We start from the raw sequence: 72,089 nt of genomic DNA, 5'->3' as shown, positions 1-72,089 counted from the left end.
CAGGCTTACTAATTTTTTTTTCTTTCTTCTTGACCACATGATACAGCTTCCAGGGTCTTAGTTTGCTGAGTAGGGATTGAACCTGAAACCGTGCAGTGGAAGTGAGGGATCTTAACCCCTGGACCATGAGGGAATTCTCCAACTTTACTGATCTTGATTCAGTATTTTCCTAATGGAATGAAATAATAAATTTTGCATTTTGTTAATAAGCACATAGCTAAAACTAAGGATAAAAATCACATTGTTAATTTTAAAATATATTTATTTCCTGTACTCTGACTTCATTGCTTCAGTGTCTTTTCCCTAGTTCTGGCGAGTGGTGGCCACTCTCTGGATGCAGTGTGCACACTTCTCACTGTGGTGGCTTCTGTTGTCTTGCAGCCCAGGCTCTAGAGCACACCGGCTTCAGTAGTTTCACCTCCTGCGCTCTACAGCTCTGGCTCAGGAATTGAGACTCACAGGCTTAGTTGCCCCTCAGCAAGTGGGATCTCAGACCAGGCAACAACCCACATCTCTTACATTGCCCAGTGGATTCTTAACCATTTACCCATAGGGAGGGCCACGTATAGTTAAATACAGGTATTTTATAAAGATTGGAAGAAATCTCCTGTATGTTATTTTCTGCTTGTATTATTATTATTAGTTTTTGAACTAGAAGAAGATAATGTTGAGGAATTCCCTGGTAGTACAGTAGCTAAGAATGTTCCTGCCAATGTAGGGTGCACGGGTTCCATCCCAGGTCCAGGAAGATGCCTCAGAGCAACTAAGCCCATGGGCCACAACTACTGAGCCTGTGCTCTATAGCCCGGGAGCCATTATTACAGAAGCCCGCACTCTCTAGAGCCTGTGCTCCAAAACAAGAGAAGCCACTGCAAGGAGAAGCCCGGGCACTGCAGCTGGAACTAGAGAAAGCCCACTCACAGTAACAAAGACCCAACATAAGCAAAATAAATAAGCTTTGAAAAAGAAATAGAATGTTGACAAAGTTACTGAAGGAAGAAGTACAATGAAAGAAGAGAACGGGAACCCACTCCAGTATTCTTGCCTGGAGAATTCCATGGATAGAGGAGCTGGTGAGCTGCCCTCAGCAGGGTTGCAAAGAGTCTGGCATCAGTAAGCAGGTAAACAACAACTTACACACAGAGTAGATTGAGCTCTGAAAAACAAATCTAAGCATCTAACTTTCCTCCTGGACATTCTTCAGTGACTTCCATTAGCTTTTGGAATAAAGTCCAAAATCCATAGATCTTGCATAAATTACCTCTACCTGGCATCACCCCATCTGCATTCCCTGTGTCCCAGTCACACTGGCTGACTTTCTGTTCAGTAAATATCTTCCTGCCTCAGAGCAGACACGCAGGCTGTTCTCTCTGCTTGCAATACTCTTCCATTTCCCACCTTGCCAATCCTAAGTGTTTCTTCCTCACAGAGACCTTGTCTGATTTCTCAGTGTAGGTGAAGACTTTCTGTTTAATCTTGTCCTAGCACCAGGCCTGTGTCAGAGCACTGATTTCAGTAGTAACATTAAAATTGTGGATAAAATTTGCTGGCTGGCTGCTAGATTGTAAGCTCCATCATGTTCACTGCTGTATTTCAAGTTTGAGCCACAAAGCTGATGCTGAATGCATTTTGATAGAATGAAAGAAAAAAAAAATAAAGACAACTCTTCTTGTTTCAATCAATTGTGTGTTTACACATGCATGCATGAATGAATGGATATGGATGGTTTTATTACAAAAACATCCTCTTATAAATAATGGTGTATGCTTTGTAGCAGTTTCAGTTGTCTCTTTAGTGTATTTCATGGCGTTGATTTTTCTACATCATCACATGAATGATGTAAATTGTAGTAAGATTATTGACATTGTGTGGGTTGCAATGGGAGAGGGTGTGACCCTGTATCGTGACCATTTATGCTGTTCTATTGTATTTCAGCTTCCTTGAACTTGTTTCAGGTATTCTCAGGGAACTCTCTGTGGATGCTCTTTCCTTCTCTGCTAGTTAACTGGTTGATTCTTTAGGTTCAGGTGTCTCTCCCAACCACCTGAGCTCAGGTGCTGTTGCCTCATTTCTTAACTGTTTGATCTGAGCGATTTCTTAGAGTGACAGAGTTTTCTCCCCAGTCAGGTGGACACAGATCTTTCTCTAACGTGCTGTGTTGTTGATGACAAGTTCATCCGTATGAAGTCTTTAGAGTAATGCTTAGTGTGTAGGATGTGGTGAAACACCTGTCGTCAGTGTGATGATGTCGTCATCATCACAGTGTGTGTTCTTTAAAGTCACTGTGGACTTTGTCGTCTCTGAAGACACCAGTCTTGCTGTAACTCATCTAGATAGTGACACTGTGTCACTCACTGTGTTGAATGGAACACTTCTGCATAGACAACCCAGTCTTGGTTTTAATTTGTGTATTTTTCATGTGTTGTCCACATACATGACAAATTCATGTTGATTGCAGGATATCATAATCTTAGGGAAAAAGAGGAAATTATAAATTAGATTACAGACCAACAGTTTGCTTCAAGCAGCTTTTAATGGATCTATCAGAAAGTATATTACTTCAAGTGAATTGAGCTTTACCCCTCTCACCTCTTCTCATTTTGTGTGAAACTAAGAATCCTCCTCAGGGCCCGTTGGTGCAATGTGTTTTCATTTCAGGCACAATTGACCTTCAAGGATGTGTTCATAGATTTCACTCCTGAGGAGTGGGAATGCCTGGACCCTGCCCAGAGGACCTTGTACAAGGACATGATGGTGGAGATTCTCAGGATCCTGCTGTCTGTGGGTGAGTGTCACTTCCCCCTGAAGTGGGGATCTGCCCTGGGGTACCTCTGCATGTTCCTTCTGTACCTTTTGAGATCCCCTGTTTTTCTTGACTAAGCTCAAAACCTTGTTGACTCACATGTAAAGCTTCCTGATTGGCATCAGGCATTTAAACTTGACTTTCCTTCAGGTGACCTGCCCACTGTGTGATGCACACGGAGTTTCTCCACAGCTCACATGTTTATAAAGCTGATTTCAAATGTTGAAATCTCCAGTTGCCTGTTTTCTTGCCCTGTGTTCTTGGTTCAGTAGTTCTTAGGCAGGAACTGGATCCCTGCTGCGTGTTGTACTGAATATTATACTGTTCCCTGTGCATTCAGAAGGAGGCAGAGAGTAAATTTAATGAGAAGTATTTTTCTGTCGGTTTATAACGTCTGCATTCCTTGGCTGACAAAAGAGCTGGATTCTACACCTGCCAATGCAGGAGACACAGGTTCGATCCTTGGTCTGAGAAGATCTCACACGTCACAGAGCAGCTACGCCTGTGTGCCTCAACTACGAGCCAGCACTCTAGAGCCTGGAAGCTGCAACTGCTGAGCCCACATAGGAGAACTACTCAAGCCCGTGCACCTAGGAGAAGCCGCAGCAAGTGAGGAACATGTGTGTAGGAACATGCAACTGGAGTGTAGCCCCTACTTGCTGAACTTGGAGAAAAGACCAAGCAGCAACGAACACTCACCTGATCCAGAAGAAATGAGTACCCTAATGTATTAAAAATAACAGAAGCATTGATTTAAAAAAGAAAGGTTGGATTCTGGAAGAAGCCACAGTATATGGCATTACTTCTGAGTAGGAAGTTCTGTTTCTGATCTGAATGTTATCTCCATTCTTGTGGCACAAGGAAGAAGACCCCTGGATTGTGGAGAATGAGATGCTAATAGCAAACATCCAGATGAGTGGGAAAGTATCCACAGTGTGATCACAGGTCACAAGGACAGAGAGGAAGCCACACCATTAATAGTGTTTGGGAAACTCTCCAGGTGGGAGAGTTCTGTGAGAAAACAGATGTTTAATGTTTGTGAACTGTCACAGGAGAGTTTTCTTCTCCCTAACTTACGGCTGTGTTCTTTGACATGTGAAATGTACAGCACCCGCCAGTGGTGCTGTAGCACCCACAGAGATGAAGGCAAAGTCTTTTTTTTTCCTTTGGCTTGTACTGGGTCTTTTTTGCTGTGTGGACTTTTGTCTGTTTGAGACAACAGAGGGCTACTCGCTAGTTGCGGGAAGCACGGTTTCTCATTGTGGTGATTTCTTTTTTTGTGAAGCACAGGCCCTAGACACACGGGCTTGAGTAGTTTTACAATGCAAGCTCAGTATCTGTGGCTCATCAACTTATATATATACTTTACGGAATTCTTTATTTTCTCAATGCAGTATTTGTGGAACAATTACTAATTGCCATTTATTTTTCACATTATTCATTGGAATGCTTCTTTTGCCTTGTTTACCATTCCCATGTATTGCCTGATTGACGCTTGTTTGCTCAGTTGCTCATTCCTGTCTGATTCTGTGATCTCATGAACTGTAGCCCACCAAGCTTTCCCGTCAATGGAATTTTTTTCAGACAAGAATAGTGCACTGGGTTTTGATTTCCTGCTCCAGGGGATCTTTCCTATCCAGGGATTATATCCCCCCGTGCCATGTCTTCTCCATTGGCAGGCAGTTTCTTTACCACTGAGTCACCTCTCTAGGCCTGTATGTTCTTTACCATTTAAATAAGTATAAGTGTGCATAAAGTGTGTACAATATACCATTAGTTTCTCCTCAATTATGAGACAGCACTGTGTTTAGTACAAAGTAGGGTGAGCTTTGAGGTCATGGTGGGAAAATACATTTTCTTTGTGAACTGACATGAGTTTGCGTAAAACGAATGTTTTCTGATGTGTTTGAAACTATACTACCCTAAAATTAATTTGAATTACCTATGATCACTCTTTTTAAAGAGTTATATTCCTGTAGTGTTGTATCGTTTTAAGATCATCATTGCGAAGATTCATAATTCTCTTCAGGATGGATATGACCTTTGGTATAATATCATGTGTTCAACAGGAAATAATTTATTTATGAATTGTAACTAATAGAATATCTGTGGTTCTTTATGTCTTGTAGATATGTCTCATATACATATGATCAAAAAATTACAGGCCAAAGCAAACAGTGGTAAAGGGGAAATTTTTCAAAGAGTGATATTTGGAAGAGCTGAAATCCTTGAAAGCAAAGATTTTCGCCTCAGGAAGATTCAGGAAAATGTACATGACTTTGATTGTCTGTGGACATATGATGAAAGAAATGACAAGGAAATGTCTACATCCCATAACAAAAATCTCACTGATGGAAGAGATCATCATAGTGGAAGTGATGCAGAAAATGGACCTTTTGAAAGGCACGGATCAAGCTTTCAGGATGAATTGCAGATGGTACAGTCTGAAGGGATAATTTTTGAATGTAGTCAAGTTGTGACAAACGTCAGCGCCTCAGGTTTACCACCTCACAGAACTTGTAATGTCTGCGAAGGCTTTTGTCATAAAGATGAGAATGCTGTTATGCATCCTTCAGAACTGTTACAAGACCATGAAACACAAAAGAAAAGACCTGACAAATGTAATGAAGGTGACATAACCTTTCTTCAGGACTCAGAACTCACTGGACATCAAAGAATCCATACAGGAGGAAATCCATATAAATGTGACGTGTGTAGCAAGGCTTTTGATCAAACTACCAAACTTGCCATTCACTGGAGCATTCATACTGGAGAGAAACCACATAAATGTGATGTAGGTGACAAGGCTTTTATTCAAATTGGAAACCTTGCAGTTCATCAGAATATTCACACCGGAGAGAAACGATATAAATGTGATGCGTGTGGTCACTGCTTTAAACAAAGTACACACCTTGAAAATCATCAGAGTATTCATACTGGAGTGAAACCATCTAAATGTGATGTTTCTGGAAAAGCTTTTAGTCAAAATGCAAGCCATGCAGTTCATCAGAGACTTCATACTGGAAAGAAACCATATAAATGTGATGTATGTGGCCTATGCGTTACTCAGAACTCAGAACTTGAAGTTCATCAGAGAACTCATAAGGGAGAGAAACCATATAAATGTGATGAATGTTGCAAAGGCTTTAGTGAAATTTCAAGCCTTGCGGTTCATTGGAGAGTTCATACTGGAGAGAAACCGTATAAATGTGATGTGTGCGGCAAGTCATTTAATCGTACTGGCAAACTTGCTGTTCATCGGAGAGTTCATACTGGAGAGAAACCATATAAGTGTGATGTATGTGGCAAGGCCTTTATTCAAACAACAGGCCTTGCTGTTCATCAGAGAATTCACACTGGAGAGAAACCATATAAATGTGATGTGTGTGGCAAGGCATTTAGTTATACTGGACACCTTGGAGTTCATCGGAGAGTTCATACTGGAGAAAAACCATATAAGTGTGATGTGTGTGGCAAGGCATTTAGTCATACTGGAAGCCTTGCTATTCATCGGAGAGTTCATACTGGAGAGAAACCATATAAATGTGAAGTATGTGGCAATGCCTTTAATCAAACTTCAAGCCTTGCAGTTCATCAGAGAGTTCATACTGGAGAGAAACCATATAAGTGTGATGTATGTGGCAAGGCCTTTATTCGAACAACAGGCCTTGCTGTTCATCAGAGAATTCATACTGGAGAGAAACTATATAAATGTGATGTGTGTGGCAAGGCATTTAGTCATACTGGACACCTTGGAGTTCATCGGAGAGTTCATACTGGAGAAAAACCATATAAGTGTGATGTGTGTGGCAAGGCATTTAGTCATACTGGAAGCCTTGCTATTCATCGGAGAGTTCATACTGGAGAGAAACCATATAAATGTGAAGTATGTGGCAATGCCTTTAATCAAACTTCAAGCCTTGCAGTTCATCAGAGAGTTCATACTGGAGAGAAACCATATACTTGTGGTATATGTGGCAAGGCTTTCAGTATAAGTTCAAGCCTTGCAGTTCATCAGAGAGTTCATACTGGAGAGAAACCATATAAATGTGATGTGTGTGGCAAGGCATTTAGTCGTACTGGACACCTTGCTGGTCATCGCAGAGTTCATACTGGAGAGAAACCATATAATTGTGGTATATGTGGCAAGGCTTTCAGTGAAAGTTCAAGCCTTGCAGTTCATCAGAGAGTTCATACTGGAGAGAAACCGTATAAATGTGATGTGTGTGGCAAGGCATTTAGTCGTAATGGCAAACTTGCCGTTCATCGGAGAGTTCATACTGGAGAGAAACCATATAATTGTGGTATATGTGGCAAGGCTTTCAGTGAAAGTTCAAGCCTTGCAGTTCATCAGAGAGTTCATACTGGAGAGAAACCATATAAATGTGATGTGTGTGCTAAAGCGTTTAATAATACTGGAAACCTTGCAGTTCATCAGAGAGTTCATACTGGAGAGAAACCATATAAATGTGTTGTATGTGGCAAGGTGTTTATTTGTAGTGGAAACCTTGCTGTTCATCAGAGAGTGCATAGTGGAGAGAAACCATATAAATGAGGTATATGTGGCAGGGCTTTCAGTGTGAATGCAAACCTTGCAGTTCATCAGAGAGTTCATACTGGAGAAAACCTTACAAATATAAAAGTTGTGACAAACCATTTAGGCACAAGCATACATAACTCATCATCAAGCAGGTCAGACAGGAGAGAAACCATATAAATATGATGTGTATGGCCAGTGCTTTACTTGAAATGACGAACTTAGAAACCATCGGAGAATTCATACTAGAGAGAAACATTAGAGATGTGACAGTTGTGAGAAACATTTTAGTGCAAATGTCGTGAGTGTGACGAAGCCTTTAGTCAGTGTTCAGGCGTTATAACTCAGAGAATTCATAATGTATCGAAAACATACAAGTGAAATGAATGTGGCAGAGTTTCTAGTGCATGTTCAGCATGAACTGCCCATTAGGCAGATCATGTAGCAGAGAAACCACATAAATTATTTATGTGACAAACCCTTTGATCACAAGGAATGATGTTGCAGATCATCTGAAAATCCATACCACAGTGAAAACTTACACATAAGTACAGTAAAATATATCAACTTTTTGACCGTCAGAAAATTCAAACTGGAGGAAAACTACACAAATGTTTTAGGTGTGGGAAAGATTTGATTCTGTGTTCAGGCCTAACACCATCACTTAATTTTTTGTTTTTGTTTTTTTCAATATTGTGATGGTTTTTGCTGTACATCAACATGAGTAGGCCGTAGGCATACATACGTCCCCTCCCTCCTGAACCCACCTCTCTCACCACTGTATCCCTCCAGATTGTCCCAGAGCACTCGCTCTTATATCAAACTCCCACTGGCTCTTTTACATATGGTAATATATATGTTTCAGTGGTAATATCTTAAATCCTGCCATCCTGTTTCTTTTCTTTTTTTCAATAGTTTTTCCTTAGCGTTACTTTTTCTATCCACGTTATGACCAGATTTAATGTTTAATTTACATTTCTTTCCTGCCTTAAGTCAGTGGGTTATTTTGAGACTTTTGTAACATTAAAATGCATGTAGACAATGGCAGGGAACATAGTAGGTGCCCTGTAAATATAAAGAAAGTTCCTTTAGGACTTGAGTTCAATGAATTAGTACACATAGAAATATTTATAAATAGTGCCAAGTTGATAATTTTGGTGAAAATAAATTCTAGTGTCTTCTTAAGATTTCATATTTTACAATGTGCTTTGTTGTCCACAACGGACAGATCTTTCAGAAACAGACAACAAAGAAATGAGAGAAAATATATTACAATTTTCAACAAGAAGTAAATTGCCTAATTACCGTCAAGTGATCATGTAGTAATTTGACATTCCATTACATTGAAATTGAAGTGAAAGTGAAGTTGCTCAGTTGTGTCTGACTCTTAGCAACCCCATGGACTACAGCCTACCAGGCTCCTCCATCCATGGGTTTTTCCAGGCAAGAGTACTGTAGTGCGTTGCCATTGCCTTTTCCGGAAATGGTAATGGGGGAACATAAATGTCGGTATCATTTTGTATGGTTGATTTTCTCAAGTTTCCTTTGTGATAAATGTAAGCCTGGCTGCTAGCCTTTTAGAGCTGGGTAGGAGCTGTATCTTTCCAGAGTTCTGAGGGTAAGTTCTTTTCAAGCTCTGTAATTTCCTGTTCTCTTCTTTTGCTTATTATTTCCATCCTGAAGAGTACTCTCTCCATGTGTCTATTTCTCAGTCCAAAATTATACTTGTTTTTTAAGGTATAACTCACTACCTCTGCTCTCTAAGGTCTTTCCTGATCCAGCCAACAAGAAGTAATCTTACCTCCCCTACAGCATTTCTTCTTGGATATTTACTTCTTTTGTTGACGCCTTAAGGTTGGGCTGTGTCTTTACTTCTCTGTATTCCCTGGTAGTACATGGCTTTCTACTCTGTACATGACTCTCACAATTACCTATGTTACTATGTGACAAGATATTGATTTTTAGAAATATTATTTGAATATTACATTGAAGTATTGGCTTAAGTATTATAATGATGTAAACAAGTTTTCTCATATAAGTATTTGAAGCTTTCTCATCATAAGCATGGAACAGAAGCTTTTATCAAGAAGAATGCATTTCTCATTAAAAGTTTTTTTCTCTCTAAAAATCTTTAAAATTTATTTTTGACTATGCTAAGTCTTCATTGTGCTGGCTTCTTTCTCTTTTTGCAGCAATCAGGCTATGAATTCTCCACATAAACTTGGCTGGGGTATGGTTGGAGACTGGCATTTTAATGCTTCTTTTGGTCAGTCCAGAGGATTCGATGTCTTTTTTTTTTTTTTCGTTGTGCTGAGCCTTTTTTTTTTTTTTGCTGCACGTAGGCTTTCTCTAGTTGCAGCAGGCAGAAGTGACTTTCTAGTTACTTGTGTGCAGGTTTCTCATGCTGTAGCTACTCTTGTTGCAGAGCACAGGCTCAGTACTTGTGTAGCACGGGCTTAGTTGCTTGAGGCACATGGTATCCTCTCAGACCATGGATCAAACCCGGGTCCTATGCATTGGCAGGTAGATTATTTACCACTGCACCACCAGGGGAGTTCTACTCAGTGTCTTTTAATTGGGTGCTATGTATGTTAATACACTGCCAAACAAAATTGGGGTCATCAACCAATAACTAGGAGATCTGAAAACCAGGAGAGTCTACCCCAAACTTCTCTGGACTCGCTGAAGAAGTGGATGGACCCAAGAGACCCTTCCTGAAATACCAAGGCCAGAATGTCCAAGACACAGTATAAGGTCTGCTTTTCTCCATCCTGCATTCCCCTCAGGGTGCACTGTCGCTGGGCCACTGCAGTGGGTAATAAGTTTGATCCTTGAAGAAGTGAAATGTCAAGCCATTTTTCTCCTTAAAAGCGTTAGTATGAAGTAGCCCTTTCTAAGAGTTGTGTCTTTCACATTCTAGCTTGTCATCTGTACACAAAGCCAGTTCTTGTTTACTTAAACTGCTTAAATTAATTCTAATTACAGGAATATTCATGCGTTCAGCTAGCACACCACATCCAGCCCCTCCCCACAAGCCCCCCTACATCAACTGCCACCCAACCCCAACCTGGACAGCAGACCAGATTTCACTTCCCAGGCCTCTAACTCACTTCAGCCTCATCAGTAGGACTCCAAGTACAGTTTGTTTCAGTTGCTCAGTCATGTCCGACTCTTTGTGACCTCATGGACTGCAGCACGCCAGGCCTCCCTGTCCATCACCAACTCCCAGAGTTTACTCAAACTCATTGTGTCGGTGATGCCATCCAACCATCTCATCCTCTGTCGTTGGACATGCAGGACTCCAAATGTTATGCCAAACCTTTCTTTCCATTGTGACTACCCCACAGAATTTTAAGGTTGTATTAAAAGTGGTACAGTTACTTAAACTAATGAGCAATCAATGGTATGACACAAGACGTGAGAGACCCTCAAGTACTACTTAACCCTGACAAGACACCTCTGGATCCAAAGGGAGGAGCAAGCATGTACGCTTCGCCAGACCCCGCCCCTCTCACGTCCAGACGCAGGCCTGTGTCCTAGGCTCTGACCCTCATTCTCCCTTTCCTTGGGAACCTACCGCTTGGAAGTCTCTGCTATCTCCACTCAGACGTGAGTTTACAGCAATTCCTGAAGCCGAAACGTGATAGGTGCGGTTGCCCCGGGAATAGTGAGGTAATTTTTTTGCTTTTTAGTCTTGTTAAGGTCCGCACATAGGGTCCCCTCTACTCCATATCTCTGGTCTCGGGTCACTTAAGACCTTCCTAATCCCCCAGCCTTTCCTCCCCAAGTTAATTCAATTGTTACCTTGAGAGGCCCGTGGTCTAATTTCCTTTCAGTGTAAAATCCTGAGGTAACATATATCGTGCATGAAATATATAGTAATTTATAGGGGGAAAGTCATTATAATTGAGACATGGTACTTGATATTTTGTTAATATACCAAAACTCCTGTTCAGGAACTAGCTTAGAATTTGATCTTTGCAACTGGTGGTGGAGCTGGAGTTCTTTCTCGAGTGTTAGGGAGGTGTATTACTGTCCTTTTCTGGTTTATCTGACCAGGGTAATAAATTGACTACAGAGACTCTTCATTTTAGGAGCTAATTTCCAGTGATGCTGGTTACTGGTATGAGCTCTAGAATCAAAGAAAAATATAAAGTGGTCTCTCTGCTCAGACATTTCTGACTGAGACCCCATGAAGTGTAACCCGGCAGGCTGCTGTGTCCATGGGATTTCCCAGGCAAGAATACTGGAGTGGGTTGCCATTTCCTAATCCTAGGGATCTTCAGACTCAGGGATAAAACCCCCATCTCTTGCATCTCCATTAGCAGGAGGATTGTTACCACTGAGCCACCTGGGAAGCCTCTTTGATCTGATACTAGTTTTTTATTTGAATTAAAGAAGTGGGAATTTTGGTTGGTAGTTTTCCAGTCAATGAGACTCAGTGTGGATAATGCTGAATTATGGATTGCTGACAGGTGCAGTGGAAAGTGGCGTATAATAGTGGGGAAATATCTTAAGAAATCGGAGAATCTGAAGACAGTTGAGGGATAATTTTAGCTTTTGTGCATCAAGGTTGACTGTCAGTGATACACTAAACCTAAGGTGATTATTTGGGGCAGATGGAAAAGGAGCAGTTAGCTTCAAGTAATGAGGCCTGGTTATTTGTGGGAATGTTGTTGGTGGAATTCCTGCCCACAGTAGTAGATATAATGGTCATTTGAGTTAAATTCACCCATTCCAGTCCATTTTAGTTTGCTGACCCCTAGAATGTCGACGTTCACTCTTGCCATCTCTGTTTGACCACTTCCAATTTGCCTTGATTCATGGACATAACATTCCAGGTTCCTATGCAATATTGCTCTTTACAGCATTGGACCTTGCTTCTATCACCAGTCCCATCCACAACTGAGTGTTGTTTTTTCTTTGGCTCCATCCCTCCATTCTTTCTGGACTTATTTCTCCACTGATCTCCAGTAGCATATTGGGCACCTACCGACCTGGGGATTTCCTCTTTCAGTATCCTATCATTTTGCCTTTTCATACTGTTCATGGGGTTCTCAAGGCAAGAGTACTGAAGTGGTTTGCCATTCCCTTTTCCAGTGGACCACATTCTGTCAGACCTCTCCACCATGACCCACCCATCTTGGGTGGCTCCACGGGGCATGGCTTAGTTTCATTGAGTTAGACCAGGCTGTGGAATCCCTTAGAAGAAATGGAGTAGCCATCATGGTCAACAAAAGAGTCTGAAATGCAGTACTTGCATGCAATCTCAAAAAAGACAGAATGATCTCTGTTCATTTCCAAGGCAAACTATTCAGTGTCACGTTGGTCCAAGCCTATACCCCAACCAGTAACACTGAGGAAGCTGAAGTCGTACGGTTCTATGAAGACCTACAAGACCTTTTAGAACTAACACCCCCCAAATATGCCCTTCTCATCATAGGGGACTGGAATGCAAAAGTAGGAAGTCAAGAAACACCTGGAGTAACAGGCAAATTTGGCCTTGGAATATGGAATGAAGCAGGGCAAAGGCAAGAGTTTTGCCAAGAAAATGCACTGGTCATAGCAAACACCCTCTTCCAACAACACAAGAGAAGACTACATATGGGCATCACCAATGGTCAACACTGAAATCAGATTGATGATATTGTTTGCAGCCAAAGATGGAGAAGCTCTATACAGCCAGCAAAAACAAGACCAGGAGCTGACTGTGGCTCAGATCATGAACTTATTACCAGTTTCAGAGTTAAATTGAAGAAATTAGGGAAAACCACTAGACCATTCAGGTATGACCTAAATCTAATGCCTTATGATTATACAGTAGAAGTGAGAAATAGATTTAAGCGCCTAGATCTGACAGATAGAGTGCCTGATGAACTACGGACAGAGGTGCGTGACATTGTACAGGAGACAGGGATCAAGACCATCCCCATGGAAAAGAAATGCAAAAAATCAAAATGGCTGTCTGGGGAGGCCTTACAAATAGCTGTGAAAAGAAGAGAGGCGAAAAGCAAAGGAGAAAAGGAAAGATATAAGCATCTGAATGCAGAGTTCCAAAGAACAGCAAGAAGAGACAAGAAAGCCTTCCTCAGCAATCAATGCAAAGAAATAGGGGAAAACAACAGAATGGGAATGACTAGAGATCTCTTCAAGAAAATCAGAGATACCAAGGGAACATTTCATGCAAAGATGGGTTTGATAAAGGACAGAAACAGTATGGACCTAACAGAAGAAGAAAATATTAAGAAGAGGTGCCAAGAATACACAGAAGAACTGTACACAAAAGATCTTCACCAGCCAGATAATCACGATGATGTGATCACTCACCTAGAGCCAGACATCCTGGAATGTGAAGTCAAGTGGGACTTAGCATCACTATGAACAAAGCTAGTGGATGTGATGGACAGTTGAGCTATTTCAAATCCTGAAAGATGATGCTGTGAAAGTGCTGCACTCAATATGCCAGCAAATTTGGAAAACTCAGCAGTGGCCACAGGACTGGAAGGTTCAGTTTTCATTCCAATCCCAAAGAAAGGCAATACCAAAGAATGCTCAAAGTACTGCACAACTGCACTCATCTCACACTCTAGTAAAATACTGCTCAAAATTCTCGACGCCAGGCTTCAGCAATTTGTGAACCATGAACTTCCAGATGTTCAAGCTGGTTTTAGAAAAGGCAGAGGAACCAGAGTTCAAATTGCCAACATCCGCTGGATCATGGAAAAAGCAAGAGAGTTCCAGAAAAACATCTATTTCTGCTTTATTGACTATGCCAAATCCTTTGACTGTGTGGATCACAATAAACTGTGGAAAATTCTGAAAGAGATGGGAATACCAGACCACCTGACCTGCCTCTTGAGAAACCTATATGCACGTCAGGTAGTAACAGTTAGAACTGGACATGGAACAACAGACTGGTTCCAAATAGGAAAAGAAGTATGTCAAGGCTGTATATTGTCACCCTGCTTATTTAACTTCTATGCAGAGTACATCATGAGAAACGCTGGGCTGGAAGAAACACAAGCTAGAATCAAGATTGCCAGGAGAAATATCAATAACCTCAGATATGCAGATGACACCACCCTTATGGCAGAAAGTGAAGAGGAACTAAAAAGCCTCTTGGTGAAAGTGAAAGAGGAGAGTGAAAAAGTTGGCTTAAAGCTCAACATTCAGAAAACGAAGATCAAGGCATCTGGTCCCATCACTTCTTGGGAAATACATGGGGAAACAATGGAAACAGTGTCAGAGTTTATTTTTTTGGGCTCCAAAATCACTGCAGGTGGTGATTGCACCCCTGAAATTAAAAGATGCTTACCCCTTGGAATAAAAGTTATGACCAAACCTAGAAGGTATATTAAAAAGCAGAGACATTACTTTGCCAACAAAGGTTTGTGTAGTCAAGGCTATGGTTTTTCCAGTGGTCATGTATGGATGTGAAAGTTGGACTGTGAAGAAAGCCAAAGAATTGATGCTTTTGAACTGTGGTGTTGGAGTAGACTCTTGAGACTCCCTTGGACTGCAAGGAAATCCAACCAGTCCATTCTGAAGGAGATCAGCCCTGGGTGTTCTTTGAAAGGACTGATGCTAAAACTGAAACTCCAATCTTTTGGCCACCTAATGCGAAGAGTTGACTCATTGGAAAAGACTCTGATGCTGGGAGGGATTGGGGGCAGGAGGAGAAGGGGACAACAGAGGATGAGATGGCTGGATGGCAGCACCTACTCGATGGACAAGAGTTTAGGTCAACTCTGGGAGTTGATGTTGGACAGGGAGGCCTGATGTGCTGCAATTCATGGAGTGGCAAAGAGTCGGACATGACTGAGCAACTGAACTGAACTGAACTGACATACCTAAAATTAAATAAGGATAAAATCATTATTTTTTTAGAAAAATTATTTACTTATGTGTTCTGGGTCTTTGTTGCTGCTTGGTCTTTTCTCTAGTTGCCAGCAGTGGGGGTTTTCTCTAGTCGTGGTGCATGGCATTCTCGTTGTGTCTTGTTGCAGAGCATGGGCTGTATGATGCTTGGGCTTCAGTAGTTTCAGCACGTGGGCCTAGTAGTTTGGGCTCTTGGGCGTTACAGCACAGGCTCAGTAGTTGTGTCACTTGGTCTTAGTTGCCCCGAGGCATGTCGCATTATTCTGGAGCAGAACCTATGTCTTCTGCATTTGCGGGTTGATTCTTTGCCATTGCGCCAGGAGAGATGCCCTCATATTATTTTTGAATATAGGTATTTTATAGAGATTGCACTCAAAGTATTCTATATATGATTTTTATACGTATACTACCTTTTCTTTTTTTTAAACTAATATAGTATTAGAGTTGAGACTTCCGCATTGGTACAGTGGATAAGAATGTGCCTGCCAATGCAGGGGATGTGGGTTTGATCTCCCTGGTCCGAGAAGATTCCGCGTGCCCGGGAGTAACGAAGCCCATCCACCACAACTACTGAGCCCATGCTCGAGAGCCTGCGAGCCAAAACTCCAGACCCCATGTGTTGCAACTACAGAAGCCTTGTGCCTGCAGTTCACCTACAACCTGTTTTCTGTAACAAATGATGCCACTGCAGTAAGAAGCCCACTCACCACAACTACAGAGTATCTCCCGCTCACTGCAGCTAGAAAAAGCCACACAAAGTAACAAAGACCAGCACAACCTAAATAAATAAACAAGCTTTAAAAAAATGTAACATTGACAAACTTAAGTATAGTTGATTCATTTTCATGGCCCCAGAGATGCTGAAATACATATGACTAAAAGTGATAATGAGAAAATGATTTAAAAATGTCTCAAGAGGCAACTCTTCATTTCAGTCAATTGTGTATTTAAATGTGCCTTCATGTGTGCATGGATATGCAACTCCATGGTTTTATTACAAAACATCATCTCATAAATAAGCTTTGTAATTTTTAACAGTTGAAATTATATCTTAAATATATTATGTAGCCTTAAATTTGTTCTACCCCAGCACACGAATGATTTAAACAGTAATAAGATTACTGATATTGTATGTGGGAGGAGCGGGGTTAAGGAGTACCCTATACAATCACCTTTTATGGCCTTCCATTCCTCTGCAGATCCTCAAAGGTGATACTGTGAAAGTGCTACACTCAATATGCCAGCAAATTTGGAAGACTCAGCAGTGGCCACAGGACTGGAAAAGGTCAGTTTTCATTCCAATCCCAAAGAAAGGCACTGCCAAAGAATGCTCAAACTACCACACAATTGCACTCATCTCACATACTAGTAAAGTAATTCTCAAAATTCTCCAAGCCAGGCTTCAGCAATACATGAACCGTGAATTTCCAGATGTTCAAGCTGGTTTTAGAAAAGGCAGAGGAACCAGAGGTTAAATTGCCAACATCTGCTGGATCATCAAAAAAGCAAGAGAGTTCCAGAAGAACATCAATTTCTGCTTTATTAACTATGCCAAAGCCTTTGACTGTGTGCGTTACAATAAACTGTGGAAAATTCTGAAAGAGATGGGAATACCAGACTACGTGACCTTCCTTTTGAGAAACCTGCATGCAGGTCAGGAAGTATAAAAAAGGGGACTGAGTTCTAACTCGGATATGATGGTTTTGGGGGTACAAGTCCACCGTATTTTCGGTTTGCTGACTTTCTGAATAAAGTCATTATTCCTGCCCCAGCAACTTGTCTCTCAATTATTGGCCTGTTGTGTGGAGAGCAGTAGAAGCTTAGAATGTGTTCTGAAGGAACAATGCGGTTTTCATCAATTTTTAAAGATGTATTGCTCTTTTTGGCCACATGATGCAAAGAGCAGACTCAATGGAAAAGACCCTGATGGCTGGGAAAGATTGCAGGCAGGAGAAGAGGGCGACAGAGGATGCGATGGTTGGATGGCATTATCCACTCAATGAACACAAGTTTGAGAAAACCCTGGGAGATAGTGAAGGACAGGGAAGCCTGGTGTGCTGCAGTTCATGGAGTTGCAAAGAGTCAGATTCAGCTTAGCAACAGATCAACGATAATTGCTCTTTTTAAAGCAGTGGTTAGTAAACTTTGTCAATTTCTAAAATGAAAAAAAAAGGGACTGACGGAAGTTATCACATACCTTAGTCCTCCATTCTCAGACTGTAGGTATTGACGTTGTGTCCCTGGGACTGAGCCGTGTGGAGTCTGGCCTTCCAGCTGAATGAGGAACAAGCAGGAAAAGTTGTGATACAGGATGTCACTGTAAAATGGCACGTTTTCCCCAGGGATAGTTTTGTATTTCTTATTTTAGTTTGCAGTACAGAGAGAATCCAGAAAAATCTCTTGTTTTCTTAAGATGCTTAAATTATTCTACTGGGAGGAAAGGTTCTGCATCCAATTACCGCCCTACAGGAACTCTTCGGAGACGCAGGTTCCCAATCCCTGAATTGCCAGGAGCAGGACAGGCAAGAACCTGCTGACAAAAACATGTATTTATTTATTTATTGCACTTGAAACTATGTGGGTTATTTTCAAATACATTTTGGTATTGATTTCTCACATAGTTTCACAGTAATAAGAGAACAGGCCCTGTATGATTTCACTGCTCTATTTAGACCGTGAAACTTTTGCACCTTGTTTTACATCATGTTCCAGTGTCTCCTGGGTAATAGTCTATGGGAACTTGAATAAAATTTGTATCCTGCTGTTGTGTGAAAATTGTATAATTGGTTCACAATGCTTTTCAGGTCTAGTATATCCTACTTTCCTGTCCATTCTATTAATTTTTGAGAGTTTAATATTGAAATTCCAAATAAAAATCTTAATTTGTCTACTTAAAAAATTGTAACATATAGTAGGACTGTCTGTAACTATTTCCCAAGCCCATGTAAATGTATTGTCATACTTTCGTCATTTCAAAAAAATTTTTAAAGGAAAATAAAATCTTTGTTGAAACTTTTCTACTTGTTAGGAGGAAACATCCTAGTTTCCAACATAACTGGTCTACAAAGTTATAAGCTTTTGCCTTAAAAGTGCAACTGGGTGACACAGCGATCTGGGAAGGCCGCCACCTCTGCCTGCATGGCGGCGTGGAGCCCCGCTGCAGCAGTGCCTCTGGTCCGGGGAACCCGCCAGCTTCCTCCTCTCCACTGTGCCCAGTGCATGTTTTCCTCGCATCCCGAGGGGGAGCGCAAAGTGACCCAAATCCTCAAAATTTCCAGGAGGCTGTGGGGGAATATATAAAATTCAAATTAAATGGGAAGAATTTAAGGAGAAGAGAACTGTCCAGCAGCCAACAGGCACTAAAAGAAGAAATCAAAGGTATGCACAGATTGCAGATTTTAAGTCTGTCTCCAAACACTGACGAAACCCTGGCTGCTTAGATGTTGTTGCTAAAACACTAGATGAATCTTACTAACAGGGGCTTCCCTTGTAGCTCAGCTGGTAAAGAATCTGCCTGCAATGCCGGAGACCTGGGTTAGATCCCTGGCTTGGGAAGATCTGACACAGAAGGGAAAGACTACCCACTCCAGTATTCCGGCCTGGAGAATTCCATGGACTGTATAGACCATGGGGTCGCAGAGTGGGACACGACTGAGCGACTTTCTCCACTACCACCGTTCTTTCCTCAACATATGACAAAAAGTTTATTTTGTTCATAGACATTTCCATATTGTAATTATAGAAGCATATGCTATCTATTTAAGGCAACAGATTAAAAAAAAAAACAGGCTGTAATTTATGGGGTCTCACAGGATTGTTATGGAGCTTCCCTGGTGGTTCAGAGGTTAAAGCATCTGACTGCAATGCGGGAGAGCAGGGTTCGATCCCTGGGTCGGGAAGATCCCCTGGAGAAGGAAGTGGCAACCCACTCCAGTATTCTTGCCTGGAGAATCCCATGGAGGGAGGAGCCTGATAGGCCACAGTCCGTGTGGTCGCAAAGAGTCGGACACGACTGAGCGACTTCACTTTCATAGGACTGTTAAGCACCTCCCTGCCCCTTGCCCCGCCTTGCTCTCGCTCTGCACACTTGGACGCTCCTCGCCCCTCCCCTTGCCTGCAGCGATCCGCCTAACCCCCGACCCGGAAGCTCCGCCTCGTGATCCGCGCGTGCGCAGTTTCCTGCGGAAGCGGAAGGCCGCGAGAGAAGGTCGCTGGGCAGCCCTTGAGTTTTTTTCTCTTACCGTAAAGGGGTGCTGCGCGCTTAGCCGTCCAACCCGCCCTCGCCACTCCCATCTTCAGGGTTCCGCTGGTTCTGCCTCACCCTGTCGGCCCCTGGAGGTCTCGTCGACAGCCCCACTCCCGGAGAAGCCGCGTCCTCTCCCCGGTCCTGGGATTCTGGAGAGACCGGCCGGCCCCCGAGACCCCGTCGCTCCCACCCTCTCTGCCCTCGCGTCTCCTCAGGCCGATCGTTCTGCCCCGCAGGCCTCCTTTCCTGGTCAGTCCCTTTTTCTCACCCCTGGGCTGGACGTGTGACACCCAGTGTTTTTCCGTCACGAGTCCGTCTCGTTGGAAAATGTGCTCTTTTGATAGGCGGGCGTTTCATTTACTCATCATTTCTGTAGATACGTGGGCGAGGGGGATCAGAAGAAGCAGTGACTGAGAGTGAAAGGCAAAGTCAGAACTGGAAAACAATGAGAGGACCGACGGAGTGGACCAGGATGGCTGAGGCACTTGCAAAGGGATGGTAAAATGAAATAGATTTAGCCCTCCCTTAAAGTAGCGGGTGGGTGAAAGAGAAATGGACAAAGGCGTGGGATCTCCAGGAGTTGGAGACAAGGAGACAGGGGCCGTGCGTCTGCGGTAGGAGGGCTGACAGGGGTGATCCTGGGAGAGAAACAGGGATAGGTGTTGACTAGAAGAGAAGAGAAGGAAGTAAGCCTAGACACCTGCAGTGCCCCAGAGTGGGCTTGTAACAGGGAGAGAAGGGGTGTGACTAGAAGGCAGAGAGGGAGCAGAGTTGGAGGAAGAAAGAGACAGATGTATAGATGTTTAGGACAATTAGAAGGGTGGGGGTGGGGAGAAGAGCAGCAAGAGGAGAAACAAGTTGCCGAGGGGGGCAGGACAGGTGTGAGGGAAGAAATAGGAGGGCAGAAACAGCATCGCACCTGAGGCAGTGGACAGCAAAGGACTGTTCCACATAGGGAGGTCTTCCTGTTTTTCTGGTTGTGGCAAACGAAGGGGGAATGTTGATTCTAATCCTTAAGCAGCCTGTTTTCCACTTGCCAGATCAACTTCTAAAAACTTGTATTGTCTGAGGAAGAAGCTGGGAAGAGGAGGAAAAAAGGCAAGAAAAGAGGAATGGCTCTTTCTCAGGTAAAATCATATTCTCAGTTGATTCTCAGTCGGTCCTTCCTGAAATCCCTTCTTTGGACTTACTAATCATCTCTGACTCTGAAGTATCCTTCCTGACACCTGTACGTGCACACTCACCAGGGAACTTCCCTCAGGGCCTGTCATCTCCACTTAGATCCCGTCTTCCCATGACCTAGTGTCCTGGACCTTGTGTGGAGGGCACCATCCTGGGCAGGGCTTCACACCCACAGGTTTGAGAAGGGGTCTCAGTGCTGTTGGGCAGGAGGGATTGCCTCCGGTCCTTCTGGATGTGCAGTCTGCTCTCTGTCAATCAGGATTAAGAAGCTGTGCGTGGAAGTCAGGTATTAACATCCACAGTACCTGGTAAAATCTGGAAGTAGACCTAAAAAGGGAAATTTGTTCTAAGGTAATTGAAGCTAAGTGAGTGAGTCACTGACTTCAAAATCTTGATTGGAAATGGGATGGAAAGTTAAGAATCAGGTATCAGTGACAGTGTGCTATTCCATCATCTGTTTGAAACTGTGACATGAATCTAAATCTGAGAGCTGGAAATTCACTTTCATTGCCTTCATTCTCCAGATTTTGTCTTTTCACTGTGTTCTTTTTATGGTTTGGCACAGAGATGTTTTTACTTTTGATGCAGGTGAGGTTTCCTCTTCATTGTTTAACCCATAGATTCACCATTTGTTATGGCAACTGTCTTTTTTCCACTGGGTTTTCTTAGCATCCTTGTCAATAGATTTTAGATACATGCAAATGGTTATTTGTGAACATTCTCTTCTGTTCCCTTGGTGTAAAATCCGTGTTTATGCCAGTACTACACCATCTGGATTATATTGTGATATGGCTTGAAATTTTAAAAAGGGTGGCCTTCATCTTTTTTCTTCCTGTTAACAGGAGGCTTCCTGTGTGCCCTTTTGGATCTATCAGGAATTCTCTGTTCCTTATTAATTCCTGAATCAGGAATTAAGAGGAGAGGCAAGCCTCCCCTGGGGGTTGAGGAACCCAGGCATTTCCTTCATTAGTTTTTCTATATGGGGATAAGTAAGTACCCTCTTCCTTTTTATGAACCATATGGTAAAAGTAATTATTTACAACCCTCTCTCTTTCATATGGATGAACTCATGTTTCCTTGTAAGTTTTGATTTTATCTCTGCTGAAAATAGCTATCTTGTAAGACAGTATAAACACCTACACAATGTTGAATAAAACACCTTTGCTCCATCAGAGCTTTGGTCCCCATATCTCACTTGCTGTCTCTCTCAAGCTATTTCTTTGGAGCACAGAGGCTCTCTGCATTCACTTTCCTGCCCGGGGTTCTAAGACCCTCTCGAGAAGGTGCGCTGTGCCTTCAGCCCATTGAGAGGGCACCTGAGGCCTCTGTGAACAGAGCAAGCCCTCTGCAGGGGCTTTATTGGCTTTCTGGGTAAACCAAGGAATATCAGCCTTTCTCTCTCCTTTATTTTCTTATCGGTTGACTCCGGACCACCAGGTTCTGGTCCATTAAAGGACCTCAACATCTTTCTACTTACTGAAGAGTATTTTTGCAGTGTGTGGTCCCTTGAGATTCTCTATGACTTCTGGCAAGTTTTTTTCTATTTCTGCAAACACTTCTATTATAATTTTCATAATGAATTCATTAAATCCGTGGAACACTTTGGGTAACTTGGAAATTTAAAGAGTGCTGAGATTTCCAGTCCATGACTACTAGATTTATTTGTTTATTTTAGATTTCTTTTAGAAGTGGTTAAGTAGTTTTCAGTTATCCTTGGTGAATTATTCCTAAATATTTCATCCATTTTTAATATAGTAGTAAATAAAATTGTTATGGATTTTCTTTTGACATTGTTCATTGTGTATAGGAATGCAGCTGATTTGCATGTTGACTTTTGTATCCTGCCAGTTTGCTAAAATTGTTATTTGATGTGGCAGGAGTTTTTTTGTGTCTGTGTGGAGTCTTTACAGTTTATACATAAAAGACCTTGTCCTCTAAGAAAGAAGGTAACTTTCTAAGTTTTCACTTTGGAAAGCTTTGATTTCTTTTTCTTGTCTAATTGCTCTGGTTAGGGGTTTCAGTCCTTTGTTGAACAGTGATGCAGACTGTGCGTCCTTGCCTCCTTCCCAATCTCAGAGGAAAAGTTTTCAGTCTTTCAGCATTGAGAACAATGTTAGGTGTGCTCTTTTCATACAGGGTATATTTTACTTTGAAATAACTTAATTTTTTCTAGTTTGTGTGTATATATTTAAAGGTTGTTGAATTTTGTAATATGCTTTTTTTCTGTATCAGTTGAGGTGGTCATCTGTTGTTTTTTCCCTTCATTCTGTTAATGTGATGTATAAATTGATTTTTGTTTGTTGAGTCCTCTTTACTTTATATGAATAAAATTCACTTTTTAATGTAGTGTTGAAGTTGGTTTGCTGGTGTTTTTTTTAAGGTTTTTGCATCAATATTCATCAGGGAGTATTGGATTTTACTTTTTTGTTCTTTTATCTTTTTGGGGTCGATTTCAGAATCATGTTGGCTCCATTCAGTGAGTTTGTCAGTGTTGCATCTTCAACTCTTTGTAATATTTTTGGCAGGATTGGAGGTACTTCTTTTGTAAAGGTTTAGTATAATTTCACAGATGGCATCTGACCCTAGGTTTTTCTTAGTTTGAGGATTTTAATTACTGCTTGAATATTTCTAGTTATAATTTGATTCACATTTTTATTGGCTTTATGATTAAGGATTAGATAGTATGTTTCTACAAATTTGCCTGTTTATTTTATGATATGTAATTTGTAGGTATTATTACTTAGAAATTTTTTATTGAAGTTGTTGATTTACAATGTTCAGTTAATTTTGGGTATACAGCAAAGTGATTCCGTTTTATTTATCTCTATTCTTTGACACATCCTTTTCCCTTATAGGCTGTTACAAACTATGAAGTATAGTTCCCTGTACTGTGCAGTAGCTCCTTGTTGGGTATCGGTTTTATACCTAGGAGTGTGTCTGTATTAATCCCAAATCCTGATTTATCCCTCCTATCTTCCGCTTTGGTCACTTCTGTGTTTGTTTTCTACGTTTCTGGGTCTGTTTTTGTTTCGTATGTAAGTTCAATTAGATCTTTTTTTAAATTTCACATATAAGTGATAATTTGTCTTTGTCTGGCTTATTCACTTAGTATGATAATCTCTGATTCCATTCATGTAGCTGCAAATGCAATTCTTTCTTTTTTTCTTTTTTTTTTTAATGCAGAAGTTAATATTTCATTCGGGCTTCCCTGATAGCTCAGTTGGTAAAGAACCTGCCTGCAATGCAGGAGACCTGGTTTTGATCCTTGGGTTGGGAAGATCCCCTGGAGAAGGGAAAGGCTACCCATTCCAGTATTCTGTATAGTCCGTGGGATCACAAAGAGTCAGACACGACTGATATTCTTGTATATATGTACATCTTCTTTATCCATTCCTCTGTTGCTGGGCATTTAGATTGTTTCCATGCCTTCCCTATTGTAAATAGTGCTGCAGTGAACATTGAGGTGCATTTTCTTTTTGAATTATGGTTTTCTTCAGATAAATGCCCAGGAGTGGGTTTGCAGGATCTAAATCTTTCTTATTTAACTCTTTTGTTCTGCCAAAGCTGGATTTAGTTTGTTCTCTTTCTCCTTCCTTGAGATGTAAAAATAGTTTCCTGATTGGACTTCTTTTTCCTTTTTGTGGTAACCATTTAGCCATGTGTGTGTGTGCATGCTCTATCTTGTCAGTTTCTTTGCATCCCATGGACTGTAGCCCATCCGGCTCTTCTGTTCATAGGATTTCCCAAGAAAGAATACTTAAATGAGTCATCATTTCCTTCTCCAGGGGATCTTCCCAACCCGGGGATCAAACCTGAATTTCCTGGGTGTCCTGCATTGGCAAGCATGTTGTTTACCACTGAACCACCTGAGAAGTTTCTTAGCCATGTAGACTTCTCTTTTATTATGTCCTTCACTCAGTTCAGTTCAGTTGCTCAGTTGTATCCAACTCTTTGCGACCCCATGAATCACAGCATGCCAGTCCTCCCTGTCCATCACCAACTCCCAGAGTCTACCCAGACCCATGTCCATCGAGTTGGTGATGCCATCCAGCCATCTCATCCTCTGTCGTCCCCTTCTCCTCCTGCCCTCAATCTTTCCCAGCATCAGGGTCTTTTCATTGAGTCAGCTCTTCGCATGAGGTGGCCAAAGTATTGGAGTTTCAGCTTCAACATCAGTCCTTCCAGTGAACACCCAGGACTGATCTCCTTTAGGACGGACTGGTTGGATCTTCTTGCAGTCCAAGGGACACTCAAGAGTCTTCTCCAACACCACAGTTCAAAAGCATCAATTCTTCGGTGCTCAGCTTTCTTTATAGTCCAACTCTCACATCCATACATGACCACTGGAAAACCATAGCCTTGACTAGATGGATCGTTGTTACCAAAGTAATGTCTCTGCTTTTTAATATTTTTCACTGCATGTTATAAATTTTGGAATGTTGTACTTTGAGTTTCATGGATATGTTCAAAACTTTTCTTGATTTCTTTGAGCCAAAAGTGTCATTGCTTAGCTTCTTGACTTAAAGTATTCAAACACTTTCAGTCATTGCTATTTCTGCCATTATCATGATTGATGATTTTGATTTTTCTTTAAAGCCATTGCTGGACTTTGTCATCTCTGAAGCCACCACTCATTAGAGTGTAACTCATTTAGGTATTGAATATCTCTCAATGTGTAGAGCATAGTATCTGACACTTCTGCATAGACAACTCTTTGTTATTAACTATTTTTCATGGATTCTTCACAAAAAGTGAAAAATACAAATTTACTGGAAGATATAAAAATCTTTTATGAAAATACATAAGAATTTAAGGGACACAATGTATGTTAGTCTCTCTGGTTAATTGTGTTCAACTCTTTGTTACCTCATGAACTGTAGCCCACCAGTTCCTCTAATCCAGGCAAGAATATTGGAATGGGTAGCCATTCCCTTCTTCAGGAGATCTTTCTGACCCAGGGAGTGAACCCAGGTCTCTTCTACTGCAGGTAGATTCTTTACCTTCTGAGCCACCAGGGATGCCCTCCAAATACCTTAACACAACTCTTTCAGAACATATCTGAATCAATCCTTACCCTCTCATCATCTTTTCAGTTTTTATGAAGATAAGAAGTTGTCTCAGGATCCATTGGTGAAATATATTCTCATTTCAGGGATGGTTAACCTTCAAGGATGTGGTGATCAAATTCTCTCAGGAGAAGTGGGAATACCGGGACCCTGTTTAGAGGGCGTTGTACAGGGACATGATGCTGGAGACCTAGAAGAACCTGTTCTCCTGGGGTGAGGATAGCTGCTTTTTGGACGTTAAGATCTCCTCTTGAGTATTTTGCATTTTTCCCTATGTGTCTCTTAGGAGGCCTGTTTTCATCGCATGATCTTAGAGCCCTGTTGACACAGACATGATGTGGCATCACAAATTTAAAATGACCCTTTCTTCCAATGATCTGCCCATTTCATGTTATATCAGAGGTTTTCCCAGAGCTTAAGTTCAGTTCAGTCGCTCCGACTCTTTGCAACCCCATGAATTGTAGCATGCCAGGCCTCCCTGTCCATCACCAACTCCCAGAGTTCACTCAAACTCACATCCATCGAGTTTGTGATGCCATCCAGCCATCTCATCCTCTGTCGTCCCCTTCTCCTTTTACCCCCAATGCCTCCCAGCATCAGAGCTTAATTATGTATAAAACTGAATGCCAAATTTTAAAAGATACCCAATTTTCTGTTTTCTGTCCTTTACTTTTGACTCGGTATTTCTTGGAAGGGTGTTAGATGCATATATTACATTCTTCCCCATGTATTTAGAAGGAGGCAAAGCAGTGGAAAAATTTGTGGAATATTTTTCCAGACCCACCTGTACTGTTGTCACTACTCAGCTGAACAAAGAGCTGTGATTCTGGAAAAACCATAGCACTTTACATTTCTTTGTTCTGATAAGCACAATTTTCTATTTCTGATCTAAACATCATCTCCATATTGGTGCAAGAGAAAGATCCTAGTACTGTGATGAGTGGTGTGAAAACAGCAAACAAACCAAAGCAAAACCCCCAAATGGACGAGAATGTATCAAAAGTGTGAACAGAGATGAGTTCTCAGGGCAGAGAGAAAAGCACAACATTAATAGTGGTTGGAAACCTCTTCTTATGGTACATAGAGGTGATAGCTTATGGTGAACAATGTCAGATTCATGATCTCTGAAGAAGATACAGCTTTGGGACCAGGGACCAGGCTTGATCACTCAAGAGCTTTTGTGTAGCACAGTTTTATTAAAGTATGACATGGGACAGAGAAAGCTTCTGACACAGACATCAGAAGGGAGACGGTGAATGCCCCCCGTCGTTAGTCTTAGCAAGGGAGCTATATACTTTTTTTCAGTTGGTTATTACAGTAAGTCAAAAGAATGTCTCAAGGTTGTAAAGGTCTTACCAGACCTTTGCCCAGAATTTACATTTTAAGATGACAGGATTAGTCAGAAAGTTCTCAAGAAGGAGAAACATGTCCTCAAGCAGGATACATTGTTATATAATCCTTAGTACACAGTTTAAGCTCAGTTGCTTTGTTGTGTGACCAGCTCTGAGCTTAAAGAAAAACCCTTTTATGTGACTAACACTAAGGAATGTAGAAAAAAAAAGTTTGTCCTTTTCTCCTCCTTGGGAACTCCAGACCCCTATCTCATCAAGAGCCCCAGACTCCTGTTTCCTCCTCGGGGACCCTGGATTTCTTATCAACATACCTAGGAATTAACTCTCTCATCCCCCTCTTTTCTTTCAGGAGCATTATGTTGCCAAGGGAAAGGGGTGTTGTTTTCATAACATAACTACTTCCTGCTCTTGAGGGGCATTGTGCCTAAATTGTTGAGGGAACTTATTGTCTTAATTCTCATATTGAGGGTCTCTGATCCAGGGGCCCCAAGTAATAGTTGGAGGAGGCTGTGGCACTTGTAGGTGCCTGAACAACCATTTGTAACTTAAAAGCTTTCAGAGGGCTAGAAACAAATCCAGCTATATAGTTTCAGATGCAGGGAACAAACAGTAAAAACAGAACAATTAGGATTAATACTATTAAGATAGTTTTTCCCCATGGGAAGCTAGTTGATGTTTCCCACAGTGACTGAGGTGACTGAGGCTTCAGGAGTATCTGTAGCCTGAATCATTTTGTTCATGTGTTTAGTAAAGTGAGTAACATTAGTGCTCATCTCTGGTATATGTGTACAACATAGGGTTTGAATAATGGCACAAGTTCCTCTTTGTGCAGCACTTAGAATATCTAAGGCCAATCTGTTTTTTTAAAACCACCTTTCTAATTTGTATTTGTTCAGCATTAAGGGCTGAAATAGCTTTATGAGAATCTTGTAAAGGCTCTTGAGTAAAGTTAATCAGAGTATCAACTCGTAGTATAATGTCTATAGTTCGCAGAGAGGGAATGAATATTGTAGCCAAATAATCATACCACCAAAATACAGACCTTGCCCAGCAAGTTTTAAGGTGTGGAAGATTAGCAGGCTTCTCTGAAAGCTCTGAAAATATGAAGCCATGAGTAAAGGCTAGACTTAGAAGGTATCTCCCTATCCAGCCAGGGGGAAGCCACACCCATAAGTGAGAGCCACCCATGGATAATATCCAGTAGGTCCTGCTTGGAGCAAGCCAGCATGACTGAGGGATCCAGTCCCTGTCACTGCCTGACCAGGCAAAAGAAGAACCTGAACTGGGATTGACAAACACAGAAATGATTACATTGTATATTTTTTAGAGGCAAAACTCCCAATTGTTTCCAGCCATTATAATTAAGTTGTTGGCTAACTTCTGGGGATGGCTCTGTCTGTTCCTGGCATATGGGGGCATTAAATAGTAGGCATCCTTTTTCAAGAGTTAGCCATATGACCTCATCCCATATTTGATAAACATCAGGTTGAAAACCATCAGATCTAGACCCATTTACCTTCTTATATGCAGCAAAATAGTCATTAAATCAAGTTAAAATATAATCAAAATGAAAAGTCACGTTATGTCCATAGTTAAGGTATGATGTGTTATTCCAGTCCATCTTATGGTTGCTAGATGTCATCAGATTTGCAGAGTTGAAAAAAGTCCTTTCCTTGAAGCAAAGAAACCCACCATGTGAAGCCTTCAGTTGATGAGGAGGTTGAAAAGCTGAAAGCTGAGTCACATAGTTCATTCTAAGGCTTCAGGATCTATGAGAATATCTGTACACAAAAATGGTCTTCTGTGGAGACATTCCCTTTTTCTTATGGGCATGAAAGCCATGGATTAACCTTTAAACCAACTGTATTGTGTTTTCTGAGTTAGCGTATGCAGATGTCCCTTAATAATGTCATTAGCCTTTTCAACCTTTCCTGAAGATGGGGTCTCTAGGAACAGTGTAAGTGATACCATATTCCTAGAGCTTTTGACACCCCTTGAGTTACAGCAGCTTTAAAGATGGAGCCATTGTCACTCTGAACTTTGGAGTTAAGATCCCACTTACAGCATGAGCAGTCAGTACAATAAGATATCATCCATCATTGAGCTTGATAACGATAGGAACAGTATTTTGTGCTTGACCCACAATTTTTTCATCAGCCCACACTCTAGGATTTACATTTTGTTCAGTTGAAAAGAGTGAGTTCCATAGTCCTGAAAACAGAGACTTCAACCTTATTCAGTATATCCCTCCCTGAAAGGGGTGAGGGAGACTCTGGCACAATTAGAAACTTGTGAGAAAATGGTAGAGTCCCAGTTGCAGCTTAAAGGATGACTGAAATAATGGCATTTGGCTTGTCCAGGCAGTCCTGTTATGGTAGTGGATTGAGAGGAAAGCAGACCATGGGCTTCAGTGAGCACAGAGAAAGTTGCCCCAGTGTCCAAAAGAAAATCAACTGATTGGCCTCCCACAGTTATTAATACCTGGGGTTCCTCAGGTGTAGTTAGGATGGGAGCTTGTTTGGGGACCCCTGGGCACCTTCAGTCTCGATTGTCCTGAGAGTCTGACCCCTGGGACCTATGCCTCATAGGGCAGTGTCTTCTCCAATGTAGTCCTTTGTAGACTGGACAGGGAGTTAGGGGTGGCTTAGATGTTTGAGGGCAATCCCACTTGAGAGGCCTCTCCTTCCTACATTAATAACAAGCTTATCCCTTTTCACCTGGTTCCCTCTGGGCATTTTCCTCAGGCTGTTTCAGAGCAGGTCTCACAGCCATTGTTGGGGCTTCATTCTTTTGCCTGGTTCTTTTTTGCCTCCTATTTTCCTCATCAAGTTCTCTACCATAATATACTGTCTGAGCCAGCTACAACGGTTTTTCTAAAGACTGATTTGGTCTGAACACCTGTTTTAGTAGCTTACAGTGGATATCTGGAGCTGAATAAGTGAGAAATCTATCTTTTAAGATGATTCCTCCCTCTGCACTTTCAGGATCAATGTCACTAAACTTGCAGAGAGCTTCCTGTAGTCTATCTAGGAATTTACCAGGAGCTTCTTTTCCCCCTTTTCTATGTCAGCCAACTTAGCATAGTTTAAAGTCTTAATATGTGCTTGCTTCAGTCCTTCAAGAATACATCGAGCAAAGTGGCTCTGTTACAGGAACTGCTTGGCTCCTAGTAGGGAGGAGGGCTATTTTGTGTTCCCTCTTTCCCCTTATCTCACATTCAAGCCATTCATCTTGTAAGGTAAAGTAGGTCCTGTAAAGCCTCCTATGTACTTCTTGGATCCTCTAAATAGTCTTGACCACAGTTGGAACTGTTTGAAATTCTGCTGAGACTGAGGCAACCCCTCTTGGAAGAGTGCCTTGACTCTCAGCCTGTTCAGTTAGGAGTCCCAGATACAGGGGCAAAGTAAGAGGACAGGAGGGAGCTGAAGGTTTCACACCCAAATATGCAGCCTTAGGACACAAGTTATGGCACTTCCGGAACTGTTTACCTCAGGTCAGAACTTGAGCCCACATGGCTGGGACTCGAGCCTGGGTATTTGTTGGGGTTGATGCAGCCTGACCCATTTCAAACTCAAACCGGAGATGGTGTCTCTTAACTCCTGTTCTATTCAAAATTTTACCCTTAAATCAGAATCTACCACACTATTTGATCAAGATTTGCACTTATGATTTTATATGCTATCCTTTCCAAGGGAGTCTCCCAACCAGTTGTTAGTGACCAAAAGTTGTCACAAAAAATCGGCACAAAGACTTCCCCAGTGGTGTTGATGATGAGCTGGAGGTAATTTAGCTATAAGTTGGGAATAAAGGGTCAACACTTGTAAAGCTTAGAGAGGGGATAAAAGCAATCTTCTGAGGTGAACAGAAGAAACAGAGCAGAAATGAGCAAGAACAGAAAAACCTCAGAGTCAAACAGTATAATTATGTCTTAGACCTGCTGTTGGACATGTGTAAGAATACAGGATTGACGTGCCTGTGGAGGAGCTGGAAGGCTTTGAGCAAATACTGAAAATGTATTTGCTCCACTCTTGAGGAAAGTTGGAAGCTGGAATGAGCATAACAAAGGGTTATGAGCGTTCATCGAGTGCCTGAGGCTGGGAACGGATGACGAAGGGTCATACGCCCGGCCTTGAAGCGTTCAAAGGCTTCATTTTGACCACCTATTTCTTGGAGCAAGGGCTGTTGTTTCTTGATAAGACTCCCTTTAGAGTTTCGCCAAAGCTATGTTATGTCTCGGGAAGTGGGAACTGTATTTTATGCTTGAATGCTTTGATGTTTATCGAGAAAGGCTACGTGCAAGTCTGCTTTATGCTCTGTTCCCTGAGACCATAAAACTGCGCAGCTGGATAATAAACTTTGTCAGTCCACTAGAGGCTGTCCCTGAGTGTTCCTTTCAGAGCGCGGTTCTCCGAGCCTTACATGTGCCAGTCACAAATAAGCAGACAACAGCAAGTATTTTCCTCAGCATACCTGACTCAATGTCCCAGGGACCTCTTTAGGACCAAGACCTGACTCTAAAACTTTTCTCACCTTATCACCGCCCCATCTGCGTCACCAGCTGATACCTTTTACCGCAGCCTGTGACTCGAACCCAGCCAAAACCCAGTTTGGGACTTGAATCCACAAGGCTGGGACTGGACCCAAGCCCAGACAAAACCCTGATTGGGACTTGAACCCATGTGGCTAAGCCTCGAACCCAGCCAAAACCCTGCTTGGGACTTGAACCCACGTGGTGGGGACTTGATCCCAGCCAAAACCCACAGTACTGTTTTCAGGACCTGATGAAGCTCAGGTTCTTGATGTCTTATCACAGAAAGAATTCAGTGAGAGACAGAGTGAAAGGTAAGAAATGGATTTATTCTGATACAGAAAGAAGCACACTCCACAGACAGAGTGTGGGCCATTGCAGAGGGCAAATATAGCCAGTGAAATTTGATATGGTTATTATAGACTGGGTAATTTCTTATGCTAATGATTGGGAGGATTATTCCAACTGTTTTTGGGCAGGAGTGGAGATTGTCAGGATTTGGGCCACGCTTCCCTGGTGGCTCAGAGGTTAAAGCGTCTGCCTGGAATGCAGGAGACCCGGGTACGATCCCTGGGTTGGGAAGATCCCCTGGAGAAGGAAACAGCAAACCCACTCCAGTACTCTTGCCTGGAGAATCCCATGGAGGGAGGAGCCTGGTAGCCTACTAGTCCATGGGGTCTCAAAGAATTGGACACGACTGAGTGACTTCACTTTCACTGTGGTCTTTTAACAGTGGTTGGAACTGTCATGGCACCTCTGGGTGTGTCACTTCACTTTCTGATGGAGGATTAAGGTCTAGTCTTGTCTGCCATCTTGGTCCCATTTGATTCTAATCGGTTTATGTTGTGTCCTTGGGCTATGTCATCCTTTGACATAGTTGTGCCCTGCTGCTTTGCCTCCTGTTACACTTCTACTCATTTCTCTTGTTTTCTACAGAAAATTTGAAGGAGTGGTTCTTGGAACTGCTAGCTCCCATGTATAAGAGAGAAGAAAGCTACATCCACAGCTGTGGCTTTTTTCCACCAGAAATGTCCTTCCCTCTTCTAGATGGGGGTGTAGACAGACTTTCCACCAAAGCGTTCCTTCTGTGGTTGGACTTAGTCTGTCCCTTACTGACACAGGTGCCTTGCTCATCCCTCCTGGTTATATCACCTAGGTGGGGTGGAGATGCACTAGGGGTAGACCTGATGGCATCCCAAATTGATTTCTAGTTTCTTACGACCAAGGCATTGTTTGATTTGTCCTTTTCCTCTGATGCCCCCTGCGATGGAGCAGAGTAGCTTTCCCAGAATGTTTCCCAAGCTAGGAATACTAGAGGAAGCATCCATCTTATGTGTGCCTTTGCACATTCCTGAGTACAGTGCTGACCACAATAGAAGCGTTGAGTTATCAAGGGATGAACAAAAAACCCAAGGTGTCTCTTCTGAGTGTCACCACATCAGGATATGTAATAGCAAAAGGGTTGGCCAGCAAGGAGAAAGTGATTTTTGTCCTTAAGCTACTAGGGCCAATTCTTCCTGTTCATTTCCACAGATTCCACAAAAGGAATATATAAGGAGAGTTGAGACAGAAGCCACTGGAGAGCTTTTTCTGGTCTGCTAACAGCTAGCACCACCAAAGGAAGAAGACCACTGTACTTTTAATCTGAGATTCTGAACATATGTTCTTCGAAACTTCATGCTTGCTAGAAGTACGTCCATCCATAAAGTTTGGAGACACAACTGTAACAAAGACTCATTTTCAGATGACTGGCCCCTGAGGCAGGCAGGCAAGAGAGTGACCGCTAGCTTGAGGGACTTGAGGGACGTTCCTGGAGTTAGGGCTCCACCTCAATCCCAAACGTGCTCTTGTAAATTTTGGCTCCTAGCAAGGCTAGATGCTTCCACACTTGGGGTCTAAGTAAAAGTCCATAGTAACAGCATGGATCTATATCTGCTTTATTGGCTATGCCAAAGCCTTTGTGTGGACCACAAAAAACTATGGAAGATTCTAAAAGAGATGGGAATACCAGACCACCTGGCCTGCCTCTTGAGAAACGTATATGCAGGTCAAGAAGCAACAGTTAGATCTGGACATGGAACAACAGACCTTCCAAATAGGAAAAGGAGTACGTCAAGACTGTATATTGTCACCCTGCTTATTTAACTTATATGCAGAAAACATCATGAGAAACGCTGGGCTGGATGAAGCACAAGCTGGAATCAAGATTTCTGGAAGAAATATCAATGACTTCAGATATGCAGATGATACCACCCTTATGGCAGAAAATGAAGAAGAACTAAAGAGCCTCTTCCTCTTGATGAAAGTGAAAGGGCAGAGTGAAAAAGTTGGCTTAACAACTTTCAGAAAACTAAGATCATGGCATCTGGTCCCATTACTTCATGGCAAATAGATGGTGAAACAGTGGAAACAGTGGCTGATTTTATGTTCTTGGGCTGCAAAATCACTGCAGATGGTGACTGCAGCCATGAAATTAAAAGATGCTTACTCCTTGGAAGGAAAGTTATGATCAACCTAGACAGCATATGAAAAAGCAACGACATTACTTTCCCAACAAAGTTCCATCTAGTCAAAGGTATGGTTTCTCTAGTATTCATATATGGATGTGAGAGTTGGACTATAAAGAAAGCTGAGTGCCAAAGAATTGATTGTTTTGAACTGTGTTGTTGGAGAGGACTCTTGAGAGTCCCATGGACTGCAAGGAGATCCAACCAGTCCATCCTAAGGGAAATCAGTCCTGAATATTCATTGGAAGGACTGATGCTGAAGCTGAAACTCCAGTATTTTGGCAACCTAATGCAAAGAGCTGACTCATTTGAAAAGACCCTAATGCTGGGAAAGATTGAGGGCAGGAGGAGAAGGGGACTACAAGGATGAAATGGTTGGATGGCATCACTGATTCAGTGGAGATGAGTTTGGGTAAACTCTGGGAGTTGGTGATGAACAGGGATGCCTGGCATGCTGCAGTCCATGGAGTTGCAAAGAGTCAGACACGACTGAGCAACTGAACTGAACTGAATAGCATGGATCACAAGTCCCTTGAAAGTTTATAATCTGACAGATTAGGTTAGGAGTTCTAATTTCCCACGCAATTAGGAAATGGTCAAAGGGATCAGGAAAAGGTGACCAAGAAAGGAAAGCTCAGTCCACACTTCACCCATTTCTGGCCATTCCCCTCGCAGGGACATTCGGTGTCTCTTGGCATTGGCAGGTTGGTATAACCCGCTGGCAAGACTCCCCTTTGGGGGGCTGCCTTCAGTCATTATGAGGCACCCCAAAACCACAGAGCAGGGCTCATCACTTGCTTCACACAAGGCATGTCATTCATTCACACAAGCACCCTGTAGAGTTAGTAAAGCAGAAAACATGTATACTGAGAAGCAGAGAGGCTAGAGCTCTGAGCATTCTTACCTTGTCCTGAAGATCCGGGACGAGCCCCAGCGATGATAGCTTACAGTGAACAATGTCAGATTCATGATCTCTGAAGAAGATTTAGCTTCGGGACCAGGGACCAGGCTTGAACATGCAAGGGCTTTTGTGTAGCAGTTTTATTAAAGTATGAAAGGGGACAGAGAAAGCTTCTGACATAGACATCGGAAGGGGGTGGAGAGTGTCCCCCTCACTAGTCTTAGTAAGGGAGCTATATACTTTTTCAATTGGTTATTACAGTAAGTCAAAAGAATGTCTCAAGGTTGTAAAGGTCTTACCAGACCCACTCCCACAATTTACATTTCAAGATGACGGGATTAGTCACAAGGTTCTCAAGAAGGAGAAACCTGTCCTCAAGCAGGATACATTGTTGTTATATAAAAAGCCTCTTGATGAAAGTGAAAGAGGAGAGCGAAAATGTTGGCTTAAAGCTCAACATTGAGAAAACGAAGATCGTGGCATCCGGTCCCATCACTTCATGGGAACTAGATGGGGAAACAGTGGAAACAGTGTCAGACTTTATTTTGGGGGGCTCCAAAATCACTGCAGATGGTGACTGCAGCCATGAAATTAGAAGACGCTTACTCCTTGGAAGGAAAGTTATGACCAACCTGGATAGCATATTCAAAAGCAGAGACATTACTTTGCCGACTAAGGTCCAATCTAGTCAAGGCTATGGTTTTTCCTGTGGTCATGTATGGATGTGAGAGTTGGACTGTGAAGAAGGCTGAGTGCTGAAGAATTGATGCTTTTGAACTATGGTGTTGGAGTCGACTCTTGAGAGTCCCTTGGACTGCAAGGAGATCCAACCAGTCCATTCGGAAGGAGATCAACCCTGGGATTTCTTTGGAAGGAATGATGCTGAAGCTGAAGCTCCAGTATTTTGACCATTTCATGCGAAGAGTTGACTCATTGTAAAAGACTCTGTTGCTGGGAGGAATTGGGGGCAGGAGGAGAAGGGGACGACAGAGGATGAGATGGCTGGATGGCATCACGGACTCGATGGCTGTGAGTCTGAGTGAACTCCGGGAGATGGTGATGAACAGGGAGGCCTGGCGTGCTGCGATTCATGGGGTCGCAGAGTCGGACACGACTGAGTGACTGAACTAAACTGAACTGAATCTTAGTACAGAGTTTAAACTTAGTTGTTTTGTTGTGTAATCATCAGCTCCGGGCTTAAGGAAGAAAACATTTGTCCTTTTCTTCTCCTTGAGAATTCCAGACCCCTATCTATCCTCCTTGAGAGCCCCAGACCCCTTTCTCCTCCTCGGTTACCCTGGACTTATCAACCTATCTAGGAATTGACTCTCTCAGATCTTTGACAAAAGAGAAGTTTGTTTATTAAATTCTCAGAGGAAAGTTAACATTTCCCCGAGTTATCAGTCTGTCCTTCAACATATGTATTCTTTCACCCTCCAGTGGTGCTGCAGCTCCATCAGACACAAAGGCAAGGTTTTTATCCACAACACTCGCCATCTCCCTGCTGTGAGCTGGTTGTTCTTGAGTTTGAGGAGCATGACGTGGGCTGCCTTACTGGGCTGTCTTGACCCCTCTTCTCTTTGTGGGCTTGGATCTATTGGCTATGCAATTCTTAATCCGTATAGATCAGAGCTGATGCCCCAAGCATCTAACCCCTGATCTGGTGCTGCTTTCATCACAGTTGTCTTATTTGGAAGATATAATCGGAAAATGAGAAAATACTGGCTGCTCTTTAATTTTATCTGGCACCTCAGAACCTGTATGGAACTGTCTCAGTCCCTGTCTGCGTCTTGAGATCCCTCAGCCATTTCTGCTGTTCTCCTTTGGCTGCCATACATGTCAGGGTGTGTGGAATAGCCTGTGGAATGGGTCCTTTGTGCCTGTTACTTAGGAAAACTATAAGGACAGCAGTCGAACAAAGGGAAAATGTGTGAATCTTTCGGGCTCTTAGCTTGGCATCTCTGGGTGGACCAAATAGTCCCATCTCAAGGTCTTAGGCTATGAGACCCCCACATCTCATAGTTTTCCGCTCTTGTACTGGTCTATCTAGTCTGGGAGTGTAGACTCTTCCTGACTTTGCTTTCTCCTTAGTTTGCATAATTTTTCCTTTTAAATTTGACTTTCAAGTATGTGGTTCTAAGGTCTGAAGTCATGTCCAGTTTCTTTGTGGTGGTAATCCGCCTGTGTTTATGGGGCAGCTCCTCATGGACTCTCTGTGGTGTGGGTTTACTGGGTAAGAGAAAATTTTTAAAGGAGAATCCTTTCCCTTATTGGTTGTAATATTTTCCTGCTGCATACAGAATTACCACTTGAAGCTACTTAGTATAGAGGTCAGCGTGTTCTGTGATATGAGAAAGTATCTGAAGACCTTGACCTGTACATCTTTTCCTGGCTTTGAGTGATGTCAGAGAAGCCTGCGTGAAGGGCACCGTGATAGTGGTGTTCACGTGTACTATCACCATACTCTTTGAGCCTCACCAAGAGGTGTAGGAACTTCTAACAACGGTACTGTCCAGGTTCACATCCTCATATTTGTGAGGCTGTTGACTAAACTGTTGCTGTTGCTGCATGCTGGTCACCTGGATGCTATTGATCATTCTGCCTCCACACTTAATTTTGTAGCAACTTAATGACAGAGCTTAGGTAGTGGAGTGATAAGTTCAGTGATGAACCATCATTTGTTTTTTTTCAAGGCATTGCTACTTTCTTTTTTAAAAATTTTTATGTATTATAAATGAATCTTTTATTTTTATCATTGTTTCTATTTTATGTTACTCTTTGTGTTTTATTTGCATTACGGTGGGATGGTTGGTTGAGAAAGTGCCCCCACCCCTATGGTGGAATTGGGGACCAGTACTTTTTAGAGTTCTTTATGTATTCTTGATGTTAAGCTATTATTGAATATATGCTTGGCAAATATTTTGTATTATAGTGTACATTGTTTTTTCACTCTGCTGAGAATAGATTAGTGCACAATACTTGATAATTAGGATGTGTTCTGTTTATCTTTTTATTTTGTTGGCATGAGCTTTTGTTGTTGTATCTGATAAATCATTGGTGAGTCCACTGTCAAGAATCATTTTTTGTTCATTTACTTATAGGAGCTTTATACACTAGGGACTGAGGGTTAGGTCTTTGAAGCATTTTGAGTTAAGTTTTGTGTATAGTGTATAATAATGCTCCAGCTAAATTCTATATGTGAATATCCAGTTTTCACAACACCTTTGTTCCATAGATTGCCCTTCCCCCTTTACTTGGTCTGGAAACAATTGTGTAACAATATGTGACCTTACACACTAAAGTATTTTTCTGAATCTGTTGTGTTCGTCAGGTGTCTGTCCTTATATCGGTACCATACTGCTTTGATTAGTGTAGTTTGGGAATTAGTTTTGAAATAAAGAAATGTGAGACTTCTGACTTTGCTTTCTAGTTTGTTTTTGCTGTTCATTGTCTTCTCTGATTCCATAGGAACTGTAGGATAGATTCATCTGTTTCTTAAGCAGAGTTTGGATTTCACTAGGTATTGTTTTGAATCTTTTGTTAACTTTGACTATTATTGACATCTTGACAATATCAGCCTCACAATATCTCTGAAGCATAGGGTGTTACGTTTATTTGTGTCTTCTCTAATACTTTTCAGAAGTCATTAGTTTGCAGTATAAAAATTCTTCCCTTCTTATGTTATGATGAAGTATTCTTTTTTTAATTTTCTTGTCAATTGAATTACTTTGATTTTTCATTTTTAATGTTTAGAAACCCAATTGGGTTTGCATGTTGATATTGTATCTTGTAATTGCTTTGAAGTCTTTCATTATTTCTATATATTTTTTTTAACTTGTTAATGTTGCAGAATGCCTATTATGGGTGTGTCATCTTGTAGGACATATTTAGAAAGATATTTTGTTTCATAAAAACAGTACTATTGAATTTTTTTCTCTATGGTATATATATTAAAGTTCTAAATAGCAACATATTAGATAAACTCATTTTGGATTCTTTAGCATTACAATATATTGTGTGTTCATTAGCATTTATTTGTGTACAGTAAGTATGCAGAATATATCTATAGTAGAATACATTTTTCTCCTCAATTATGAGACTGTAATATGTTTACTGTTAACTGGTACATGCTTTGATGTCATGGTGGAAAAATTGTGTTTTTGTGTGAGCTGACATGTTTTACTAGTGCAAGTGTTTTTGTCATAGGCTGTTTGCAAGTATTCTTCTCTAAAATCAATTTTAATTATCTTTTACAACTCTTTTTTTTTTTTTTTTTTTAGGAAACAAGCTTATTGCTCTAGTGTTTCTAAGAATTTTAAGATCATATTTGGAAAGATTCAAAAATTTTTGAAAATGAAAAATATTACATAGTTGGGAAAAGTTTTATAACTGTGATAGATGTATTGCTTTTGGTGTAATAGACACTGAGACACTTATTGATGAATTTTAGTGAATAGATTCTTTATGTCTTGTAGATCTATCTATCTGATACATGTGGTCGACCAATTACAACCCAAAACAGACAGTGATACAGGAGAAGTATTCCAAACAGCAATCTTGGGAAGACCTAAAAGTCATGAAATAAACATTTTTACCTCAGAGAACTTCAGGAAGACATGTATGACTTTGAGTGTCATTGGAGAAGTGGTGGAAGAAATAGCAAAGGAACGTGTATAACTCATGATGGAAATCTCACTGATGGCAGAGGTCAACAGTGTAGAAAGGATGTGGGAATCAAGCCTTTTGTAAAGAGGCTTGGATTAAACGTGCAGGATAAACTGCAGATCTTTCAAACTGATGGGATAGTTTCTGAATGTAATAAAGTTACGAGGTAGTCAGCAGTAGTTGGTCACCTTCACCATCTCAAGGAATATCTCCTGGTGTCCAAACTAACGTTTCTGATATATTTGGGAATGATTATTTGCATCCTTTGTTACTGACACAAGATCCAACAGCATACCAGGAAAGAGCTTCCAAGTGTATTGAGTGTAGGAAAACCTTTAGTCATGTCTCAGCTCTCAGGAATCATCAGATAATTTATTCAGATGAGATATTACATAAGTGTGACATACGTGTCAAGGTCTTCAGTACAAATTCACACCTTGCAGTTCATCAAAGAATTCATAAGGGAGAGAAACTTTACAAATGTGATGAGTGTGGCAAGGTCTTCAGTCATAAAACAACCCTTGCAAATAAAGAATTCATACTGGACAGAACCCTTTCAAATGGAATGAGTGTGGCAGAAGCTTTAATCACTCCTCACATCTCTCTGCTGCTGCTACTGCTGCTAATTCACTTCAGTCGTGTCCAACTGTGTGCGACCCCACAGACAGCAGCCCACCAGGCTCTCCTGTCCCTGGGATTCTCTAGGCAAGAACACTGGAGTGGGTTGCCATGTCCTTCTCCAGTGCCTGAAAGTGAAAAGTGAATGTGAAGTAGCTCAGTCATGTGCCACTGTTAGCGACCCCATGGACTTGCAGCCCACCAGGCTCCTCCATACATGGGATTTTCCAGGTAAGCATACTGAAGCAAATCTCTCTAGACACCAGGTAATTCATATAGGATGTATATTATATAAATGTGAGGTATGTGGCAGTGTCTTTAGTCGAAAACCAAACCTCAGATCATCAGAGAGTTCATAGTGGAGTAGAGCGAAGAAAAGTGGGAGAAGGTTATAACTGTAATTTTTGTGGTAAGCTTTTTAGTTACAGTTCATACCTTTTAATTCTTTAGAGAATCTGAGAGGGTAACAGGCAGGAAGGCCAGGGGTCTCCAAATGGAGGAACTAGGCTGCAAATGCCTGGAGAATCCCAGGGACGGCGGAGCCTGGTAGGCTGCAGTCCATGGGGTCGCTGAGTCAGACATGACTGAGCGACTTCACTTTCACTTTTCACTTTCATGCATTGGAGAGGGCAATGGCAACCCGCTCCAGTGTTCTTGCCTGGAGAATCCCAGGGACGGGGCGGTGGGGGTGGGGGGGTGGGGGGGTGGCAGCCTGGTGGGCTGCCGTCTATGGGGTCGCACAGAGTCGGACACTACTGAAGCGACTTAGCAGCAGCAGCAGGCTGCAAGTGTAAGACATTTTTATCTCTTTTAAGCTGCAGTAGGAAACAAATTGGGTCTGCAAACAGAGGAAATAGGCTGCAAGTGTCAGACATTTTTAATCTCTCTTAAGCGGCAGGAGGAAACAAACGCGATATTATTTTCCTTCTGTATATAAATTTAAAAGGAGGTATCTCTTAAAATACTGTGTTGCCACATTGACACCTGGTTTCTTCTGAAGTTAACTATTCTCAAACCTTGAGTTAACCAATGCATTTTTTTTTAATGGAAATGTTTGTCTTAAGCTATGTTAATGTACTATGCATTTACCCCAAACTCCGTTTTCAAGTCAGTTCTGCCTAATGGCTCAGAACCTACTTGACAAACCAGTATGTTATACTCAGATATTGTTCCCCTAATCTATGTAAATGAAACTATTTGTATGGTAATCTGCCCTTCTACAAGATTCAAGTCAATCACTTTATGTCCCAGGATGAATTGTCTGGTGCCAAGATTATCCCGAAATGCATCTTATGGATGAGGGGCCTGGTGCCATTCTGAGTTTTAAGACATTCCTTTCTTTCATTAACAGACTGGTAGTGATTATATAACATCGAGCTGAAGACTAGCAGGGGGGTACTCTTTCTGCCCCCTTCTGATGCCTATGTCAGAAGGTTTCTCTATCTCCTTTATACTTTAATAAAACTTTATTACACAAAAGCTCTGAGTGATCAAGCCTCGTGTCTCGCCCCAGATTGAATTCTTTTCCTCCAGAGGCCAAGAATCCTGGCGTCTTGTCGGTCAGCAAAAACCTTTCATATCCCCATGGGAGAGAAACCCTACAAATGTAATCAATGTGGAAAGGACTTTAGTGAAAAGGCAACCCTTGCAAAGCATCAAAGAATTCATACTGGAGAGAAACTTTACAAATGTAATGAGTGTGGAAAAGCCTTTAGTCAAAAAGCACATCTTCAGCTTCATTGGAGAATACCTATGGGAGAGAAACCTTACAAATGTAACATGTGGCAGGTGTTTCAGTTGAAAATCACACCTTACAAGTCATCGGAGAGTACATTTTCTAGAGAGACTTTTCAGATGTTTTGAGTGGGAAAAATCCTTTACTCAGGTCTCAAACCTCACTAAACATCAGAAAATCCACAAATGGGAGATATCATCCAAGTGTGATATATGCTGATCTTTAACTGTCAGAGTTCAAAAGAAACTATACAAATGTCATGAGTGTGGCAAAACTTTTGTGAGTGGAAGCCTCACGATCAGATAATTCATAGAAGAGTGGGACATTACAAATGTAGTGAGTGTCTCAGAGTACTTAGTCTGCATGGATACCTTATGATCCATATTAGAAAGAAACATTAATGTAATGAGTGTGGTAAATTCTTCAGTGTACTTTCAAGCCTAACTCGCCATCAAATGATGTACAGAGGTGAGAGCCCTTGAAAATATAATTGAGGTTGCAGTGCTTTTGGCAATGGTTCATATGTTATGCTTCATGAGAATATTCACACTGGACCGAGTGCAGATGATCTTGAATGTGGTCAGGCCGTTGAAAATCTAGTCATTTTCAAAAAGTTCATCACCAGTGCCAGGAATGTGAGCAATCTTTTCTCATTGGTCCCCCTTGCACCAGTAATCAAGTCGTTTGTACTGCACCAAACAGTACTAATGTACTGGATTTTGAATAGCTTTTAGCTTCTGCCTGCTGGTACTGCTACTGCTAAGTTGCTTCAGTCGTGTCTGACTCTGTGCGACCCCAAGGATGGCAGCCCACCAGGTTCCCCCGACCCTGGGATTCTCCAGGCAAGAAAACTGGAGTGGGTTGCCATCTCCTTCTCCAATGCATGAAAGAGAAAAGTGAAAGTGAAGTCGCTCAGTCGTGTCCGACTATTAGCGACCCCATGGACTGCAGCCCATCAGACTCCTCCATCCATGGGATTTTCCAGGTAAGAGTACTGGAGTGGGGTGCGATTGCCTTTGCCGTCTTGTGCCTTAAACTTACCAAATATATCATGATTTAAATTGCAGTGAATATGGCAAAGCTTCATGTTCTTGTTCATTTATCACTAGATGGCAGAATGTTCATCTTGAAGAGAAAGCACACAGATGTAAAGTGTGTGGCAAGGCTTTTACCCAAAGATCACAAGTTGGGGGAACTACTGGAGGAACACCTCCCAAATGCAATGAGTATGGGAAAAGCTTTACGTTGAGTTCAGGTATCAGGACTTGAGCCATCTGATCATGAGAATGTTCAGTTTCTGACCATGAAGCCTAGCCATGATGAAAGCTCAGTTTATGAGTTTTGGGATGGACTGGATATGGATCCCAGGTGCCAAGTCATAGTGATGGGAGCTTCTAATCATGCTATGCCAGCAAACTTGGAAAACTCAGCAGTGGCTTCAGGACTGGAAAAGGTCAGTTTTCATTCCAATCCCAAAGAAAGGCAATGCCAAAGAATGCTAAAACTACTACACAATTGCACTCATCTCACATGCTAGTAAAGTAATACTCAAAATTCTCCAAGCCAGGCTTCAGCAATATGTGAACCGTGAACTTCCTGATGTTCAAACTGGTTTTGGAAAAGGCAGAGGAACCAGAGATCAAATTGCCAACATCTGCTGGATCATGGAAAAAGCAAGAGAGTTCCAGAAAAACATCTATTTCTACTTTATTGACTATGCCAAAGCCTTTGAGTGTGTGGGTCACAAGAAACTGTGGAAAATTCTGAAAGAGATGGGAATACCAGACCACCTGACCCTGCCTCTTGAGAAACCTATAACAGGTCAGGAAGCAACAGTTAGAACTGGACATGAAACTACAGACTTGTTCCAAATAGGAAAAGGAGTACGTCAAGGCTGTGTATTGTCACCCTGCTTATTTAATTTATACGCACTGTATATCATGAGAAATGCTGGGCTGGAACAAGCACAAGCTGGAATCAAGATTGCCGGGAGAAATATCAGTAACCTCAGATATGCAGATGACACCACCCTTCTGGCAGAAAGTGAAGAGGAGCTAAAAAGCCTCTTGATGAAAGTGAAAGAGGAGAGTGAAAACGTTGGCTTAAAGCTCAACATTCAGCAAATGAAGATCATGGCATCTGGTCCCATCGCTTCATGGGAACTAGATGGGGAAACAGTGAAAACAGTGTCAGACTTTATTTTGGGGGGCTCCAAAATCACTGCAGATGGTGACTGCAGCTATAAAATTAAAAGATGCTTACTCCTTGGAAGGAACATTATGACCAACCTAGATGGCATATTAAAAGGCAGAAACATTACTTTGCCAGCAAAGGTCCATGTAGTTAAGATTATGGTTTTTCCAGTAGTCATGTATGGATGTGAGAGTTGGACTGTGAAGAAAGCCGAGCGCCGAAGAATTGATGCTTTTGAACAGTGTTGGAGATGACTCTTGAGAGTCCCTTGGACTGCAAGGAGATCCAGCTAGCCCATTCTAAAGGAGATCAGTCCTGGGTGTTCATTGGAAGGACTGATGCTAAAGCTGAAACTCCAATACTTTGCCCACCTCATGCAAAGAGTTGACTCATTGGAAAAGACTCTGATGCTGGGAGGGATTGGGGGCAGGAGGAGAAGGGGACGACAGAGGATGAGATGGCTGGATGGCATCACCGACTCGACGGATGTGAGTTTGAGTGAACTCCGGGAGTTGGTGATGGACAGGGAGGCCTGGCATGCTAGGATTCATGGGGTGGCAATGAGTTGCACACGTCTGAGTGACTGAACTGAATAAGGAAAAGAATGCCTATGAGATTTCAAATCAAACAGCCTGCTCTGAAACAAACCTAATCGTGGGAGTTGGCTACTAGAAGGGCATCTAAGAAGATATTGCTAAGATTGAAATAGTTTGACATGTGTTTTGGAAAATAACGTGTAATCTGCCATTTTTGAATGTTCTGAAAATGTTGTTAGATTCCATGATTTCACGGGGTATAGTGCTCATCCATAAATCCCAAATATTCAGAAGACTGTATTTTTCAGACTTTGTTACCCACATTTGAGAGAACATTGTTGTTGTTCATTTGGACAGTTATGTCCGACTCTTTGCAACCCTGTGGACAGCAGCATGCCGCCCTTCCCTGTCCTTCATCATCTCCCAGAGCTTGCTGAAACTCATGTCCGTTGAGTTGATGATGCCATTCAGCCATCTCATTCTCTGTCGTCCCCTTCTTCTCCCGCTTTCAATCTTTCCCAGCATCAGGATCTCTTCTAATGAGTCGGCTCTTCACATCACGTGACCAAAGTATTGGAGCTTCAGCTTCAACATCAACCCTTCAGTGAATATTCAGGATTGATCTCCCTTAGGATTGACTGGTTTGATCTTGCGGTCCAAGGGACTCTCAAGAGTCTTCTCCAACACCACAGTTCAAAAGCATCAGTTCTTCGGCGCTCAGCTTTCTTCACAGTCCAACTCACATCCATACATGACCACAGGAAAAACCATAGCTTTGACTAGACGGACCTTTGCTGGCAAAGTAATGTCTCTGGTTTTCAATACGCTATCTAGGTTGGTCATAACTTTCCTTCCAAGGAGTAAGCGTCTTTTAATTTCATGGCTGCAGTCACCATCTGCAGTGATTTTGGAGCCCCCCAAAATAAAGCCTGACACTGTTTCCACCGTTTCCCCGTCTAGTTCCCATGAAGCGATGGGACCAGATGCCATGATCTTCGTTTTCTGAATGTTGAACTTTAAGCCAACGTTTTCACTCTCCTCTTTCACTTTCATCAAGAGGCTTTTTAGCTCCTCTTCACTTTCTGCCAGAAGGGTGGTGTCATCTGCATCTGAGGTTACTGATATTTCTCCCGGCAATCTTGATTCCAGCTTGTGCTTGTTCCAGCCCAGCGTTTCTCATGATGTACTCTGCATATAAGGTTTAGAAAGGGAAATAATTTTAGAAAGGGAAATAATTAAAACACGTTGAATAGAAGAAACAATAACACAGTTTATAATTATTTAAAGTGTCTTGCTCTTTTTAAGGCTGTGGTAAGTGACCCAAATGATCACATCCCTTAAGTTCTCCATCTCAGACAGCCAGGTACTGACCCTGAGTTTGTTGAACTGAGCACTATGCTGAGTTTGCTGTTTTGTAGTGTGTCAGTAGGGAATAGCCTATTTCTACTGAGGGAGAGTTTTGTGTTTGGAATATAGACTCGTTCCATTCTTGTTTCTTAAAACTGCCCAAGTACCCAGATCCCTGAATTGCTTCAACCTCTCTAGCAGGATCTGAGCGCACCATGCTGTGAGAAACAGCGTTTTATTGAGAATAAACCCTTTCAGGCTTAAGAGGAAGTATCTTGGCTTCCGACAGAACTTGAAGCTTTTACCAGAGCAGTGTTACAGAAGGTAACTTAATGCTGTCAAGGTGACAGTCCCCGCCCTTTCCGCGCCCCGCCCCTCCCAGGAACTCTGCGCACAGCGGGTGCTCGCCCCGCCCCTGGTCGGAAGCCGCGGCTCTAAAAGCAAGAGCCCTTTCCCACAGAGCCGGAAGTTGGAGAGCGCGGAGCCGAGGTCCCCGAGCGGCGCCTAAGCGTCCTTCTAGAGTAAGTTTGCTGAGCTCGCCACCCCTCTAGTCCCCACCTCCGCCCTCGCTCACTCGTCCTCATGGTGTGAGAATTGCCAGCGACCTGAAAACCCTGGCACCCGGTGCTCGGCCCCGAATAAACGCTGCCGCTGCCGTTGCGGCCCAGTTTTCCTTTGGGTTTTAAGTGTTGCTGAGGCGGTTTCGGTCCTCGGTGCGCGTAGACACCGTCTCTGGCGACATTTTCCTGCTTAAAACCCTTTTTTACCTCTGGCCTCGCCAAGTAAAGCCCTCTCGCTAGTTGGAGTCGCGCCCGCCACGTCACCTTCTCGACCGCTGGAGGCAGAGCCGGTCGCCCCCGCTCCTGAGCCCCCTCCCTCCCAGCCCCTCTGTCCTCGCGTCTCCTGAGGCCGCTCCTTCTGCCCCGCAGCAGCCCTCTTTCCTGTCAGCCGGTCCCCTCACCACCCATAGGGTAGGTGACCTGGGCCAGCCATGTGACAGCCAGTGCTGTTGCATGCCCAATTCAACTCGGTCGGAAAAGGTGCTCTTCCGGTCCGGGGGCGTCTCGTTCTGTCGCCCACTCAGTATTCAGGAGGCAGGAGGATCAGGAGAAGCAGAGTCAGAAGGACTGAGAGCAATTACTGAAACTGAGGAGAAAAGCATCAGGGAGAACCAATGGGAACACAGAATGGCTGAGGGATTTGCAAAGGGATAGTCAAGTCAAAGAGGTTAAGCCTTGAAAATAGCCAAGTGAGTAAAATAAATTAGAAAGTCAGATCTCCAGGGATTGGACAGCATAGGGAGAACTGCCGTGTCTGAGTGATGGGAGCGGGGAGGCGAAGGGCAATGAGGGACGTCAGAGGTGGAAAACCTAACTGGGTTTTGGCCGGGTTTGAGTCCAGATCTCTTGGGTTAGAGTGCCGAGTTGTGTTTTCACCCGGTTCGAGTCCCGCCACATGGGTTCAAGTCTCAATTTGAGGTGGCCGGTTTTATCATGGTGCTGGCAGAGAAAGAGGTCAGGAGCAGAGGAAGAAAAGGCTGGAAGGAAGCATAGCCACATGGCCTGCCAGAGAGTGGGGAGGAAGGGAGAGTTACAGCGAGAGAAGGGGAGTAATCTGGAGCGCAGAGAGGGAGCGGAAATGGGGGAGGAAAGAGGCAGACTTAGGTATGGATTTTTGAAAGACTCAGGAAGGCTGGAGAGAGCATTTCGAGGGGGAACGAACTGCAGCAGCCTGGGACAGGACACGTGTGAGGGAGGAAATAGGACAGGAACAGCAGGAGAGCAGAGGGGGAGAAAAAGAGACACGGAGACCCAGATGAAATAGGGAGCTAGGTGAACAGAGGGGTAAGCTCGATCCAGGTGTGGCCAGTTGTTTGGATACAGATGATTTTTTTCGTTATACAGAGGAGGATGAGAATTTCAAACTCCTGTCTATAAGCCTTGTGTCTTTTTTTATTACTTGTGGCAGAAGATGACTTTTATTTGCAAACCCTGTTGAGCCTGGGGCAGTGGCAACTCAGTGGCAGTGGCACTGAGTTGTGAGTGACCCCCTTCCCTTGTCTTATCATGAGACAGAGGTAAGGGAAGAAGAGACCTGGGGCAAGAAATGACTGACTCTGTCACTCTGTGGTAGCTTTTTTTTTTTTTTTTTGTAATGACTTTTTTTGGCTGGGCTGTCTTTGGTTCTGTGCCGTCGGCTCAGGAGTTGTGGCTCCCAGGTTCTAAAGCACAGACTCAGTAGTTGTGCACAGGCTTAGTTGCTTGTACTTGTGGGATCTTCCTGAACCAGGGATAGAACCCATGTCCCCTGTGTTTTCAGGCAGATTCTCATGCACTGTATCACTGTTGGGTAGCATTTTTAAAGGAACACTTTTTTTAATATAATGGATTCACACTTTCTCCTTTCTTTATGTATGGTGCTTTTTGTGGCTTGGAATAGGTCTTAATTCATTCCGTTTCTGTAATCATTTTTAACTTCAGAAATAAGCATTTTTAGTTTACAGTATTCTACTCTTATCATCCTTTTCTAAATATGATTATTCTCATTGTTTTTTTAAACTTTGACACCAGATTTTTAGATTAAAAATAATTCACAATTTTGTTTTCAAATTTTTTTCAGATTCATTCCTTGCCTGAGTGCTTTCTTCTCTTCATCTCGTATATTTGAAATTTTCTTTGGTAAGTAGTAAATCATCTTAGACTATTTTGTGCCATACTTAGCACTTTTGTGTCACCTCGTTGATCAGTTCTAATGAAGTAGATGAACCTAGAGCCTATTATACAGAGTGAAATAAGTCAGAAAGACAAATACTGTATATTAATGCGTATATATGGAATTTACAAAGATGGTACCAGTGATCCTACATGCAGGGCAACAAAGGGAGACACAGATGTAAAGAACAGACTTTCGAACTCAGTAGGAGAAGGCGAGGGTGGGATGATTTGAGAGAATAGCATTAAAACATGCATATTACCATATGTAAAATAGAATGATCAGCGCAAGTTCGATACATGAAGCAGGGTACCCAAAGCCAGAGCTCTGGAACAACCCAGAGAGATCTGGTGAGGAGGAAGGTGGAAGGGGGTTCAGTATGGGGAAGACACATGTCCAATTCATGTTGAGTATGGCAAAAGCCATCATAATATTATAAAGTATTATCCTTCAATTAAAATAATTAAAAATTAAAAATGAGGAAACTGAAAAAATAAAAGTTAATAAGCAAAGATCACTTCTCTTTCTCTGAATTCAAAGAGAAATACATCTTGGAGGGTTTTATGTATGGGACATCGTGTAATAAAACAGACATATTTACAGCTGTGGTTTTACCAAAGACAGGAATGGTGTGTATGTGTTTATGTGTGCACACACAAATGGATATTTCTGGTCTCAGCTCTTTACCAGAGAATAACAGAGGTATGACATTAGATCTTGTGAAATTAAAGGCATTTCTTTGAGAAATGGGAAAAATAAAAGAACATTTAACACGATAAAAGCAACAAAATAAAATGCTTCATTCTTTCCTTTCAAAAAAAAAGGGAAAAAAAAACACACCTAGTTTAACTGGTTAGTCTAATGGTCTGTTTTCTCCATTGCTATGATCAGTGAAAAAAGTGAGCTGTGAGGTTATATGAAGATGTTTTCCTCAGGTCCCTTTTTGATTTTTCTGTGCAAATGAGGAAGGATGAGCTGGACTAACCTGGAACCTTCCAACAGAGCCTCTCTGTTCATGATGAAAATGATTGGTCAGATCCTATTTCTAAGCTGACCCCTTACAATGTTTTTTGTACCAGTGGATATATATTTGCAATTCTGTATTTTTAAAATATTTTATTGCAATCTTATAATAAAGAATTACCTGCTTGGTATCAGTTTGACCCAATCTTGAAAGAAAAGTTTCTTTTGCTCAGATACATGGCAGATGTTCCTAATCTTAAATGGGATGGGCAATAAGGACAAACTTGGCCCCCTTGCCCTTCAGCCTCTCATTTCATTTTTCAGTTACACCCGGTTCTCTTCACTCAGCTCAGACCTTCTCATAAACGGCTTCTCTCTGGGCCTGAGGGAACCCACTTGTAACATGGAGATGAGAGACTAGACCAGAAACTCTGAGCGTGAGCATCACTGACCCCTGAAATAATTAGCCAGATTGGCTGTGTGTCTGTGTGTGGCAGTTCTGGTTTGGAGGGAGTGTCTGGTGGTAATGAGAATTTTAAATAGATCCCAGTCCTCCCTCAATGAGAAACGAAAAGGAAAACTGTAGGATGGAGGCAGGATCACAGGCTCAGAATTAGATGACTTCTATGAATAAGGCTAAATCTGAAGGGAGATTTCTTTTACATCCTGACGTTTAGACCTGCTCTGGCTTTCAATTTTTCCTGGGACAAAAGCTTGACTCTTCGCTGTGGCTCCACAGCCCTCTGTCAAGCTCAGGGCCCTGTCAGTGTCTCCAGCCTCATCCTGGGAGCTGACCCTTTGCTCATGGTTCAGCCTGTCCTGGTCTCATTTACCTTTTCTCTGTTTCCAAATACCAAAACCATTTCTGTCTGACATTGTAGTTCCTTTTCTTACCTTCAGGTCACCATGCCTCAGGCCCTTTGTCACCCTTCAAGTCTAGGCTCAGAGAGGTCTCCCCATCCCCTCCTAACAGTCTCTCTCATGTTACCCAAGTTTATTGCCTGTGTATCAGTTGCCATCTGCAGAAACTAATGCCCTTCTTCATGGATTATTTTGAGTCCTTCCTGGTTCCCCTCTTGTAGGGCTCATAGTGTTCCTCTTCTTCCCAGCATGGCTGCAGTACCTGTTACTGGAAATGTCTTTAGATGACAGGACTATGGGTTGGGCTGAAATAATCCTCCGGGAAGACCAAGAGAACAGGGCAGGTGATGAAGATGTTTCCCATGTTCTGGACATTTCAGCTGTAATTGATCTTTACCCCATGTGACTACTTAATTACTCAAAAGATGAGCCAAGAAATATAGGAAGTTCTGAAAAGCCCTACAGAACTGGTGTCCTCAAGCAGTGGGCTGAGATGTCCCCATGTTTAGTCTGCTGGGTTTCATCCTCTGCAGCCCCCAGATCTAAGCTTTGTCCATCCAGGACCAGTCACCATCGTGGACAGTAGCTTTGCCATCTAGGAGTTCGTGTGCTCCGTGTCAGCGTTGTGATTTCAGTGTGCTGAGGATGAGCAGAAATCGAAAACCTAATGGGGCAGGAAGGAGACGCTGCCCCCTGTGCCCCACAAGAGCTAGACTATCTTCCAAGTAGGTGTGGGTGGAGAAAATAGGAGAGAGTGAGACCTGGAGACCCTTGCTTTGAGACTTCCTCATCTCAAATGCCTTTGTACGTGGACTCCATAATGTTCCCAGGTGGGGGCAGACTTTCCCAGGAGGGCAGTCTCTTGATTTTCATCCTACATGTGCAGTGTCCTTTGGGCGGTAGCTCTTGGGCACTCCTCTTGTGATCCCCTTTGCCAAGAAACCCCTGTGTGCGTTAGTCTTGCTTAGTCCAGTCATGCAGGGAGGAAAGGTAGACAAATGGGGAAAGCGGAGGGAGCCTGGTGGGGTCTGCAGGAGGCTTGGGGCAGTACTTGGGGGACATCAAGGTGAGCCCAGTGAATGGAGTGTGCACCCATCCCAAGTGTAGTTGCAGGGACAAGGGATGTGTGGATCTGTTGGAAGAGAATGTCTCAGTTCAGGCTGGAGAACCTGGAAGCGGGTTTGCTGGAGAGCCCGCATGGAGTGGTTTGAGGTTCTACTGCCTGAGCTCGTGTTCCATGGGACAGCAGTGCTGAGGCTGACATGTGCCTGCACAGGTTTGATTTCACAACTCGTGACCACACGTGAGCAGCAATGAAGGACGTGGAATTCAGCCAAGAGAAGTCTCTTCCACTGTTAGAACTGTGGCCTGTGCTGAGCCCCCAGGCACCTGTGGGTGGAGGAAGATGGGAGCCTTGGGCTTGAGGGGCTGGTTCTAGCAGGTGCCCCCAGCATCCACTCCAGTCCCTGGCTTTTGTTGGCTCTTTTAGCAGGCAGGCACCTTAGAGTAACAGGGAAAATCTCAGGTCATTTTTTGCATCAGCTTTGGTATCATTGTGTACTTGCGGTTGCTGGTACAGAAAGGTTCATGTGCATTTGGGAAGATACCAAGAGAATCTAGAGTGTTTCCTTGGAAGAGTTTGAGGTCTCAGTGGGCCATGTGCATCATTGGACTTATCCCTCTTTTTCATAGTCTTTGGAGATTTCGATGTTTGACCTGGATCACTCACTCTAAATGAAAATGTGGTGTCTTGTGTCTGTGGATCCTTGTCTGTCCTCTTTTGTATTTTGCCTCATGCGTGAGCTATCAGGGCTTGGAATGCTTTGTGTTTGTGTAAGAGGGTTAGAGGCTCATTATGGGCTCTGTGGACACTCTGTTGGACACCATGAAAGTTTGTAAGTTTGTTTGAGTCCCACTGGGAAAATAGGAGTACTAAGGTTAAGATCACAGAATGCTTGTTATAAGGTGGTCCTGCTCGGTAGGGATCTCTGGGCCCAACCTGAGAAGAGTCATAAAGTCCTGTGACATAGGGGAAGATGGCTCCAAAAAATCAGAGGGCAGTGATGCCACAGTGATCTGCAGCCTGGAGGCTTTTCCTCTAGAAGATGCGGCTGCAACTGTCTTGCTGCCAGGCTGGATTCTGTGTTATCAACTCCTGTCCCTCCCAAAATAAGCACACACACAGGTACAGTACAGAAAACACGGAATCTTAACTGCATTGTTGGTGGTAATGTAAATGGTACTGCTGTGTTGGAAAATAAAATGGAAGTTCCTTAACAAATTAATATAGAACAGGCCTACCGTCTGTCAAACCCGTTTCTGACAGATATCCAAAGGAAAAGCAATCAGTTTTTGGATATGTCCATAGTCCCATGAGTGTGACTGGATTTGCAGTAGCCAAGGCATAGACACAACCCAGATGTCTCTTGATAAAAGAATAGGTTACAAAAATGTGGTATAGAAATATTTATTGTATACTGTATATTCATGAACTATTTTTTCTCTGTATATGAATATAAAAATCAAGAATCCTGCATTTATGCCAGAATGAATGAACCTAGAGAACATTATGCCAAGTTAAATAAGCCTCACAAAGGAGGACAGACCCTGTGTGGAAACTAGACTTGTCAAACTGATAGAGCCATCGAGTAATAAGGCTGTTACCCGGAGCTGAGTGGAGGGGGAAATGGGGCACTGGTAGTCAAAGAGTAGAGAGTTTTCCGTTGTAAAATAAGTAAGTTCTGGGGATCTGAGGTACTGCATGCTACCGGTAGTGTTTCTATATCCTTGAAATTTGCCCAGAGAGAAATAATACAGTGTAGTCATAGGTGGAAGTATAACTTCTTCAACTATAATAATTACTCAGTGTATGAGTCTATAACATGATCACTTTATACACAGTACATTTATACCATTTTTGTTAGTTACACCTTAATAAGGCTGGGAAAGAAAAAGAGTTGGGAGGGGTGTGCTTTACTCCTCTGAATGGTGCTCAGTCCTGGTTTCACATTTCATTGATGATGCATTTTGCATACACATGTGCCAGAGTCCAGCTCCAAGAGCTAGGGAATCAGCCTGAAGAGATGAGCGATGTTGGTGGAGAATGATGCAGCCTCTTACTCAAGGTACGGGACTGCATGTTTATTTCAAGCTTCAGTTCAGTTCAGTTCAGTCACTCAGTCGTGTCTGACTCTTTGTGACCCCATGAATCACAGCACGCCCGGCCTCCCTGTCCATCACCAACTCCCGGAGTTCACTCAGACTCGCATACATCAAGTCAGTGATGCCATCCAGCCATCTCATCCTCTGTTGTCCCTTTCTTCTCCTGCCCCCAATCCCTCCCAGCATCAGTCTTTTCCAATGAGTCAACTCTTCGCATGAGGTGCCCAAAGTACTGGAGTTTCAGCTTTAGCATCATTCCTTCCAAAGAAATCCCAGGGTTGATCTGCTTCAGAATGGACTGGTTGTATCTCCTTGCAGTTCAGGTTCTCTTTTATACTTTGACAAAAGCACTAGGTCAGAGGTTTGGCAGTTTCCCCTCACCCAGATTTATTGTCTCCATAAAACATTGTTGCCCTTCAAACAGAGTTTCTGCTTCAGTGATTCTCTCAGAATCCTGTTTACTTTAACTCATACTTATGTCTGGGCTGCAAACCACATTCCTGTTTATTTCTTATCTTTCTAAATCCTGTTTGCCCCTAGCATCTTAAGCTATCTCCTAAAAAGGCTTCTAGCTATTAATATCTCTGAAATTCATAATCTGTATAAGCTATAGTAAAACATGCTAGCACTACCACATTCCTTAAATTTTTAGCTTCTAGGTATTTTTAATTATTCCTAAACCCTAAATTTGGCAAACTTCCGTTGCCATAAACATTTCCCTCACAAATAGGTCTCAGATGACAGTCCTTCCCAAGGCCTCAAGCTGCAGCCTACGTGCTCATCCTGGAACACTCTTGAACAAATGTCAGTGGTTAGTTAACTTTATGGATTATTCTCTGGGCACAACTGCAGAAGGCTTTGTGCCTTCTCATGCTCCTCTCAAGGACAATAAACACCTTAACATTCTTTTCAGTCAACTCAACCGAGGAAAGGAAAAACAAGTCAGAATCACAAGGCCTAACTCCTTCATCCCGGGTCCGTGTCTGCGGAACAAGGAGAGGGGGTTGGGGCCGTGCCTCCATTTTGTCAGTAATGCCTAACACGGCTCCCAACACACGTTTTGTACCCTCTGACCAGAGATTCCCCTTCAGGTAGTTTGTGTTGGTCCACAGCTCGAGAATGTTTAAGATGTTCCAGTTGATTCCAGTCTGGATCCCTCACTAAACATCAGGACTCTTGAGTCCTCCCAGTCCTGAGGGCTGAGATCTGGACTGAGGAGGGGATGCTCTGTTTTCAGTGGGGATGGATCAGGACCTGCTGTGTGACCTGAAGGAGATTGCCTGGTCAGTGGAGGTGCCTCCTGCTGCTGTGTACATAAGGCCTCATCAGGAGGAGAGTGTGATCTGAGGGAAAGTGTGGGAAAGTCCCGTGTTGGTCTCTCTGAGGAAGTTGACTGTTCTGAGTCCCTCCTGAGACAGTGGCCACAGGGGACTGTCTGTTCCTCATGGTGAGGGTTCCCTGTGTGTGTGTGTGTGTGTGTGTGTGTGTGTGTGTGTGTGGTTGGGGCTCAGGATGGGGATGTGTTGACTCTAAGCATTAAACAGCATGTTTTCAACTTCCATGATAGACCTCTGAAGACTCGTGTTGCCTGAGGAAGCCCTGAAGTTAAGGAAGAGGAAAGAAAAGGAGTGAGGCATGGTTCTTTGTCAGGTAAGGTTATATTTAGTCTGTCCTTCCTGAAATGCCCTTCTCTGGACTTGCTAATCGTTTCTGACTCTGGAGCGTCCTGTGTGACTCCTGTACATGCACACTCACCCGAGGCCTTCCCTCAGGCCCTGTCGTCTCCACTTAGATCCCATCTCCCCATGACCCGGTGACCTGGCCTTTGTGAGGAGGCTCCCCTGGGCACTGTCCTGGGCAGGGCTTCTCACCCACAGGTTGGAGACGGGGTCTCAGTGCTGTTGGGCAGCAGGGATTGCTTAGGGCCTATCTGGATGCGCTGTCTGCTCTGTCAACCAGGGTAAGGAAACTGCATGTGGAAGTCAGGTGTTAGTGTGCATAATAGCTGGTAAAATCTGGGAATCAGATCAGTTGAGCCTGTCCTTTCCCTTGTGTGTATCTTGACATCCTTGTGAATATACCTTACATATACTCAAAGAATTATTTCTGAGTACTGTGTTCTGTTCAGTTGGTTTATTTGTCTGTTTTTATACCAGTCCCACATCACTTTGATTACCTTGTAATAGGTGTTGAAATAGAAAGATCTCCATCTTCCTTCTTCAAGATTTTTGCTGTTTGCTGTTTGTATAGTTCTGTGACTTTCACCATGTTTTATTCTGCTTCTACAATGATTGCCATGGAAATTTTGATAATGAGTTAATTGGTTGATTGACCCTTTGTGTGGTTATTAAAGAATCTGTTTTGATATAGCATGTTTCTTTTGTAATCTTTATGATTTATATTGATGAAACTTTGTCATGTGGGAAAGAAGATACATTTACTTCTTTTTCAATTTGGGGACCTTTGATTTCTTTTCCTCATCTAATTACTCTAAGGGTTTCAGTGCTTTGTTGAACTGCAGTGCAGAGTATGTATCCTTGCCTTCTTCTTGATCTCAGAGGAAAAGCTTTCATTCTTTCCCCATTGCTGTGCTCTTTTCATAATGGAATTTATTATGTTGATGTTGGTATAATTTATTGTCTGTAGTTTGTTGAGTGTTCCATCTTGAAAGGTTGTCAAATTGTTGTCGAATGGTTTTTTCTGCATCGAGTTGATCCTGTTTTTTTTTCGTCCTTTAATCTGTCAGTGTAGTGTGTCATATTAATTGATTTTTGTATGTTGACTTCTCCTTGCCTTATATGAATAAAATCCACTTGGTCATGGTGTCAGATCTTTTTATTTATTTTTTAAAACTATTTTAATTGAAGGATAATTGCTTTACAGAAGTTGTTATTTTCTGCCAAACACCAGCATGAATCAGCCATAGGTATACATATGTCCCCTCCCTCCCATCTTCCTCCCTATCCAACCCCTGTAGGTTGTTAGAGAGCCCCTGTTTGAGTCCCTGAGTCAGTCAGCAAATTCACACTGGCTCTCTATAAATGGTAATGTAAGTTTCCATGTTACTGTCTCCATACATCTCACTCTCTCCTTCCTTCCCTCCAACCTTCATTGCTATCTGTGTCTGTTTCCCCAGTTCTTTTTAATATGTGTTGAAGTTGGTTTGCAAGTATTTTAATTATGCATCAGTGTTCGTCAGAGGTATTGGTTTTTAGTTTTCCTTTCCTGTGTCTTTGGGAAATCAGCAAACTATTAGAACCGTGCTTGCTCCATAGAATTAGCAGGATTAATGGTAATTCTTCTGTAAATGTTTGGTAGAATTTGGTCCTGTATTTTTCTTAGAGGTTTCTGACTACTTTTTAAATCTCTCTAGTTAAGATGGGCTTCCCTGATGGCTCAAATCATAAAGAATCTGCCTGTAGTGCGGGAGACCCAGGTGCTATCCCTGGGTCGGAAGAGTCCTTGGAGAAAGGAATGGCTCTCTAGTCCAATATTCTTGTCTGGAGAAATTCCATGGACAGAGGAGCCTTGTGGGCTATAGTCCATGAGGTCACAGAGAGTCAGACACGACTGAGTGGCTATCACTTTCGACACTTCTCAATTTTTTTATTTCTTAATAAATAAAATAGTTTGTATGTTTCCGAGAATTTGCCAGTATGTCCTGTATTCTGTCATTTATAGGCATTATTGGTCATAGTACTTCCTTATCTTTTTGACCTCAGTTGTAATCACTCCTGTTTTATATCTGTTTTTAGTTATTTGAATCTTTTTTTCTGTTTTCCTTAGTCAAGGTGGGGTTTTCCTATACGGTTTTTTCAAAACATCAACTCTTGGTTTATTGATTTTTATATTTTTCTACTTTCTGTTATATCTCTGGTTTAATCTTTCTTATTTACATGTTTCCTTCTGCTAAACTTGAGTTGAGTTTGTTTTCTGTTTTCTGCTTCCTAGAGGTCTAAAAATAGATTTCAGTTTTAAGATCTTTTTTTTACTGTAAGCATTTAACAGTTCAGACTTTCCTTTTAGTACAGAGTTCTGTGTTATAAATTTTGCAATGTTGTCTTTTCATTTTCATCCATGTATTTAAAAATTTCCATGTGATTTTTTTCTTAGACCCATTTGTGGTGTAAGAGTTGTTTAATGTCCACATGTGAGGAATTTTCTTTTTTTCTTGTGTTTATTTCATTGTTGTTAGGGGAAGATACTTTTATGGTATCAATCTCTTAAAATGGTTAATTTTGGCCTAACATGTGGTCTCTCATAGAGAATGTTTTCTGTGTCCTTGAGATACATGTGTTTTCTGCTTTTGTTGGGCCGTGTGATCTGTACATGCCTTTTCAATGTTTGCTTCATTTTTCTGAGATATCTAATGTTAGATGTATATATATATATTTACTTGTTACAGCTTTTTGGTAAATTGACCGTTATTTATCATTATACAATATTTATGTCATTGCACTTTTTTTTTTCTTCAGTTTATTTTATCTGATATAGCAGTCTCCCCTGCTCTCTTCAGGATGGACTGTCTTTTTCCATCCTTTCACTTTTCACCTTTCCATGTCCTTAGGTTTGTGAGTACTACCTGTTTCAAGTCTCTGACAAACTCTGTGTCTCGCCCTGGTTTTTTCTTCCTGTTAGTTCTTCTAGTGGCTCCTGCTCCTGTGCACCATATGGTGGTGAAAGCCAGGCACCCTGGTCAGCTCCTTTCATGCCACTGTAATTTCAGAAGAAATGTATTGAATATTTCCTTCCTATCATGATGTTTCTTCAGATAGTCTTGCTTAATAACTATATTTTTTCCATATTATTTTTTGCCATGATTTTTAATTCTCCAAGAAGTTTTTTTACTTTGCTATTGTGATAATTTTGGGGGGTCATACTCTAATGACTCTTCTAATTTCAAATCACTGTTTTATTAATGGAAAAAAAAGCAAAGAAAGTCTTCGGCTTCTGTTAATGCCTTGCTATGTAAATCTAAATGGATAAAGTTATATTTGGATCTTTGTATATGGTAATTTTATTATGAATTGAGTTCAAGTATTCTTTTTTTTTTTAATGTTTTACCAGCTTTCTTTTGGTAGCCTAGTATAGAATCCTGTTGACAACTCAGCTGAGTACAAAGGATACATTTTTATCGTCTGAAAGATGCTGAAACACGTGAATAAAAGGATGATATAAAATTGTCCAAAAAATCTTTCAAAAGACGAATCCTCTCATGTCAGTTAATTTTTTATAGATAAGCATGCATGCATGTGCAAGTTTATGGTTTAGATAGAAGACATCATGATTTAAAAACTATATAACACCTTTTTTTTCCAATTGAAATTATGTTATCAGTATAATCTGTGGCACTGAAATTTTCTAAACAAGCCTGTTAGTGTTTTAAGTAGTAAATTACTAACAGTTGTGTTTCTGTATTCACGTCTGTAATAACCTTTCAAGCCATTCCACATTGTTCACCTTGCACTTTTTTTTTCACATTAATACAATATTTATTTGTTTTCCTTCTGTCAAACCGTGAGCCCACCACTTTGTCCAGGCTGCCTGGGGAGTTCCAGGAAAGGGAACATACAGGGCAGACACAGGAGAAAGAACTATGGGAGGTGGAAACAGCTCCTTCACATCATGAAGAAGATGAGCTAGACAACCATCAGGCAAAAGAGCCCCATGGCCTTTGAGAGGGCCAAGCCCATGGCATGGAAGAGCTACTGTTTCAGAGCAGGGTTCCTGGCATAATAGTGATGAAGCTCCCGAACACACTCCCACTTCCAGCCCCAGAGCCAGCCACCCCTTCTGTGGCAGCTCCAGCTCCAGGGAACTTGGCTGCTGTGTCAAAGTCCCTTGAAATGGCACTGGTTTGGAAGCTGTGGCTAGGAATAAGTGAGATGGTCCAGGGACCTGGGGCTGCCAAGCTGCTGTGGCTCTCATGGGTCAGTGTCTCTGGTCCTTCACCACCACTGTGGACAGTGATCACTCAACAGGGGGAAGTTCTCCTGATCAGGGAAGGGGTAGAGACGAATTTGGCGCAGGTGTCCATGTTCAAGGGATGAAAGCCCGAGGCCCAAGAGCTGCTCCCCCTGCAGAGAAGACAGAGGGGCAGGGAAGAGGCTCACCTTGGACTTCTTTCAAGTTTTCTTTAGGAGCCCTCTGTCAAAGGACTTGTAATGTTCTCTGTATTACTTCACTGTTAGATGCTTAAGCTTCAGTTGCTGAGCCCAAGCTTCTGAGTTCAGGTGCTTCTTGTAACATTTCTTACCTTCTTGGTCTGAGTCGAGTTTCTCAGAGTGTCTGTGACACAGGTTTTCTTCTTTAAGGTGGGAACAGATCATTCTTTAATGAGCTATTGTATTGATGACAGTTTCTTGCCTGTAAGTACTTATTTAATGTTTAGAGTAATACTGCAGTAATTTAGAGCAATAGGAAGCCTTCAGACACTTTTGGTCTTTGCTGCTGTTATCAACATCATACCTGAAAATTTTGGCCTTTCCATTAAAAGTGCTGTGAACTTTGTCATCTCTGAAGACACCACTCATGCTGTACCTCATCGAGATAATGAATTGCACTCACTGGGTAGAACATAATATCTAACACTTCTGTATAGCCAAAACAGTGTTGAGCTTTATTTTTATATATTTCATGGATTTTGAACAATGATAAAAAACCCATATTAATTGGAGGATCTCATAAGGTCTTAGGCAAAAGCATAAGAAATTAAAATTAGAGATCCGTAATTTCTCCAGATACCCCTGCATGGATCTGTTAGAACACATACTTCAACCAAGTCAATCCGTACCCCTTACCGCCCTTTCTCTTTTGCATGAAAATGAGAACTTTTCATGGCCCTTTTGGTGACATGTGGTTTCATTTCAGGAACGACTGACCTCTGAGGATGTGGCCATTGAATTCACTCAGGAAGAGTGGGAATTCCTGGATCCTGCTCAGAGGGCCTTGTACAGGGACGTGATGCTGGAGACCTATAGGAACCTGCTCTCCCTGGGTAAGGATGACTTCCTTCCAGAGCTGCCCTTGGGTATCTGCATTTTCCCTGTGTGCCCCTTGGGAGGCCCTGATGTCTTTCATCTGAGAGTTCTGGTGACTGGGGCATGACACAGCTTCACAAGGTTAAACGGACCCTCTTCAGATGCTGTGTCTGTTTCATGTCATATCTGAGGTTGTCCCAGAGCTTAATTATGTACAAAGCTCACTGGCAAATGTTGAAAGAAAATACCAAAAAACCTGATTTCCTATTTTCTTTCTTTTGACTTTTGCTCAGTGTTTAAAAAAATACACAGCACTTTAGGTTTCTTTCTTCTGATAATGCTGAATATCTATTTGTTTGTTTTCGCTTGCTTGTTTATGTTTTTTTGGCTGCACCATTCTGCACATGGGATCTTAGTTCTCTGACTAAGGATCAAACCTGCACCCCCTGCACTGGAAGTGAGAGTCTTAACCACTGGATCACTAGGGGAGTCCCAGAATTTCTGTTTCTGATCTGAATATTATCTCCACATTGGAGCCTGAGAAAAAGCTTTGGACAGTGGGGAGTAATGTAAAAGTAGCCAAAAATACAACATATAAGGAAAAGCGAGTACCTCAAAATGACTGTTTTTTTTCTGTTTAGGAGTGAGACAAGTTGGTGGATTGGATCCTGTGTGGTTGTTACTTAGGAAAATGTAAGACTGGGTAGAGAGATTGTCTTTTTGATCCTAGATCCTACGAGGGGAGCATGTGTGAATCTCACAGGCTCTTAGCTTGCCATCTGTAGGCTGAGCGCATGGTCCCATCTCAAGATGCTGTAAAGTCTGACCTTCATGTTGTATTAGTTTTACTCTTGTGCTGCTCTACCCAGTCTGGGAATGTCAACTGTTCCTGATGTTCCATTCTCCTTACTTTGTATCATTTTACCTCTTCAGTTTCTTTGAAATATATTCCTGAGGGTCTGAAATTTTATCTGGTTTCCTTGCTGTGATAATCCACCTATGTTTAATTGGCAGCCTCTGGTGAGTCTGTGTGGAGTGGATTTAGTAGGTAACAGAAAACTGTGATGGACACACTATTCCTAATGTTATTTTCTTGCTCTGTACGAAGTCAGCACTTGAAGCTATCCAGTAGAGTGGTCAGTATGTTCTAGGATGATGAGTATCTATGGGGCTATTGGCTGTACTGTTGTTCTGTGCATTGTAGGTATTTTTTTATTTTATCATTGAGTTCAAATTTCTGTGTTACTCTTAGTGTTTCTGTTTTGTATTTGCAATGCGTTGGATGGTTGATTGGGAATGGTCCTTATGGTGGAACTGGTGATCAGTCCCTCTTACAATTCTTTATATTTTCTTTGTATTCACTTACTATCAGATGTATGATTTCCACATATTTTCTCTTTTACTGTTGATTGTCTTTTCAAACTCCCTGCACTTTAATGCAGAGTAGTTTATAATTTTGATATAGTTCAATTTATTAATATCTGGTTTTATTTTGTGGCCTGTGCTTTTGGTGTTATATCTGGTAAATCATTTTTGGATCCAATTTCCAGAAACATTTCCTGCACGTTTACCTCTAGGAGTTTTATACATTTGAAACTTAGGTTTAGGTCTTTGAACCATTTTGAGTTCGTTTTTGTCTGTTAGTGTAAGATAATGTTCCAAGTAAATTCTTTTGCTGGTGGGTATTCAGTTTTGTCAACATGTCTTCTTTCATAGACTGCTTCCCCCATTTAGTAGTTTTTACACCCTTGTGAAACATCTTTTGAACATCTCTGCAAGAGGTGTTTTTGTTTTTGTTTTAACCGTTCTTTTTAGGTATGCTGCTGCCTCTGCTGCTAAGTCGTGTCCGTCGTGTCTGACTCTGTGCGACCCCACAGACGGCAGCCCACCAGGCTCCTCTTTCCCTGGGATTCTCCAAGCAAAAACAGTGGCGTGGGTTGCCATTTCCTTCTCCAACACATGCATGCCAAGTCGCTTCAGCTGTGTCTGACTCTGTGCGACCCCATAGATGGCAGCCCACCAGGCTCCTCTGTCCCTGGGATTCTCCAGGCAAGAATACTGGATTGGGTTGCCATTTCCTTCTCCACTTTTTAAGTATAGTTAATTTACAATGTTGTGTTTCAGGTATACAGCAGTTTACAAGATACTCAATATAGTTCCCTGAGCTATATGGTAGGTTCTTGTTGTTTATTTATTTTGTATATACATTAGTTTGTATATATTCAGACTCCTAATTTATCTCTCCCTTTCCTGCCCCCATCACCATCCTGTACTATCCCCTTTGGTAACCATAAGTTTGTTTTTTATGCTGGTGAGTTTATTTTGTGAATAAGTTCATTTGTATCATTTATTTCAATTCAGCATATAATATCCTATGGTACTTGTCTTTCTCTGTCTGATTTCACTTAGAATAATCCCTAAGTCTGTCTATATTGCTGCAAAAGGCATTACTGCATTGTGCTTTATGCTGTGGAGGTGGCAACACACTCCAGTGTTCTTGCCTGGAGAATTTCATGGACAGAGGAGTCTGGTAGGCTGCAGGTCATGGGGTCTTAAAGAGCTGGACACGGCTGAGCTACTTTCACTTCGCAATATTCCCATGTATATATGTACCACATATTCTTTATCCCTTTGTCTGTCAGTGAACATTTAGGTTGCTGCTGTGTTTTGGTTGGTATAAATAGTGCTGCTAAAAACATTGGGGTGCATGTATCATTTTCAATTAGTTTTCTTCCTTTCTGGATATATGCCCAGGATTGGAATTTCTGGTTCATGTGATAGCTCTATAGTTAGTTCTTTATGGAACCTCCATGCTATCCTCCAAAGTGGCAGTACCAATTTATGTTCCTTCCAACAGTGTAGGAGGGTTCTCTTTTCTCCACACCCTCTCAAGCATTTATTGTTTGTAGACTGTTTGATGGTGGTCATTCTGACCAGTGTGAGGTGATACATTTTTGTGGTTTAGATTTGCATTTCTCTCATAAGTAGAGACATCAAACATCTGTTCAGGTGACTGTTGGCCATCTGTTTGTCTCCTTTGGAGAAATATCTGTTTCGATCTTCTGCCCAGTTTTTGATTGGGTTGGTTGTTTGTTTTGATATTAAGCTGTATGAACTGTTTGTATATTTTGGAAATAAATCCCTTATAGGTAGCATCATTTGCATATATAGTCTCGTAGTCCAAAAATTGAATTTTTGTTCTTTTTTTGGTTTCCTTTGCTTTGCAAAAAGGTTTTAAATTTAATTAGGTCTCATTTGTTTGATTTTGCCTTTATTACCATGACTCTAAGAGATAGATTCAAAAAAATTTTGCTGACATTTATGTCAGTGTTTTGCATTTGTTTTCCACTATGAATTTTATAGTATCTGGTCTTGCATTTAGATGTTTAACACATTTGGAGTTTATTCTTGTATGCGCTGTTAGAGAATGTTGTAATTTCATTCTTTTTCATGTAACTATCCATTTATTCCAGCATCACTTATTAAAGAGACTTCTTCATTCTATATTCTTTCCTCCTTTGTTATAGAATAATTGACTCTGAGTAAATTGGTTTATTTCTGGGTTTTCTGTCCTGTTCTACTGATGTGTGTTTCTGTTTTGTGCCATCATCATACCACTTCCCTGGTGGCTCAGACGGTAAAGCCATCTGCCTACAATGCAGGAGACCCAGGTTCAGTCCCTGGGTCAGGAAGATCTGCTGGAGAAGGAAATGGCAACCCACTCCACTATTTTTGCGTGGGAAATCCCGCCTGGAAAATCCCATGGATGGAGGAGCCTGGTAGGCTGTAGTCCATGGAGTCGCTAAGAGACTGAGCGACTTCACTTTTCCTTTTCACTTTCATGCATTGGAGAAGCAAATGGCAACCCACTCCAGTATTCTTGCTTGGAGAATCCCAGGGACAGAGGAGCCTAGTGGGCTGCTGTCTATGGGGTCGCACAGAGTCGGACATGACTGAAGTGACTTAGCAGCAGCAGCAGAGATTAGCCTACGTTGGTGGCTCAGTGGTCAAGAATTCACCTTCTAATGCAGAAGATGCAGGTTTGATCCCTGCGTCAGGATGATTCCATGGAGAAGGTAGTGGCAGCCCACTCCACTGTTCTTGCCTGGGAAATCCCATGGGCAGAGGAGTCTGGTGGGCTACAGTCCACAGTGTCGCAAAAAGGCAAACACGACTGAGCAACAGCAACATAGGTGGGGATTGCATTGTTTATTGGCTGTTAGAAAACTGGTGAGTATTTTACGTCTTAATTTATGTGTCATTTACAGATGATGGTCTTTTACCGTGTATTCTGCAATACAGCTGACACATACTACTTGTTAACATTGTAAAATGCCTTTTCTTTTTGGGTACATAGTTCTATAGCAGATGTAGAAAATATGTTGTTTCAAAAAATTGTTTTAGTCATATTCTTCATTTTCTCATTTGTTTTCAATTGTAAACAACCAATTATGAATAGTTAATTATGAATTGGGTAAGCTTGGTTTTGGATTATTTACTGTTACAATATATAATATATTGTTTAGAATTTATTTATGTACTGTAAGTTTGCAGAATACAGTGATAGTGTAATATTTTTCTTTTCAATTTGAGACAACTGTTGATTGATATGTTCCTAAGGGTCCTGGTAGAAAAACACTCTGTTTTTGAGAGTTGGCATATTATTGTCCAATGTGAGTGTGTTTGGCATATGGTTTCTAAAATTAGGCTACCTTAATGGTGAATTTATGTTATGCTTTCTTAAGTTTAGAATTCTATTCCTTTGGTGTTTCTAAACACTTAAGGTGATCATTGTGGTGTTTCATAACTTGATGTAAGCATTACTTTTGGTGTAATATATATTCAACATGAAACATTTACTTTTGAATTATTGTGAGCAGGATACCTATGATTCTTTTTATCTTGTAGATATCTCTCCGACACATGTGATCAAGCATTTACAACCCAAAGTGAACAGTGATAAACAAGAAACATTCCACACATTGATGCTGGGAAGCCCTGAAAGCTGTGAAATCAAACATTTTCATCTTTGGGAAAGTCAGGAAAATATGTGTGACTTTGAGTATCAGGGGAGAGATGACAAAAGAAATTACAAAGGGACACCTGTAAGCCTTAATGGAAATGTGCCTGATGGAAGAGATTCACATGATAGAAAGGATGCAGACGTCAAACCCTTTGGAAAGAGGTTTGGATTTAACTTTCAGGATAAACTGCAGATACTTCAAACTGGTGGAATAATTTCTGAATATAATGAAGTTGAGAATTCTGTCAACAACACTTTCTCATTTTCACCAGTTCAAAGAATTCCTACTTGTGTCCAAACCAGTGTTTCTAATATATATGGGAATGATTTTATGAATCCTTCAGGAATAACACAAGACCTCAAAGCACACAGGGAAAAACCTTACAAATGTGATGATGGTGGCAAGGCCTTTACTCACAGCTCAGACCTCAGGAGACATAAGAAAATTCATACAGGAAAGAAATTATTTAAATGTGATATATGTGACAAAGTCTTCAGCCAAAATTCAAACCTCGCTCGTCATCAGAGGGTTCATACTGGAGAGAAACGTTACAAATGTGATGTGTGTGGCAAGGCCTTTATTTGGAGCTCAAACCTCAGTAGACATAAGAAAATACATACAGGAAAGAAATTATTTAAATGTGATATATGTGACAAAGTCTTTGGCCAAAATTCAAAGCTTACTCGTCATCAGACGGTTCATACTGGAGAGAAACGTTACAAATGTGATGTGTGTGGCAAGGCCTTTGGTGAAAAGTCAACCCTTTTAAGGCATCAGACTGTTCATAGTGGAGAGAAACCTTACAAATGTGATAAGTGTGGCATAGCCTTTCGTGAAAAGTCAGTCCTTTTAAGGCATCAGACTGTTCATACTGGAGAGAAACCTTACAAATGTGATGAATGTGGCACAGCCTTTCGTTTAAAGTCAACCCTTTTAAGGCATCAGACAGTTCATACTGGAGAGAAACCTTACAAATGTGATGAGTGTGGTACAGCCTTTCGTGTAAAGTCAAACCTTTTCAGTCATCAGACAGTTCATACTGGTGAGAAACCTTACAAATGTGATGAGTGTGGCAAGACCTTTCGTCTAAAGACAACCCTTTTCAGTCATCAGACAGTTCATACTGGTGAGAAACCTTACAAATGTGATGAGTGTGGCAAGACCTTTCGTCTAAAGACAACCCTTTTAATTCATCAGACAGTTCATACTGGAGAGAAACCTTACAAATGTGATGAGTGTGGCAAGGCCTTTTGTGTAAAGTCAACCCTTTTAAGTCATCAGACAGTTCATACTGGCAAGAAAACTTACAAATGTGATGAGTGTGGCAAGGCCTTTTGTATAAAGTCAACCCTTTTAAGTCATCAGACAGTTCATACTGGAGAGAAACCTTACAAATGTGATGAGTGTCGCAAGACCTTTCGTCTAAAGTCAAACCTTTTAAGTCATCAGACAGTTCATACTGGAGAGAAACCTTACAAATGTGATGAGTGTGGCAAGGCCTTTCGTGTAAAATCAACCCTTTTAAGTCATCAGACATTTCATACTGGAGAGAAACCTTACAAATGTGATGAGTGTGGCAAGGCCTTTTGTCTAAAGTCAATCCTTTTAAGGCATCAGACAGTTCATACTGGAGAGAAACCTTACAAATGTGATGAGTGTGGCAAGGCCTTTACTCAGAGCTCACACCTCAGGAGACATAAGAAAATTCATACAGGAAATAATTATTTAAATGTGATATATGTGACAAAGTCTTCAGCCAAAATTCAGCCCTTTTAATTCATCAGTCGGTTCATACTGGAGGGAAACCTTACATATGTGATGAGTGTAGCAAGGCCTTTCGTCTAAAGTCAACCCTTTTAAGGCATCAGACAGTTCATACTGGAGAGAAACCTTACAAATGCGATGAGTGTCACAAGGCATGTGATATATGTGACAAAGTCTTTGGCTGAAATTCAAAGCTTGCTCATCATTAGATGGTTCATACTGGAGAGGAACCTTACAAATGTGCTAAGTGTGGCAAGGCCTTTCGTTGAAAGTCAACCCTTTTAAGGGATCAGACAGTTCATACTGGAGAGAAACCTTACAAATGTGATGAGTGTGGCAAGGCCTATCGTGTAAAGTCAACCCTTTTAAGTCATCAGACAGTTCATACTGGAGAGATACCTTACAAATGGGATGAGTGTGGAAAAGTCTTTGGTCAAAAACCACATCTTCAACTTCACTGGATAATTCATACTGGAGAGAGACCTTTCAAATGTAATGAGTGTGGCAAGTTCTTCAGTCAAAATTCACACCTTAAAAAACATTGGAGAATACATATAGAGTAACCTTTCAAATGTTTTGAGTGTGGAAAATCCTTTACTCAGGTCTCAGCACTCACTAAACATCAGAAAATCCATACATGAGAGAAACTCATGTGAATGTGGTATATGGTAGAAGTCTTCAAAATTCAAAGTTCAAAATTCACACCCTACAGTTGCTCAGAGAATTCATCCTACTGAGAAACCATACAAATATCATGAGTGTGGCAACATCTTAGGCTTCATGAGAAAATTCATACTGGATAGAAGCCAGATATATATGTATTTATTAGGTCTTTAGAACATGAATTCATTCTAGAAAGATTCCTCACCAATTTCACAAATGTTTAAAAAATAATAATAATAACCTTATCCTCACATCTTGCCAGTCAGAGTATTTTTCCTGGAGAAAACACACAGCAATGTAATGTGTGTGGCAAGGATCTTACCCAGAAGTCACAAGATAGGAACGTAGTGGAGCCATACTTCCCAGACTCAGTGGTTGTGGCAAATCCTTTACCTTTTTCACTCTATGTATTCTCTGATGACTTTAGTTCAGGTACTCAGCAACTGCAGTAAGTCCATATTTGAAGAGAAGCTATAGAGATCTTTTCGTGTAAAAGAAACCCGAATTCTACCTCAGCAAAGATGATTCTTTGGGACAGTAGTCTGCCATCTTTTTGGTCTCCTAGCTTTCTGAATAAACTCACTATTCCTTGCCCGACAAGTAGTCTGTCAGTTTATTGGCCTGTTGTGTGGTGAGCTCTAAGAGCTTGGCTTTGGTAATACATTGATCAAGTGCATTTGCTACATGTGTTTCACGATGGTCTCTGGGAAGGAATCAATGAGATGAAGGGACTGACTTTATTAGATACAATTCATTCACATCCATGTTCCCTGGAAAAACACACAGCCTGAATTACAAAATGCAATAGTGTGTGTGAATTAGCAACAGGGAGGGGAGAAAATAACGTAAAACTAGGACATGACTCATCACGGTCAGTAGGATCAGGAAGCCCTTCCGTACATAGTCCAGCCTGTTATAAAACATAGTGTTCTACCAACTGACCTTGAACAGAGTAGGCAAGATGTTAAAAGGCCTGGGCTTTTCGTAGGAGGAGAGGGACAGTTACCAGGGACTGATGGTGTGCTAGGAACAATGCATAGGAATAGGGTCATGTTCTCCATTGGACAGAAATAACTGTTGTATGTATGATTAAAGAAGAGTTACTCTTATTTGTGGAAATTGAAGACAGAGCTGTCATGGTCTTTGTAGACCGGGACCTGAGGAATGGAGTCGACGAGAAGAAGGAAGCAGGGGACCCAAGTCTCAAGTGAAACAAGGGTGCTTTATTTGCAAAAACACATGTTTATATATCTTTATACAAGGCAGCTTTAGGCAGTAAAAACATTGAGGAAAAACAAAGCAAAGCAAATAACAATCATGAAAGGACCAGAAAGCATTCCATATCCTGAGGAAGAGGGGCATAACTGAATAGATTACCTTTAAGTAAAAAGTCACTGAAGGGAATCCAAGCAGATGCCCTTTCTCATGACCTCAGTCCTGAGAACTGCGTGCAGCTCTGCTCGTTCCTGTTTTCCAGGAACTGATAAAGAATAGAGTTGAGAATTAGCACACAAAAGAAGAAAATATCAGGTTGGATCCTTTAAAGTTGAATGTCCCCTGACAGTTCCCTCTTTTTTACTTTTTCATAATTGGAATGACTCTAGATACTTTTGTGAAAAAGGCCCTGAGCAAGTGAGTTTGTTTAGTTTGAACAATTTTAGTTGAAAGGCATCAGTATGTTCCAATTATAATCACCAGGATAATTATCAGCATTATAGTTCCAGATCCAATACTATGTGTAATGCCTTGAAACCATCTTTGAGGGTCTAGCCCAGATAATTGATCAGCTAGTTGTTCAGCTAAGGTTTCCAAATTGTTGGAAGAGGGTAGACTGTTAGAGAAGGTTTCAGGGATTTCCTTTTGCAAAATTGTACATTTAAGGAAGCATTATTATGCATATCTTGCAAATGAAATTTGATATTTTCCCAATTGTAGGCGCTATGGTTGAACCGAAGAGGAGTGATACAAAATTGAGTAGAGTTCCAATCATAATTTAATAATACTTGTTTTTGTAAATCTATTAATTGATCTCCAACCCATTGGATGGCTGTTTTTTAATTCCTGAATTTTATCTTGAACGTTTTCATCTTTCTGAACCTGAGTGACCGATATAGTATGAGCATCTTTAGTCCAATTTTGAATAAAGTTTTTTATTTGAATTGGAGTTTGTAAAGCAGTGTCTGTGACAGTAGCAGTGGTGCAAATGGCTGTTGACCCCAAAATGCCAAGAATCAAGCATCTAATTAATCGCTTAGATCATCAGAGTAATTTAATGAGTAACTGGGAGGTAAGTCTTGCCATGGGATCCTCTTTCCAGGGTCATTGGAGATCTGCTGGCAACCACAGACTACGTCGAGATTGAAGACTCAAAAGGGATTCGTTTTTTTAGAGAAATAGAGGAATTAAGACAAGTATACAATTTGCAATCTATACAGAACGTAAAGTCTTATTAAATTGTAAGTTTCCTGTGGTGATAACAAAAGGAAGGGGAACGCAAGCTTGTATAAAATATGAATGATTATAATGGAAGGAATAGTTACTGTGACTATGACTGGTCCCTGTGAAATATCCAGTCCAGGTTCCAAGTTTTCAGTATTTGTAGCAAGTTTCCAGATGTCCAGTTGTTCAGGGCCAGTTTGTTTATTGAGGACAGTTTGAGGGCGAGGAGGTGCCATTCCACCATCAAGCCAGCCAAGGAGTCCTTTGTCGTAGAAGTGTTCCATTGAACTGTTGGTAATCTTCCATGTTCCTTGAGTAACATAATCACACATAGTACTGTTAATATCATCTGAGCAGTTCGATAACCACATACCATAGGGTACCCAATCAACAATGCTGTAATTGGCCACAAACATGAATTTCCATGATTTAGCTTGACATCTATCTCAACAAACAGGAGTATATTTAAAATCCTTATAAGTAAACCCCTTACACTGCAACTTTTGTCCTTGTCCTAGAGTTTTGGTAGTATTGACGTGGTTCTCATAAAAAGACAGGGCAGTAAACAGTCTAAACAATGTGTGGAAGTTCTTTTTTGGAGGCAGGATGAAAGCCCACATTTGTCAACTAACAATAATTCTGCTGGACCCATGCGTAAAGGAAGGATTTTATAGACTAGAGGAATGTTAATTAATCTTCCTTCGTCCTCAGGATGAGAGGCCCCTCCAAGCTCCAAGGAGGAGGCATATGTACTGAGTCATTAGTGGATACAACCGGTCCTATATCTGTCCATTCTACAACCTGCAATAAAGGGGGGGGGGGTTAAATATATAAGCACAATAAGTGTGATTAATCAAGTCAGCCTGAGCAGGGGAAGCAAAAGCAAGCATAGCGACAAATATTTTTAGGATTCCGAGGCATTCCCTGTTGAGAAACCAGATTTTCAGCTTGATTAGTAAGGGTTTTTATTTGTCCTCAAGTGGAGAAATCATAAGGTCGATGACCTCGAGTGCAGCATTTGTTGGAAATTTTTCAAGTTGCCATGGCTTGTACTGGAAACTCCTCCTCCTGGGGATTTCACCGTTTCTTCTCTATCTTGAATGCCGGTGGCTCCCCTGGGGTGGATATTCCGAAGAGGGGGCCAACTGATTTCGTTCGGTCCATCTGAAGAAATACAAGCATATCCCTTTCCCTGTAATATTAATTTTCCAGATTTCCATTGTTTAGTCAACCCGTCTTGATACCAAATGGGGAGAGGAAGGGAGGTATCCTTCAACGCCTCAAAATGTTTTTCTGCTTTGTCAAAGTATCCCCTTGTAGCAAGTTTAAAAATTTTAAGCAAATAAAGCTGTATTAACAATAGTTTCAGGATTAAAGAGTATATTGCGTTGGACTCTGTTGGGGTCCTTTAATGGACCAGAACCTGG

At 41.8% G+C, this 72,089-nt stretch overlaps 2 protein-coding genes and 1 pseudogene across 2 annotated transcripts in view; 2 read left to right on the top strand and 1 right to left on the bottom strand.

Moving 5' to 3' along the window:
• LOC138096917 (zinc finger protein 665-like) overlaps nucleotides 1-9,242 on the top strand; it is a 12,993-nt gene extending 3,751 nt beyond the window's left edge. Inside the window, 2 exon segments of the mRNA XM_068993155.1 lie at nucleotides 2,659-2,785; nucleotides 4,933-9,242. Of these exon segments, the coding sequence (XP_068849256.1) occupies nucleotides 2,659-2,785; nucleotides 4,933-7,520 (2,715 nt within the window). The 3' untranslated portion in view covers nucleotides 7,521-9,242.
• Nucleotides 9,243-59,431: 50,189 nt separating this feature from the next.
• LOC138096916 (ATP synthase F(0) complex subunit C2, mitochondrial pseudogene) lies at nucleotides 59,432-59,829 on the bottom strand (annotated as a pseudogene).
• Nucleotides 59,830-60,542: 713 nt separating this feature from the next.
• On the top strand, nucleotides 60,543-67,999 carry LOC138096915 (zinc finger protein 665-like). The gene is made up of 5 exons (XM_068993154.1): nucleotides 60,543-60,581; nucleotides 60,663-60,789; nucleotides 65,681-66,228; nucleotides 66,481-67,519; nucleotides 67,603-67,999. Exons 1-5 carry the CDS (start codon nucleotides 60,543-60,545, stop codon nucleotides 67,743-67,745), a joined length of 1,896 nt encoding a protein of 631 aa, XP_068849255.1. The 3' UTR covers nucleotides 67,746-67,999.
• The last annotated feature ends 4,090 nt before the right edge of the window (nucleotides 68,000-72,089 follow it).

Source organism: Capricornis sumatraensis, chromosome 20 (genome assembly GCF_032405125.1).
Source record: "Capricornis sumatraensis isolate serow.1 chromosome 20, serow.2, whole genome shotgun sequence".
NCBI classification, from domain to species: Eukaryota; Metazoa; Chordata; class Mammalia; order Artiodactyla; family Bovidae; genus Capricornis; species Capricornis sumatraensis.
Note: the sequence above shows the minus strand (reverse complement) of the source record. Positions and strands in the feature narration are given on the sequence as shown.

Coding starts and splice junctions, on each gene's coding strand:
- LOC138096915 (XM_068993154.1), top strand. CDS start 60,543: ATGGATCTGTTAGAACACATACTTCAACCAAGTCAATCC. Junction 66,229..66,480: donor CTCACAGCTCAGACCTCAGG/AGACATAAGAAA, acceptor TCAAAGCTTACT/CGTCATCAGACGGTTCATAC. Junction 67,520..67,602: donor AATTCATACAGGAAATAATT/ATTTAAATGTGA, acceptor CTGGAGGGAAAC/CTTACATATGTGATGAGTGT.